The 72,089-nt window shown below is 39.8% G+C and overlaps 1 protein-coding gene and 1 pseudogene across 3 annotated transcripts in view; both read left to right on the top strand.

Annotated features, from left to right (window-relative positions):
- Positions 1-17,444: 17,444 nt before the first annotated feature.
- On the top strand, positions 17,445-49,624 carry LOC306869697 (transcription factor COE2-like; the record flags this gene model as incomplete). Of its 2 annotated transcripts, none has more annotated exons than XM_079416569.1 (16): positions 17,445-17,578; positions 19,180-19,336; positions 20,097-20,154; positions 20,437-20,492; positions 20,608-20,681; positions 22,277-22,345; positions 31,355-31,436; positions 33,307-33,448; positions 33,705-33,835; positions 33,982-34,108; positions 34,479-34,567; positions 40,678-40,743; positions 44,225-44,402; positions 47,745-47,924; positions 48,054-48,221; positions 49,593-49,624. In XM_079416569.1, the coding sequence occupies 16 exons, from the start codon at positions 17,445-17,447 to the stop codon at positions 49,622-49,624; spliced, it is 1,743 nt and encodes a 580-aa protein (XP_079272695.1). The 2 variants fall into 2 exon arrangements, with proteins under 2 accessions (XP_079272695.1, XP_079272694.1); XM_079416568.1 differs by having other exon boundaries at positions 20,091-20,154.
- An 18,308-nt stretch (positions 49,625-67,932) lies between these two features.
- The window catches only part of LOC306870516 (ADP/ATP translocase 1-like), a 5,329-nt pseudogene continuing 1,172 nt past the window's right edge, over positions 67,933-72,089 (top strand). Inside the window, exons 1-2 of the transcript in view lie at positions 67,933-67,942; positions 69,287-69,516. The product of the transcript in view is annotated as an ADP/ATP translocase 1-like (transcript). The remainder of the gene's footprint in view (positions 67,943-69,286; positions 69,517-72,089) is intronic.

The raw sequence follows: 72,089 nt of genomic DNA, 5'->3' as shown, positions 1-72,089 counted from the left end.
TCCGCCGTGGCCCTCCGGCCCATCAGTGTCACCCTGGCTCTGCGGCTGCTCGGCTCCATCCTGGGCTCCTTCTCCACCGGCGTCATCTCCGGCAGTCGGTCCCCTGGTGTCGGTGGTCCCATCACCACCATGGCTCCTCCCGCCATCGACTCCGCCGTGGGCCGCCATCCTGGCTGGCCTCTGGACTGCCATCTGGCTTCTCCTGCTCCGGGCTCCTCCCTGGCTCCTCCCACCCTCCACTCCCCCTTGGACTCATTTTTTGGACTGTTTTTCTTTTTTCCCCTTTAACATTGCCCGGCTCCCTCCTACTCCATGCCCGCCTCCTGAACCCCCACACTCCCTCCTCTGGTTGTCTACATTTTTTCGGTGCGAGGACGCACCGTTCCGGGAGGGGGCGAACTGTCACGTTTTAGTTATGTCTTCAGTTGACCCAGTTTCCCTGATGAGTTAATTAGCCCCTCACCTGTTCCTGTTGTCGTTTGATTATGTTTTGCATTTAAGCCTGTGTTCACCCTTGCCATTTTGTCTGCTATTGTTTGATGTTACACCTTACGTTTCAACAAGTAAAGATCATTGTTTTCTATACCTGCCTGTCTCGTTCGCATTCCTGGGAGCAATACCGTAACAGCTTGTCAGTAGATGGAAGCATAAGGTGCTCCAAAATCTCCTGGTAGACGGCTGCATTGACTCTGGACTTGATAAAACACAATGGACCAACACCAGCAGACGTCACGGCACCCCAAATCATCACTGACTGTGGAAACTTCAAACTGGACTTCAAGCAGCTTGGGTTCTGTGCCTCTCCAGTCTTCCTCCAGACTCCAGACATTGATTCCAAATGAAATGCAAAATTTTAATTTATCTTTTAAAGAGGACTTTGGACCACTGAGCAACAGTCCAGTTCTTTTTCTCCTTAGCCCAGGTAAGATGCTTTTGACGTTTCTGTTTCAGAAGTGGCTTGGTAGCCCTTTTCCTGAAGACATCTGAGCTTGGTGACTCTTGATGCACTGACTCCAGCTTCAATCCACTCCTTGTGAAACTCTCCCAAGTGTTTGAATCAGCTTTGCCTGACAGTATTCTCAAGCGTGCGGTCATCCCTGTTGCTTGTGCACCTTTTCCTACCCAATTTCTTCCTTCCAGTCAACTTTGCATTTAATATGCTTTGATACAGCAATCTGTGTACAGCCACTCCTTTCAGTAATGACCTTCTTTGACTTACCCTCTTTGTGGAGGGTGTCAATGATCGTCTTCTGGATTTTGACTTTCATGAGCTGTAAGCTCTAATCATCAAAATTAAAACAAACTAACTTTTGAAATGTCTTACTTTACATGTTATGAATGTAATATAAAGTTTCACTTTTTGAAATGTTACAAAAAAATGAAGTTTTTCACGATATTCTAATTTTTTTTAGATGTACCTGTACTATTACATTATGCTACTATGTTTGTTTTTTTGTAATTTTAAAGTTACTGTATCTTCTCTGATGCATTTTTCCTTTTCTTCTGCCATCTTATGGATGGCTGTCATCTCATGACGTTTTCATCACATAAACATCAGCTTTGCATCAATACAAAGCGCACTTTTCTGTCAAGTAAAAGAGGAAGGACGGGTGCTTGAGCACCTCTTGGGGTCTATGAGACTATCTGAGTTTTGTCGACAGTTAGAGGCGGCACAACATTTGGCAGAGGTGACCGCCTCATCATTTTCTATGCAGGAAAAACCCTGTACCATGCCAGTGATATGATTCTTGAAAACAAGAATCCTCAAGGTCCTCAAGGTGGACTTCTTGTCTAATCCAAGTCTTTATGGGTGCCTTAAGGAAGTTGCCACATGATGATAGCCATGGCTGGGGGATGTGGTTGGCCTTGGCTTTAAAAATGTATCTAACAGCCTCATCTTCTTCAAGTAGCCGGATTTCATGTCCCAATTGTAGGGGAACACAATTATAGCCCATTAAGAAACCCATATGCTCATTGAAGACCAGGGCCCTTATTTATCAACAGTGCATAGAAAAGGTTCAATATTTTGTCCTACGAATGACATTTAGAATGTTTTAAAAAATCTGTTTATCAACCGTGCGCACACAGTTCTTACACACACCGGTAAATAATCACTGTTGATAAATCCCACATGTTCTTAAGCACCATGCTCGTTCATGTTCATGGTCATTTGCATTCAGAAATGCCTCCAATGAATCATATATGGGGACAAAACCTCCCTTTATAAATCACATGAATTAGGGCTGCACAATTAATTGAATTTTTAATCGCGATTACGATTATGGATGCCACGATTACATAATCGCTCAAAGCCGCGATTACAAAAATAAATAGTGAAATAAACAGTGCAACAACGATCCAGTTAGAAGACATTTCAATCCACAAATCACCCACATTTACCATAGTTTAACTGTAGTAACACTAACGGTAACAATGGTACGGTGGCAGAAAAGCAGGATATTCATATTGAGTATTATTATATTATTAATATACTAAATATGTTAAAGGAGTAATGGAATATAATTACATTATTTTGTTACTTATTCTATCAGTAGATGTGGATTTGTAATTGACTGAATGTCTTTAGGCTACTGTTTTTCAATGCAAACACCATAGTTAGGTTACTTTTTTTACCATGATAATGAGGTGCTGTACTTTTGGTAATGTATAAAAGATGAGGCTGTTACAGTTTTCACAATGGTACTGTCAAATGTACATCTGCATTCCAACTCAAGCTCCTGCTACTCTGAACTCAAGCTCCTGTTCTAATGTGCATTTCTAAGAGAAAAAACTTGTAATACATGTTCAGTGCTACCAAATCAGGTGCTGGTGCCACTGCTCTCGAATGTTAGTCTGGAGCCCTGATAATATTAATTGTACTGTAAAATGTTACTGTAATTTGACATTTCGTCTGTTTAATTATAAATTAAATATATAGCTTTAGTAAACCATTTTTTTCTTTGTTTTTTTTTCTTTTAGTTTTAGTATAACATTATTATACCATGCATAATTTTACCTTTTTTTTGTTTGTTTAAAGAAGAAACCAAACCTATGTATAGTTGACATTTGAGGCTCCATGCTACAGAAAAGCAATAAAAGTTCAGGAAGAGTGTTTTCAGCCTTTTTTTAAATATACATTTCATATAAAAATATGGCATGCAGCTTCAAAAAATGGCATAAATCTGTTCAAAATAACCGTTATTAATAATCGCAATTACAATCTCAAGGGAATAATCGACAATTATGATTTTTGTCATAATCGTGCAGCCCTAAAATGAATGTATATGTGCTCACCAAGTACCGAGTGAGAAGCCATTCTGGGTTCTCACTAAACAGATCAGTGCGGTCTTTGAAAATGTGTTTTTTGCACAGCACATGGTTTGCTGAATCTTCCAGCAAAGCAAGTTCAGCCATGACACTATAGCTACATTTCAAATGACTTCCATGCTGTCTTTTATACAGTTGGGCAAAAAAGTATTTAGTCAGCCACCAATTGTGCAAGTTCTCCCTCTTAAAAAGATGAGAGAGGCCTGTAATTTTCATCATAGGCACACTTCAACTATGAGAGAATCCAGGAAATCACATTGTAGGATTTTGAATTAATTAATTGGTAAATTCATCAGTAAAATAAGTATTTGGTCACCTACAAACAAGCAAGATTTCTGGCTCTCACAGACCTGTAACTTCTTCTTTAAGAGGCTCCTCTGTCCTCCACTTGTTACCTGTATTAATGGCACCTGTTTGAACTCGTTATCAGTATAAAAGACACCTGTCCACAACCTCAAACAGTCACACTCCAAACTCCACTATGACCAAGACCAAAGAGCTGTCGAAGGACACCAGAAACAAAATTGTAGACCTGCACCAGGCTGGGAAGACTGAATCTGCAATAGGCAAGCAGCTTGGTGGGAAGAAATCAACTGTGGGAGCAATTATTAGAAAATGGAAGACATACAAGACCACTGATAATCTCCCTCGATCTGGGGCTCCACGCAAGATCTCACCCCGTGGGGTCAAAATGATCACAAGAACGGTGAGCAAAAATCCCAGAACCACACGGGATGACCTAGTGAATGACCTGCAGAGAGCTGGGACCAAAGTAACAAAGGCTACCATCAGTAACACACTATGCCGCCAGAGACTCAAATCCTGCAGTGCCAGACGTGTCCCCCTGCTTAAGCCAGTACATGTCCGGGCCCGTCTGAAGTTTGCTAGAGAGCATTTGGATGATCCAGAAGAGGATTGGGAGAATGTCATATGGTCAGATGAAACCAAAATAGAACTTTTTGGTAAAAACTCAACTCGTCGTGTTTGGAGGAGAAAGAATGCTGAGTTGCATGCAAAGAACACCATACCTACTGTGAAGCATGGGGTTAGAAACATCATGCTTTGGGGATGTTTTTCTGCAAAGGAACCAGGACGACTGATCCGTGTAAAGGAAAGAATGAATGGAGCCATGTATCATGAGATTTTGAGTGAAAACCTCCTTCCATCAGCAAGGGCATTGAAGATGAAACGTGGCTGGGTCTTTCAGCATGACAATGATCCCAAACACACCGCCCAGGCAACAAAGGAGTGGCTTCGTAAGAAGCATTTCAAAGTCCTGGAGTGGCCTAGCCAGTCTCCAGATCTCAACCCCATAGAAAATCTTTGGAGGGAGTTGAAAGTCTGTGTTGCCCAGCGACAGCCCCAAAACAACACTGCTCTAGAGGAGATCTGCATGGAGGAATGGGCCAAAATACCAGCAACAGTGTGTGAAGACTTACAGAAAACATTTGACCCCTGTCATTGCCAACAAAGGGTATATGACAAAGTATTGAGATGAACTTTTGTTATTGACCAAATACTTATTTTCCACCATAATTTGCAAATAAATTCTTTAAAAGTCAGACAATGTGATTTCCTGGATTCTTTCCCCTCATTCTGTCTCTCATAGTTGAAGTGTACCTATGATGAAAATTACAGGCCTCTCTCATCTTTTTAAGTGGGAGAACTTGCACAATTGGTGGCTGACTAAATACTTTTTTGCCCAACTGTAGCTTTTCACACCAATTATGCAAATGTCTTGCTTGAACTATGAAATTATTAATTGAGCATTTGCAATTGAAGGACATGGGAAACACGCAGCGGCACTTTCTTTTTGTAGTATCACCATTCTACCACTAGATTCTCTGCATAAGCATGCTCAGAGTTGTGCTTATATTTACACACATTCCTGTGTGTAGGTTAGTAGATCCCACACTTCGCGTGAAACCGTTCTTACCACTCATTATGCACACATCTGTGTGTATGCACTGTTGATAAATGAGAGCCCTGGAGTAAAATTTGAAATTCAATCAATTGACAGAGAATTTACTGAAGACAGACTTCCCCACACATCCAAAGGCCATAGGAAATGAGTTGACCCAGCCTTGAACTAACTTAGAATACAGAAACATTAGAACTTGTAGTCATCACTTTTAGTTAAATGTCAGGTATTAATGTTAGTGCAACCCTGCTTCTGGAGACCCATTGTCCAGCAGAGTTTAGCTCTAGTCCTAATCAAACACACTGGAACCAGCTAATCAAGGTCTTCATGGTCGCTTAATAGATCACAGGCATGTGTGTTGAAGCAGCTTGGAAATAAACTGGATAGTAGGTCACTAGGAAGCCAGGTTAAATAAATATATATTGCTACTGCATTCATGACATCGGTCAGACCCTTAGTCATTAGAGAGTTCATCCTATCCATTCCCATTTCCATCAGATGCAGGATTTAGTAATAAACCAACTGGAAAATTCGAGTATGCTTTTAAAGTGTTTATTTTTTTTTTTTGCATCAACCTACTCACAGAACCAGGGTTATACAGTATATGTAACCAAACATTCCCTTTCATTTGTCCACATGCTCCACATGCCGGATAGTGCTGTTGCATTTAAAAAAAGTTTCTGAAATGTCTGTTCAATCAGAACTGATCAAAGAACTGTGTCTTTGAACTTGATCACTTTTGATAAAGAACTTGATATTGAACTTTGAACTTTAGCTCTGATTTTTCTAACTATAGTGAGAACCATCACTATAGACGTTTTGGTGGGAAGGAATACATTTGGGTCATCAGCCATGCATGAGCCAGAGTGTCTATCCCCATGCTGTCATTGGAAACACACTAAAACTTTGTAGAAGATTATCCACTTGAAGCTTTTAATAATAATTAAATAATAATTAATAATGTTTTCATTGTTATGCTGATGATACTCAACTATATATCTCAACAAGACCAGATGGAACTTCTAAACTATCTAAGCTAATAGATGGTGTAAAAAAATATAAAAGATTGGATGGCCAATAATTTCCTCCCATTAAATTCAGATAAAACAGAGATATTACTTATTGGACCAAAAAAACAGTACACAGAATCTCTTGGATTACAATTTGCAACTAGACGGATGTACTGTTACGTCCTCTAAATTCAAAAATCTGGGTGTTATATTAGACAGCAACTTGTCCTTTGAAAATCATATTTCCCATGTTACAAAAACAGCATTCTTCCATCTTAGAAACATTGCCAAGCTTCGAAACATGCTACCTGTTTCTGATGCAGAAAAGCTAGTTCATGCATTCATGACCTCTAGACTGGACTATTGTAATGCACTGCTAGGTGGTTGCCCTGCATCTTCAATAAACAAGCTACAGATTTCAAAATTCAGCGGCTAGAGTCCTTACCAGGCCAAGAAAATATGATCATATTACCCCAATTTTACGGTCTCTGCACTGGCTACCTATTAAGTTATATCAGTTACAAAATATTATTACTTGCCTATAAGGCCCTAAATGGTTTAGCTCCTGCGTGCCTAACTTGTCTTCTACCATGCTACAATCCAACCCGCTCCCTAAGGTCGCAAAACTCTGGACTTTTGGTAGTACCTAGGATAGCAAAGTCCACTAAAGGAGGTAGAGCTTTTTCACGTTTGGCTCCCAAACTCTGGAATAGCCTTCCTGATAACGTTCGGGGTTCAGACACATTCTCTCTCTTTAAATCTAGATTAAAAACACATCTCTTTAGCCAAGCATTCACATAATGCATCTTATAATCTTGTACTGATCAAATGTACATTATTATTCTTTAGCTTAGACTGAACAAATCATTTTTGCTTAAATGGAACAGCGGCTACACTAATTATGTCTCTATTTGTTTCTCTGTTTCTGATTAACATCCTGTGGTAACTAGGAATTACAGAAGCTTCAGTCTGGATCCAACCCTTAAATGATCTGAGATGAGCAAACACCTGAGAAGAGATGATGCCAACCCCTCAGAGGACCTCAGAGGATGCCAAAGCTCAGACAACATACAGAATTACCAAATTTTGCCATAAGTTAAATATATTAAGTTTCTGCAATATATAAATATATTGTGGAAACTTAATTTCCTGTAGAGCTGCTTTGCAACGATTTGTATAGTGAAAAGCGCTATACAAATAAACTTGAACTTGAACTTAATAATAATAATAATAAAAACAATAATACACACCAGGCAAAAGGCAAGAAACCAGCACAAGATAATCCAGAGAACAGGACCCAGCAAAAACACAGAGTAGCAAGGCAATACTTCAACAACAAAAGCTAAGTAAACATGGAATATATAAGGGTGGCTAATCTGGCTGGAGTCCAGAACAGACAGATAATGATCCGGGAAAAGAGCCCTCTGGTGGCTGACACGGGCACACCAGCAGATGGCTGTGAGACAACTCCCCCTTTAAGGAGTGGATTCCAGATACTCCAACAAATATCAAAGATGTCCAGGAGGGAGGTGGAATGGAGGGGGATCAAGGGGAGGAATGGTGGGCCAGGCCTGTGTAGAGTAGACGGGACTGAAGATCCCCACGGTGGAGCAGACGACCACCACAGTCCAGCAGACCAAGGTGGAGCTGATGGAGTTGAGGACCACTTCAGTGGAGCTGAAGATGCAGGAGACCACAAAGATGGCTCAGACTGGGGTGTAATAGAGAGGACAGAGATTAACAGTGGCCATAACAGGACAAAAAGAGAGTTCAGAGTTCATAGACTGAAGGAGTGGACTCTGAGGGCTCCCGGACTGGAGTGGGTTCATGAGTGGATTCTGAAGGCTCCCGGACTGGAGGTAGCTCTGGAGTGGACTTTGAGGGCTCCCGGACTGGAACAGGCTCTGGAGTGGACTGTGAGGGCCCTCGAGCTGGATTGAGCTCTGGAGTGGACCCTGAAGGCTCCAAGACTGAGGTGGGCTCTGGAGTGGATTCTAAGGGGTCCTGGGCTGGAGCCAATTCCAGAGCGGACTCATGGAATGGAACAGCCTCTGTGAAAACCAGTGCTGAGGATCTTTAGATTCCAGCTGCTCTGGCTGAAATCAGCGGTTGATCTCTTTAAACTATCTAAATAGAAATCCCTCTATAAAAGTCTAGCTTTCTCCAGGAGCCTTTTATACATCCATGATGGATGGAGGTTCTGATGTGGTGGCCATAACGGCTGAAGGCTCTGGCGTGGCGGCCATCTTGAGAAGGGGCTCTGGAACAGCCTCCTCCGGAGCGGACTCTGGAGCTACTGGAATGGACATCTGCCCTCTTCCTTCTCGACCTTTGCTTAGGAGTCAAAGATAGTGAATCCTCACTATTCTCTGGAGGTGTTGTAGCAGACTTGAGCATCTCCGGGTGCACTGCAATGGGCACAGACTGACCTGGTGTTACTGTTTAGCTATGGTACTGGAGATAATTGATGAAGTCCAAAAAAATTCAGAGTTTTAAGTCCCTCCATCTCCCATAGAGGCAAGGGATTCATAAAATCAAGGCATTCATAAAAGATGTTCATAAGCTCGATAGTGCTAAGTTCCAGCCCCACCGCCATGTTCCAAAACATTTGAGTCAAGCCTCCTACTCCCAACCCCTGTTGGCGCAGTGCAGCCAATACCTGAACTCGTGCCATCCGCTGCTTCTTTGTAGCTCTGGGAAGAATCCAAATGCCCATGGTGCTAAAGCTGATTAACACTGACTTGATGCTGGGTCTGTGATGGCTGAAATATTCTTTCACGGACGCACAATGAAAACTTTGTAGAAGATGATCCAAGTGCAGCTTTTAATAAAAAAACAATAATCCACACAAGGCAAAAGACAAGATACACCGACACAAAATAATCCAGAGAACAAGACCCAGCAAAAACACAGAGTGGAAAGGCAATACTTCAGCAAAAAAAAGCTAAGTGAATATGGAATATATAGGGGTGTCTAATCACACAAAACTGAAAGCAATGAAGTCTGATAGTCCATGTAAAGACCAGACAGATAATGATCTGGGAAGAGAGCCCTCTGGAGGCTGACATGGGAACACCAGCAGATGGCTGTGACATGGTATCATTACTGACAAGGTATCTTTCATACCACAACTGAAGCTGCTTCTATGAGACAAGTAAGACCAATAAGCCCACAAACAAGCCTACAGGAATGCCTCGTCCTGATCTGAATTGAATCAGACAACAGCAACATGACTGGACACGAGCAGTAGATAATTGCTTTTGCATTGTGCATGAGATTAATTCCATATAGTCTGTGGCCTTGGCAACAAAATAGTATTCTGAAGGTCTTCTTTATTCTTAGACATTAGGTGCTTTAGCACAGGAGGAACTTTTCATAGCTCCTATAACAGGGTTAGGCTACTTCGGTCTTGGAGGGCCGGTGTCCTGACTTTTTATCCTACCCGTCAGATTTTCCTACCAGGGTTTACTGCACATGTGCACATCAATATTGCGTCCTTTTCTCACGCTGAACAACAATATTTAATGTATCTGCATTACTGTATGTGTAGGTTTAGGGTTGGGGTAGGTGTAGACGTTAATAAAACACAATCTAATAGGTAGAAAAAAATATTTATTGTTGGTTTCCGGTAGCTGTATCCCTTCTAGCCACAACCACGCACTTCTAAGCTCCCAGAGGGAGCATTTAGAAGTATTCCTGGGTCTTGCACATCGGACCACCTTTCCGGCTGACTGCTTAAGCATGTTCCTACTCACTGGCCTCAACACCACCACATGTGCACAGTTGTCTGGGGAGGGCCCTCGAGGGAGCTTCGCGGACTACGTGGAGTGGGTGCTGGTTTAATGCGGTTCATCCCTGACCAACGGACCAGCGGAAGACGATACCCAGAGCCCAGCCAACCATCCCCTCGCTGCGTGAAGCGACAGCCAGAGCCCACCGCAGACGGAGAGCTAAAGCCCGCCACGACCAAAGAGCCATCGCCAGAGAGATCGACAGAGCTGAGGATCGCCCCAGAGCCTCATGCGACATCCAACCAGGTGCGAGAGCCGGCAACAATGCACAGGTGTTGGAAACAGTGAAGAGTGGGAGCATGGAGGAAAGCCCCGCTGACTGCACCACCGCTGAAGATGAGCTAAGGCAGAGCTAGATAAAGACATGCCCGTTCTCTTGCATGCAGTGGAACGAAATGTCGTGTCTCGCAGGACCACGGTGCTACATAAATACAGACATTACAACAATGAAGTAAAAAAACACTATAAACCTATACACTACTAACAGATTTAACTATAAGTATACTATATATAAGTATTTACCCTATACAAACTAAAAGGATAAAAAATACAACTATACGAATGCTTCACATAAATATTACCCTATACAATCTAAAAAATAGAAGATAAAAAATACAAACTATACGAATGCTTCACAAATACTGTACATGTGCAAAGAGAGACATTTGAGTCAGCAGCTGGTTGGGGAACAGTGCAGGATGATTTGTAGTGCATGAGCATGTAAACATACATATATTGCTGAGTTTTTTGTGAGATTGTGCACACGCAGCAGTGTGTGTAAGTGTCCATAGTGCACATAGTGTAAAGTGTAAGTGTCCATAGTGCACATAATGTAGAGTGTGAGTGACCATAGTGTAAAGTGTCCATAGTGCACATAGAGGAGAGTGTCCATAGTGTAAAGAAAAATAAGAATAAAATAAAAAAAATAATAATTAATGTTCCATACAGTTTTTCTTTGGTGTGGTAAGGTTTGGGGTGGGGGGTGGTCCATGTTCAGGAGGTAGGGGTTTGCATGGGGTTTCAGAGGGGGGCGGGGTGGTTTGAGTTCAGGGCTCTCACAGCCTGGGGGAAAAAACTGTTGAGCAGTCTGGCGGAGCGGGCTCTGATGCTCCGGTACCGTCTTCCTGATGGTAGGAGCTGGAAGAGACTGTGGGAGGGATGGGTGGAGTCCTTCACGATGCTGTTGGTTTTGCTGGAGCATCGTGTAAGGAAGATGTCCAGGATGGAGGGGAGAGGGGCACCGATGATCTTTGCAGCTGTGTTCACTGTCCGCTGGAGGGTCTTGCGGTCAGCAGCACTGCAGTTCCCGTACCAGACAGTGATGCAGCTGGTCAGCACACTCTCAATGGTGCCTCTGTAGAATGTGGTGAGGATGGGTGGAGGGAGACTTGCTCTTTTCAGCCGGCGGAGAAAGTGTAGGCGCTGTTGTGCCTTTTTGGAGAGTGACATGGTGTTGGTGGTCCAGGTGAGATCCTCTGTGATGTGCATCCCCAGGAATTTAGTGCTGCTGACTCTCTCCACAGTCGAGCTGTCGATGGTCAGTGGGGGGTGGTCAACGGAGTTTCTCCTGAAGTCCATCACAACCTCCTTTGTCTTCTCCACATTGAGGGACAGATTGTTTGTGCCACACCATTCAGCCAGCTGTGCCACTTCCTCTCTGTAGTGCGTTTCATCGTTGTTGCTGATGAGACCTACCACTGTTGTGTCATCAGCAAACTTGATGATGTGGTTGGAGCTGAACTTGGCAGTGCAGTCGTGGGTCAGCAGTGTGAAGAGCAGCGGGCTGAGCACACAGCCTTGTGGGGCACCTGTGCTCAGTGTTGTAGTGCTCGAGGTGTTGTTGCCGACACGGACTGACTGAGGTCTTCCAGTTAGAAAGTCCAGGATCCAGTTACAGAGGGAATTGTTAAGGCCCAGCAGGTTTAGCTTATTTATGAGCTGTTGTGGGATTATTGTGTTGAATGCCGAGCTGAAGTCAATGAACAGCATTCTAACATAGGAGTCTTTATTTTCTAGGTGGGTAAGAGCCAGGTGGAGGGTGGAGGAAATTGCATCGTCCGTAGAGCGGTTTGGACGGTATGCAAACTGGAGCGGGTCGAGTGTGTTGGGGAGGCTGGTTTTGATGTTATGCATGACTAGCCTCTCAAAGCACTTCATCATGATTGGAGTCAGTGCTATGGGACGGTAGTCATTGAGACAGGACACAGGTGATTTCTTTGGTACCGGTATGATTGTTGTGGATTTGAAACACGTGGGGACGACTGCCTGACTCAGCGAGGTGTTGAAGATATCTGTTAGGACATCTGTCAGCTGTGCAGCACAGTCTCTCAGAACACGGCCAGGTATGTTGTCAGGACCCGCAGCCTTGCGTGGGTTAATCCTAGATAGGGTCTTCCTTACGTCGGCTGGAGACAGACAGAGCTGTCTGTCACGACCTCCCACTCTCTCCTCCTCTCCCGTGTCATTCTCTGTCCCTCTGCTGCTGCTTCCTGCCAGCCCCTCAGCTCATCCTCAGCCCACCATCTATGTTGTGGTTTCGCTGCATGTCTGCCAGTCTCCATCTGGAGGATCCTTTGTCTCCGCCTCCAGCCTCTGTGTCTCGGACTCCGCCTTGGACCGTCGATCTAGCATCTCCACCATGGCTCCTAGCTCCCTCTTCTCTGCCGTGGCCCGTCAGTCCACCAACTCCGCCAGGCTCCCTCGTCCCTCCAGCTCCGCCTTGGTCGGGCATCGACCTGCCCTCGCCTCGGGACTACACTCCTCCGGCTTTGCCTCGTCCCTCTGGCTCTGTTGGGCTCAGGCCGAGATTGGCTAATTGGGAGCACCGGGAGGATTCCTGGTGGGCTGGTCTGTTTTTTGGGCCACGAGGGCTGCGGTGTTGTCATGCCACTGAGGTTGAAATATGCTGTCCCTATAGACTGCCTGCACTCACAGCAGCCCCACTCTTTTTATTTAAGCTAATAAATAGACGTCGTCTGGAGGGGAGCATATGTTTCTCTAAAACCTTTATATACCTTTCAGCATTCATAATGCCTTCCAAAACATGCAAGCTGCCCATATCATATGCACTTATGCACCCCCATACCATCAGAGATGCTGGCTTTTGAACTGAATGCTGTTAACATGCTGGAGGGTCTTCCTCCTCTTTAGCCCGGAGGACACGGCGTCTGTGATTTCCAACAAGAACGTTTAATTTGGACTCGTCTGACCATAGAACACTTTTCCATTTTGAAACAGTCCATTTCAAATGAGCCTTGGCCCACAGGACACGACGGTGCTTCTGGACCATGTTCACGTATGGCTTCCTTTTTGCATGATAGGGCTTTAGTTGGCATCTGCAGATGGCATGGTTTCTGGAAATATTCCTGGGCCCATTTAGTAATGTCAATGACAGAATCATGTCGATGAGTGATGCAGTGTCATCTGAGGGCCCGAAGACCACAGGCATTCAACAAAGGTCTTTGGCCTGTTTCTCTGAATCTTTTGATGATGTTATGCACCGTAGATGATGAGATTTGCAAAGCCTTTGCAATTTGACGTTGATGAACATTGTTTTTAGAGTATTCCACAATCTTTTTACGCACTCTTTCACAGATTGGAGAGCCTCTGCCCATCTTCACTTCTGAGAGACTCTGCCTCTCTAAGACATCTAATCATGTTAAAGTCCTGATGTCAATTAACTTAATTATTTGCTAGATGTTCTCCCAGCTGAATCTTTTCAAAATTTCTTGCTTTTTCAGACCTTTGTTGCCTCTGTGCCAATTTTTTTGAGACCTGTAGCAGGCATCAAATCTGAAATGAGCCCATTTAGTGGAAAAGTGGAAAATTTCTCCGTTTAAACATTTGTTATATTCTCTATGTTTTATTGTGAATTATAAAATATTGGTTCATGTGATTTGAAAGTCTTTTAGTTTTCATTTTATTCAAATTTAAAAAACGTGCGAACATTTCTAGAATTCGGGTTGTAGATACTTAAAGCATTGTCTTTTAAGATATAGTGAAAGCATAGAAGAATATTTTTAAAGATTTATCAGGATACAGTTATGTCATCAGACTTGAGCTCACAGAAGTTTTCGGCAGTTTCTTGAATAGTGTCAGGGATTCGGCTGTTTGTGCCTCATATGGTACCACGAGGCGCCGCTCAATCACCGATCGCAGGCTCTTGGAGGAGATGTAGACACGTAAGAATGAGTGGAGGTAGGAGGGTGCTGAGCACGTGGCTGTTTAACAAGGGCAGTTATGCAGGGCGTAATTTTTAAGGGGCACCAGTGACAGTTCTGGCACTGTAAAAAAATAAATAAATAGTGCATCTTCCGAGTTCAATAGTTAATACTTGAACTTAAGTACAAATTGTGGTTCTCTTTCGAAAAAGGCTACAATTCATAGTTCATAAATAGCCTAGTATTTCCTACTTTTTATGAACCCTCTATGGCGGCCGAGAAACGAGGCATAGAAAAGGGCTCAATTTCCAACGTGTGTTATATGAAGCGTATCACAAAAAAATTAATTAAAAATTAATTAATTAATAAAAAAAAAACTCACATAGAGCGATATATAATATCAAATCTCAACTGTTTGATCATTTATGTCGTTGTCAAATATAAGCTGACATGTTGCCTTTCTAAACTTCTAAATGGGTTTTATGTATAGATTAACAAAACATTAACATTGAATATGTCTGTGAAACCTCGAAACAGTGTGTAGCCTATATCGTAAAAAGCGCTACACAAATAAACGTGTATGTGAAAAATGCATGGGAAAAACTTATCCAGCTAATTAAGGGACAATGAGTGCATGATGTTTAGCCCTTTGGAGAGGTTTAGTCTATGAAAATGTGCGTGTAAATGAGCATTCTTCTTAAGATAAAATTCCCCATGATTGCTAATGAAAAAATAAGCAATGTCTTAAAAATGTAAAGTTACAGGTTCTACCTGTTTTGAAACATAAGATGATTTGCTAAAAGTTTAGATGTTAGGCTAACTTAGGTCATTGGAATAAAAATAATTAAACTCAACCAAAGGAATCACTTTTGCATGCAGTACCTAGCCTCATGAATTAAGATAAACATGTCTGAATGGGTGAATAATATTACTCTTAGATAGCTTTGCTGCCTGTTTCCTGGTATTATATACGCTACTTTATTTATTATTATTATTATTATTATTATTATTATTAAACAGCTTAATTCCGCTTAAGAGTCTGGCTGTTGCTCTCTTTAAGACATGACATTTGATAACAAATCGCACCACCTCATCTTTATTGCACAAAAATTATCTTAGGAAATTGCCAGGGAATTTGACAGCCTCATGGGTAGCCTTTTTACGTGCTTGGAAAACATACAAAACATTAATATATTGGTACATTACTCCACAATAGAGACGTTAAAATGTTGTTTATTTTAATTGATCTCACAAAGATTTGCTTGTGCTCCATTCTCCTCTTAGTAGGATGGGCTGAACGTTTCTCGATTATTCCTCACAGAAAATGACGCCACATTACAAAGACCTATCACTTATTGTACTTATTATTCTTAAAACAAGTTTCAATGAAATAATTCATTTAGCAACATGGAGCTCTACAAATTCTGTTCTTGCATGTATATAACTCTCAACACCTGCTGGCAAAACATTATAATGTATCTCTGGAAAGACCATCTGAATATAGAAAGGCAGGCTATATATAAATTCATATACCAACTTTATAATGATAAAGTAATAGTTAATAATAAATTATTATAAGGTGGAAAATTAAGTCGCGTCTTTTAAAGCTTATAAGGAAATATAATGCTCTCTTAGTAGGCTAATGTGTTAATGTAGGTCAAGTAAATGAATGGCGTTTGAGAAATATTAACAATTGTATTGTGAATTGGTGCGCGTAAAACAGTTCATCTTCGTTTTCCTTTACTTGCCCCACGAGGTAGGTTTGGGGTGCGTTTATGGATGGAGCCTCAGCAAATCGTACGAACCAGAACTGGTAAGAAATTGCACACTAGTAAAATAGCTAGGCCTACGTTTTCTCGTGAGATCAGGTTAATCACATTAACGCGTAAAACATCAGCTCTCCGGTGCGGCGCCAGCTTTTCGAAAAAATCAAAGTTAAGAAATATTTATTATCGATTACAAAACAACATTTTTTCATATGAAATAGGCTGCAAATATAGTAGTGGTGTGGCTAGTGAAATAGTGAGTATATACGTTGCAGAGTGTGCATGGATTCCGCAACAGGTCACATAATAGGGTGAACAGCTGACTCCGGGGCGTGCTGGCAGATGGTTGGTATAAGCCGGGTGGTGGTGGTGTGTGTTTGGTGGGGGACTCACATTCATTGTTTAGTTATTTGAGCCCCACGCACAGACAATAACCCCATCCAGTAGCAAGAAAAGATGGAAAAGCTTCTTCTTACAGAGAGGAAATGGTCTAAAAAAAGTTCAGAAAAATCTCATTGTTTTGGCCGGCTGCTGCTTTCTACCCGCAGATGTCAGCCGTTCAGACTCATTTAATATTCGTTTTTCTTTGTATTAGATGCATTTACTTACATTTGTATCCAAATAAATAATCAAAATAATAATAAAAAATTCCTAACCCTAGCAAATAAAATAAATAATTGTTTTAAAATCCTACAGCTATTTATAAGAATACAGCATAGCCTATGTAATTATTGTAAATCCATTACATTTTGTACTCTAATTTATAATTTCTTTTTCAAAGATGTGTCCTATTTGTAGTAGCCTAATTTGGCAAGTGATGTGCTTTAAATAGGCTAGTCCAACGAACAGACATTTAATGAAAATTAAACTGAAATAGCCTACGTCAAATAAATAAATAAATAAAATCAACCTTATTCATTTGCGCTAAGCGGTGTCCTTTGCATAATCCAACAAACAGTCAGTTACAAGAACGTCAAAAAGGGGGACTTTTCATGATTCCAAATACGGATTCGCCCCTCCTCTTTTTCCAGCTCTGGCAGATAGTATGGGTCCCAGTAGACTCTCTCAGCATCATCACGTTCTCATGGGTTTAAACGGGTCCGATAAGCATCCTCAGCAGTTACAGGGTAATCGGCAGAGCACAAAACATCTTCAGAGCACCTTGTGGATGTTTTAATTCCTATCCGGAGTGGCTTTATTTGTAGCAGTATATCTGCAGACTTTGTTTGGGAAGTGAATGTTGCTCCAGTAGAACAGGTGAGGGAGCGGAGGACGCACATACGGTTTGAATGGGTCTCGAAGAAGGACGAATCTACGCCAAGAAAGCAACTTTCCAGAAGTATTTCACGGACTATTTCAGATCAATGCGGTAATCTAAAAATTGGTGATACGCAGAATTTCCAGAATATTTCGACTTTTTGTATTGCTTTTGCACAAGAAGTTGCCTTGTCGTTCCGATTTTGTTTTAAATGTTTGTGAGTCAAGATCACCCGACAAGAAACATCAGTGGGTTGAAAGTGGGAACTTTTGAAGAAGAAATGGATCCTGTTCGTTCTTGGGTGCGGAATGTCGGCGTTATTGATGCAAATATAGCGGCACAGAGGTAGGCTGTTCTGCACTGATATAGGCTACACTAAATTATTTTAATTAGTTCTTTACATGTAAAAACACCACCTAAAGACTGAACATATTTTTATAAACTGTCCTTAGCAGAAATAACACAACAGAAATGTTAAAGTAGCCTATTTATTTACCATCCACAAGAACAGAACATGATTTAGAATTGAAATAATTATTAGCCTGCCCTAAACGATTGTATGAGTTATCAAAATATTTATCTACCAAATGTAACATGCGCGTTCATTGTTATTTTTTATATTTATAATCATTAATAGGCCTACTATTCGTAGTACTTGTAGTATTCAACTACGTTCTATTGCTTGTTAACTTTAAGAGGGTGTTTTGTTTTCTAAAACATTGCAAAAAATATCTAGCAACAGGTCAGGCTCTTCTGTGGCGGTGAGCGTAAAATGACACCGGAGATGGCTTCGGAGTTCAGCCTTCAGTGCTCTTGTCAATAGCTTGAAGAGTGAAAGAGGCAAACAAGACAATACAAAGAAACCCGTTTTGTGTCATGATGATATTAAAACGCTTGAGCACGTCACTTGAACGGCGATTGTTTGTGTCGTTCTTCTTTCCTTTTCATTTCTTGCTCACTTGAAGTGAGCATAATGTTCTTTAAGCGTAGGCTGTTTTATCCAGTATCAAAGGATTTATATAGTCTACACAAGTGAATAGTCTTATTCTGAGGAGTTCAAAATATAAATAAATAAATAAAAGTAGACTGTTGTAGTTATAATAACACTACAAATAATCCTTATAAGTCTTACTATTAACGAAAACACACAAATCTACCATCTATCATTTTTTTTAAATTATTATTATTAGTATTATTCTATAAAATAATCGATTTTAATGGCCCAGAGCTGCATTTCCCCACAAATATAGCTACAGATACCACCGGTGCCTTTGGAAAACGCAGCCATAGAAAGCTGTTAGTTGTTGCACATGAATCTAGGAATGATTTCTTAATTAGCTGTCAATTTGTTATTAATTTTTGAGAATTGTCATGAGTCATCAAATGTTATAGGCTATTATTGGAACAATTACAACAAATTAGTACATTGGGGTGGTTCAAAAATTGGACATTGTGCTTTCTAACAGTGTGTCCTTATACAATAAAACTTGCTGCAAACTCAAAAGTTTGGTCAGATTTTTTTCTTCTTCAAAGATTTAGCCTTTAATTAAAAAAAAAAGTAAGAACTTGTAATCGAATTTGGTGAGAGCAGCTAATTAAATATAAAAAAGACAATAATTGCTAAATTATAGGCTATTTCTAATATTTTTTATCATGAAATGTGCTCAAAATAAACTTTTTAGGCTTAAATAGTTATTGTCTTCAGCAAGACAACATTTTAAAGATTCAGATGCAAGCAAACATTTTTATTACCAGAATCAGTGGAAATATGGCTCCAAAATAGACATGTTTTTCATTTTTATCTTGTCAGAGACATACATTAAGAATTGTATTGAACTTATGTTGAATTTAGTGGATGGTATTATATCATTGTCAGTTATATGAATTGTGAAAAATATTAATAAATAAATCATGTGTTTTTCTTCTGCAAAACCCTACATCCATAGTGGATTGGCCTTATCCCGTGCTCACTTTGAAAAGCAGCCTCCCTCCAATCTCAGAAAGTCCAACTTCTTCCATTTTGTTCTGGCACTCTATGACCGCAATGGACAGCCGGTGGAAGTGGAGAGGACAGCGTTTGTTGACTTTGTGGAGCAGGATAAGGTATATTCTATAACATGATTCACATGATTAAACATTATTGGATTTCTGATTATGTTTCCTACAGTTTAACATAGATTTAAAGCTTGAGCTTGGTGAGAGAAAACAAAACTTTATAAAACTTACAGAACTTAAGGAATATTTGAAATGCAGGAAAATTAGAGAAGCCATTCTTGCGCTCTGACACGTCTTTTACAACATCAGCTTCCTCCGCACATGTCTTGTCTGTGTATGTTCATTTTTCTTTATTTTTCATCCCTCCTCTGCACTGTCCTAACCTAATGTAGGTTCTCAAACTCTAAAAAACTATGCATTACAGTTGTTTTTTATTCACTTTAATACTATTTTCACAAGTAAGTGGTAAATTTAAACAAGTAAGATTTGCAATTTCTTAAGTGTGTTATCAAAAATTACAAAATGACAGTAATTTGGCAGTCTCCACAGTAAGGCCTCAGTTTACAGTATCACATCACATACTGTAATATAAAATGCATGTAGTTGCATTTTACATTACAGTACAACAGTTACCTGCATCCCCAGTGGTTAAAGGGAATGAGAAGAGATGCAAAGTAATACCACTTGCTTCTGAGTGGTAAATGCACCAAAGTCATTAAAAACCTATATTGCATTACCTTTAGTATAGTTGTGCTTTGTAGACATTACTCAATCATGCACTCCTGTATGTTTGATTAAATGTCAACTTTGCATAATCAAAATGCTTTGTTCTTTCCATGTTTGTCCTTTCTCTTCTTCTAAGGAGCAGACGGGTGAAAAGACCAATAATGGAACACACTACAAGCTCCAGCTCATCTATAGTAATGGTATGCTCAACATTTCTCATTACATGTATACCTTCTTGTCCACATAGATAATTATTCTGTCTGTTGGGACATATAGCATTCAATATTTAGTTTTTGCAGAGCAAAAAGCAGTAATTATGTGATTATATTATGTGTTAAATTGACATTTAAAATTCTTATATTTGTTTTCTTATTAAAGAAAGAACCTATTCTACTCGTTCGTACTATTTCATCCAGTGGCTTCCAAAGTCGTTTCTGTATCAAAACCTGTACAGCATCAACAAGGTTTGTTTTTCTTCACAGGTGTTCGCACAGAACAAGACCTTTATGCACGTCTCATTGATTCTGCCACTAAACAGGTAAAGCACCTTCTTCTTTTTCTGAGGTAAAAGCCTTTTAACAGTAAGAAACACTTTCTTAGTTTTGCTCTATAATGTGTTGATGACCTCTCTTTAACTGTTTTTCTTGGTTCAGCCTATATCATATGAGGGACAGAACAAGAATCCAGAAATGTGCCGTGTTCTGCTAACTCATGAGGTCATGTGCAGGTGAGAAAAAAAAACAAACAAAAAACTAATCTATTGATCTACTAGGTGCCATTTAAGACTTTTTTGAGCATTTGAGCTTTTTTGAACTTAAGAAAACATGCAGCAAAATCAGTTTTCTCTACAAAGAGCCATACTTTACATCGGTCTACCTACGTTCTTAATAATGAAGGTTCTTTATTGGCATCAATGGTTGTATGAAGAACCATGAAGAACATCTGTGGAACCAATGTGCAAAAGGTTCTTTATGGTGGGAAAAGTTTGTTCAGATTATTAAAGTGTTCATCATACTGAGAAAAGAAAAAAAATATCTATTTTAGAAACTGTTCACTGAAAGGTTCTTGCTCTTCTATAGAATACATAATGCTAACATGATTTACTATCATAGGCCAAGGCCTCAACCTCTCATAACTAAGGGAAGGTACACAAATGTATAGATGTACAGATGTACATTACTCTACAAAGTATTGAGTTGCATTGATTAATGACTTATTTCAGCCCCTGCACAAGACATTTGCTCAGAACATCCCCATATTAATCCACTAAAATGTAGTTATAATACAAGCTATCTTGTCTTGGGTAACATGTTCATAATAGCAGTAGGAGCTTCTGTGTTTGAATCCCTAGTAGATTATATAAAATAAATACATCTTCAGGAAATTTGCTGTATGTTCAACCAACCAAAAATGTATTTCTGGAGTCAGTTTCACTCAGGCACAGTCACGTTAGAGAAATTAGGGAAGTCACTTTTAAACCATGCAGCTTTGGTCAAATTTGTGTGATCAACCACAAACAAAATCTGCATGGGGGAATTTTTTGACTTTACTCAAAATTCCCGAATGTGGTTACCTTTTGAAATGACTGAATTTTTATACGAAAAATTTACCCAGCGAACTGCAAGTCTGCAGTGATGTTCACAGACGATGCTAAATGATAATCATGAACAAAATGATTGATAATACACATTTTCTATACAGAATAAGCACAAGTTAATGTCTATTAAGAGTACATGGTAGCTTGGCTAAGAGAAAGAGGAACAGCAAGTGTCACAGGAGACAGAAGAGATGGGGGTGTGCAGTGACCTCAGGCTTGAGGACAGCATTAGGGAGGGCAGAGGGGGAGTCAGAATTGGCTCTGCCCCCATTGTGTAGCCAGCAGATGCCCGAGTGGGCGCTCACAGCTGGTTAATAACAGAGCTGATGGGGAAGGGGGTGCAGAGGGCAGGCTGCACAGCTGGGGAGTGACTCTGTCTGACGGGGGGGCTGTAGGGTGGGGGAAAGGAGAAAGCATATAGGCAGATGGCCAGGGGTGGGGGGCACTTTTGTTATGCTGGTGGCGTGGTGCATGAGGTGGGGGGGGGGGGGGGGGGGGTGCGTAGGAGGGGGGACATGCCCGTGAACAGACCACTGAGGTCCACTGATGGTGTGTGTACGGGTTGTCTGCTCTGTGTAGGGTCATGCTTGTGTGCGTGTGCTTTAGAAGCGGCGATTGAGCTTGATCATTCACAATCAATGTGACAGATTGCTTGACTGTCTTAATTGTAGCGGTCTTATGGAGCAAGTTTTAATCATTCATTATCTTCTCTTTTTCATACAAAGTCGCTGCTGTGAGAAAAAAAGCTGCGGCAATCGTAATGAGACACCATCTGACCCTGTCATCATTGACAGGTAAGTCCGGTTACAAACCTTTTCTTTTTGACTCAAACAGAAACATGTTTGAATGATTTATATGTGCACACAGTCCACAGTCTATTGTGCTTCTATTTCCTGTGATTAAACCTGAGATACGGTATAATAATTTTGAGGGAACTCGATGCAGTTGTGATTTGTGAGATCCCAGTTCTCAATAAAGTCTGATATAAGAAAAATAATGACACATGGTTTAGCACTCTAAGACTAGAATACTAAAACTAGGCCTAATAACGTCTCTTTGGGACAAAACCAGTTCAGTGTATATGTAAAGAATATCAGAAATATTTCACTTTTAAATATAGATTTGGGTTTTGAGAATGAACAAAATCTGTCCTTCTTTATTCCTTGTCTCCTTGCTTAGAAAGGGTCAGTTTCTTGCTTATTTTCACCTTTTCCTAAATATAAAAAACTTTTACATGCCCCATGTTAACGCTCTTGTGCATACTGAATCACTCTTTCTCCCACAACCTGGTTACCACAAGCTATCTTTCAAAGATATGGATAATATAGTTTCCTTTATGTTCCGATCTAGCTTGATATCCTGTTCAAGCTAACATTGTTTATAAAGCATCTCTGAGGAGCTGCGCTGTCTTTCTCAAGTCAAGAATATAAAAAATGGACTGTTGTCTTTGATTTTCCCAGAATTCCTTAGCACCACAGCTGTTTTTATAGTTTTCTCTCTGGTTCTTCTCTACTGTTTCTCTATCTCTCTCTCTCTCTCTGTCCTGTCTGTTCTTTCTATTTTTTTTTTTTTTAATTCTCCGAACATGGCCAGATTTACCCAGAGTTTCAATAAATAAAAAAGTGGTTTTTGACAGCTATGTTCAGTATTGACAGATGCTCCCCCCCCCCATCCTCTCCATATAGCTTGTATATTGCATCATTAGTGCATTATGATACTGTACTTCTCAGTTTTGGCAGCAGTAAAAAAAAAACGTATTGTACTCCATTTAGAAAATTATGAATATGGAAAAAATGAATATTGTGGAATATGGACTAATGAATATAGGTTAGATTGGCAGAGTCATACTGTTGATGGATTAGCATCACATCTTTTTCTCTTGGCTGCAAAATACTATTTACTGAGCGATGTTTATATTTAATATCTTAGATTCCAAATTAAATTCTACATTATTTAACCTTCACTCTCTCATTTTCTTCCTTTTTTTTGCCACCTACAACCTTTTTCCCTAATATTGATATAATTAGTCAACCTCATCAGGATACCTCCCCAATGCATGTGGGAATAGTGGTCCCAAAGCACCTACACCCCCCTCCTTTTTTAATCTGTGCCCGTTTTGTTTGGACCTGCTGCTCTGTCTGTCTGTCTCTCCACCCCCTTTCTGCCTCCACAACTAATCCAGTTATTAGCAGAAGGGGAAAGAATGGCTCTCAGCTGATCCTGAAGGAGGCTTTTGTCACATTAAGCCCCACATCTCCCTTTGGTTCTTCTTGCTGCTAGAGTTTACAGCCTAGCTTTGTATCATTACCTGTCCATATGTTATATTACATACTAATTTTGGCACATTTGGAACCTTCATTTATGCTAGTTGGTTTATAATTATGTCTTATCATGTGCTTGTGCCTATGTTAGAATTAAATTGATTTAAACCAACAGTCCATGACTGATCAATACCACCAGTGTGCTTTGGCCACATACTTTGATGCTGTAGATGAAAGCTGCTATTTTTAAAATGTCTCATGTAAATTTGCAATAAGGATGATAATGAACATTTTGGTTGGCATATGTTGGTATACGGACTAAACCAATCAGGAACCAAACCATCACAATCATTTGTAAAAAAAATATATTAAAAAAACTACACAAAAATTAAATATAAATTTTTTTAATTGTAAAAAGAATGCAGAAGAAAGTAGTCATTCAGTTAAGTAAATGTGAGTAAAAATGTCTAAGAAAACATGCCTAAATTGGATTAGGAAAAGTTTGTCAAAGTAGAAGCCCTAATTAGAAAGATAATATATGTTTCTGAAAGCTCTGGTATATCCAGCCTTTGTGGTAAATGTACAGCTCTATGGCTAACAGCTTGAGGTTTAGCAAGTCAGTACCGCACAGGTTCAATAAATGGATGTGTATGACCAGTGGGGGTTGAAACAGAGCTGTTGAAAAGAAAGAGAGGGTTGAAAGGGGCTCAATCTCATGGTGGGTTTTGTGGAAACAAACTTAAATAATCAATATGGTATAATCTTGCCAATAGAATAATTAAGGCTGATGGATTGGTATACTTATTTATCTTTTTGTTTTCTTTTGTCATAACTGTTTCCAAAAGTTCTTCTGATGATTGCTGAAAAGAAGTAATAAAAGCTAATAATTTAGTAATCTGCAATATCTCCACAGAATTTGGATGTAGTTATAAATACCAGTCCTCTATACTAATGCTGACTACTAATGTGTATACTGTACTAACACACTAATTACCTTTGAATTAACGAAATCCCGATTTCACAGTTTATCAATTAAAAAAAAAAGCCATATAGTAAAAATAATAAAACCAAAAACCACAAAATGTAAGAGCCACAGTTGCGGTATAAGGATGTTGACTCAGAAACAATCATTAACACATTTGGGGCTGTTGTTTCAAAGGCTGGTCTGACATAACATTTCATTCGAATGCCTTGTTCTCTCTGCAATGAATACTCTGATTTTTGAGATTCACAATAATAGGAATGGTACCATCTGTTCCCTCTCGCTTTGCCAACCAAACCCAGGGGAGTTCAAAACTACAGGATCAATAGAAAGACAATTAACTGATCCTGAAGGGAAATTTTAGTTAGGCAGCAGAACCAACACCCAACAAATAGTAGCTACTATAGAACAAGTCAAGGGGATGGCAGAATACAAAAATAGCTTTGACACTTGAAATTCACATTACATAAGTCTTTGCTTGACACTTGAAATTTAGCACTGGTTGCTTCCATTTCTCTGGATCGTATTTTAAGATTTAATGTTTCTAAACTTTGGTTGCAGTCCATCTGCTTTAAATTCAATAGATTGGGCATGATTTGGAAAGGTGATTTCTGTCACTGCTGTGAGGAACAGTGCTGCCTATGGTGTTAAAATATAATGTCCGTGGCTAATCCATAGCAAATGTGTACACATGCAGACAGGAGTGAGGGGGGAGTGAGAGGGAGGAACTGTGTTGAAGGAGAATGGGAGGAAGAAAAATAGTAGGGAGACTGACAGAGCTCACAGCAGGCCTGCTGGGAAGCTGTCAATGGTCCTATCAACCCCGACCTGAGTCCGGACAGAGTCATCACACACACACACACACACACACACACACATAGACATATGCACACACATGAGACTACATTGTCTGATCTCTGATCACGTCAATGATGTAAACTAATTCAGGGCATCTGTCCTGATGAATATATCCCAAAACCTGCAGTATACACAAAAAAACAGGAATGTATTTCTGCAGAGAAAGGGGAATGTTGAGGCATACAGAATTAGCTTGGAGGATAAGATCTTCTGGATCTCTTCCAGATTGCTGGCAAGCAGACACACACACACACAAACAAACAAACAAACAGAGGGGCCAGGCTAGCACCAGGGGGCATCATTAACTCATTAGTGAAATTTAAGACAGTCAAACACCAGTGCCTTCACACACACACAGGCTGACATATATATCTCTACCAATGACAGCATATGATGCAGAGGGTTAATTTTATCAGACTAGCATTTATAGTTAAAATATTTCAAGATGACTGGATGGCAAGGCTGCTAATTAAGCATTTTCTCTAATATATGTGTGATAAAATATAGTGCATTGCAAAAGTATTCGTTTTTATGGCACTTAAAGTGTCTCTTTTTTTTTCTTTGAAGGCTGCATGCTTCTTTTTTGTTCTCTAAACTCACATCAAGCTGTTCTGTTTGAGACGTTCAGTAAAGTGAGTGCTGGCATCCTCCATTCAACCCCCCCCCCCCCCCCCCCCCCACACACACAGACACACATACACACACACACACACACACACACACAAACAAACAGACTCCCAATTTGGAAACAGATGTTGTTTGTCAGATCCTATCATTACTGGCTAATTAAGCAGACATCTTTTCCTTCTTTTCTCCTATCTGCCACTCTTGTATTCATGCAGATTGCCCTGCCTTTGTTTCCCCACAAAGATGAAAGCTTGTGCAGAAATGTCATTTTTAATTTTCTGCATTAGATAAATAAATATACGCTTACACAGACATACTCGGGGCAAGCACTGAGCATTTTATAACAAATATTTTTAAAAACATCTCTAGGACCATACTGGAAATTCCGGAATTTATTTATATGTTTGTTTGTTTAATTGTGTGTAAAGGAAAAGCTCTGAAAGTATCATCTGTTTCAGTCAGTGTGTGTGTTTATACACATATGTATGTTTGTATGTATATGTGTGTGTGTGTGTGTGTGTGTGTGTGTGCGCATATATATATAATAATCAACTTTTTTCCTTTTTTTTGGAGTTCTTTCTTCATGTGTTTTTGTATTCACTGCCATTTCTTTGCCCCTCTGGTGGTCATAAAATATGAAAGATGAACCAAATAGTCATGTGACTGAAAAAGAAGAATAGAACCTTTTACTACTGTTTACAAAGTGCTTTATAATATAGGGAGGAGAATAAGAAATGAAAATGCTTAACTCGGAGGAAAGCTCTAGTTAACTAGTATTTTTCGAGGCCCTTTTTAATAGTGCTGAGTGAGTCATAGCTGGTCAGTGAAACAGCTTAGGACCATAATGACAGTCAAACAAAGACCACTTATGTTGTTAAATTACGGTAATATAAAATAGTTAAGATCCTGTGCAGTTTAAGTCACTAATCAAGTGAGCAAATTTGTGGCATGAGCATGTGAACTCTTTTGTTTAAAAGTTCAGATTTCCTTGCTTCAAATGAAACATAAAACTGTCAAAACATGCATTATCATGATCTGCACACCTCGCTGAGTCCATGCCAACTAAAATGCATTATAGCGAATATGAAATTGTTAGTTTTTCACTTTTTATCACTTATATTGTCATGCATAATAAATTAAATAAAAAAATTTAATAAAGAAATTTTACAAAATTTAAATAATGTAAAATAGAAGCTCTCACAAGTTCTGACAGAATCTTTAAAGCAGATGATGAAAACATAATCTTTTTCAGAAAAAGCAAGAGTTCAGAGACAACGTGTTGGTTGGTTGCTTTTATTTTTCTTAGTTGTGGAAGCATGTGTGAAAGGTCCTGGTGTGGTATGTGGTGATGGAGGTATTGATTTTTAGAGCCTCTATGTGTGCCCTGTTAGTGGGGTCAGAGGTTGGGAACGTGCCCTGTTAACCCCTCAACCAGTCTGGCCCCAAAGTCTGCCAAGGGATTCTGGGAACCCAGAGTATTTATGACCAGCCCTAGCTAACCTCTGCTACCCAAAACCCCTCAGAGGCTCCCCCACAATCCTCACCTACAACACACAATTCAACATCAGATTTTACCCCCCATTTTGTTGTTTCTTTGTTTTTTGGATTGCGTATTTGATGATGAATCCAATAGATACAGTAAGGGAATATGTGCATATACAAAATGTGAAAATCAGTACATGATGGCTGTAAGTAGATCTGATACTTCATCATGGTTTGCGTCTTCATGGTTACATTCTAAATGTTGCTTTGGGCTGAATATCATGTTGTTGTGATATAAATCTGATTTTTTTGTGCAGATGAGTGGCTTTTCTTACGCACATGTGGCATACAGTTGTTGATGTATTGCTGCTCAAACTTGTCAGCATGTCAGTGTTTCGATGCTGCACATCTGGTTTCCTAATTTTCCTTCCCCCTCTCCCTCTATGTCATGACACTGCTTTGTTTTTCTAAGATGGAATGGGATATACTCAGTTTTTTTATACATATATGTTTTTGAAAGACATCTCTTATGCTCACCAAGCCTACATTTATTTTATTAAAAAATATATATTCTAAATTAAATATTAGTACAATTTAAAATGACTGCTTTCTATTTTATTATATTTTACAATATAATTTGTCTGTAAAGGCAAAGCTGAATTTACTCCAGTCTTCAGTGTCACATGATCTTTCAGAAATCATTCTAATATGATGATTTGGTACTTGAGAAACATTTCATATTATTATGAATGTTTAGTGGGAAAAAAATTAAATTAATACCATTATTCAGTAAGGATGCATTTAAATTGATCAAAAGTGACAGTAGAGATCTTTACAATGTTAATAAATAATAAATGCTGTTCTGTTGAACTTTCAAAAAGTTATCTGACACATTTTAGTTTGCCCAGAGTTTAGTGTATTGTACATAATCTATATACTGTATACCATTGAATGAGTAAAAAAAAAAAAAAAAAACTTTTTGATTTATATATCAAAAATATATATGTAAACAATATATAATCATCCCAGTTCTAAATAATTATCATTGGCCCGCTATGAATACATTACTCCAAGAAATCTAGATATCACAACAGTGCAAAACTTGCATTGTTGTTATTCAATTTTCCTTATAAAAAAAAAAACAGATATAGAGGGGTGTTGTGCTGAAGTTGCAAGGTTTTCCAGGAGTCCTAATTAATTATGCAAGATGGGTCTAATTATGATGCAGTGAATGGATACATGGCAGAAGGTGCAAGGCAGTGAGGCTTAGAGATTTGCATGCTAAGTGAGTGGGGGAGTGACTAATGCATGTTAATGTGTTCGTTTCGATGTGCTTTCATTTGTCTGCTTGCAGCTGTGCTCTATGATTTCATTAAGGGCTAAAAAGTTTATCATGTAGTTAAAGTGAAAAGAATAGTATACGTGGAGCATGGGTCAGGCATGAAACAGCACACAAAACCATGACAAGTGTGTTGTAAGATATGAGTAAGAGGGTTGCCAGACAGTGGTTCGAAGGCAATGTTTATGGAGTAACTTCTCACAAACTGCTGAACTGATTTGCACAACATTTTGCAAGCATGCCTGTTCGATCTCATATATTATTGAAACTATAAACAATTGCAACAACAACAATAAAAATAATAACAATAATATGTTTTTTTGTTGTTGTTGTTGTGGCTCACTTTATTCATCCTGATGGACTAGTCCTGTGGTTTCTGTCTAAAAAAATATTTTAGGCAAAGCTAATTATGAAAAATATTATTCTTCTGTCAATTCTACAAAACTAAAAATTAGTTTTGCTTTAGGAATTTACTTTGGAGAGTTGACATGCTGTACAAAATATGTGTATTAGAAAACTAAACAAAAATGTCATTGAAACATACACTCTTAAAAATAAAGGTGCTTCAAGATGCCATAGAAGAACCTTTTTTGTCTAAATGGTTCCATAAAGAACCTTTAACATCTGAAGAACCTTTCTGTTTCACAAAAGGTTGTTTGTGGCGAAAGAAGGTTCTTCAGATTACAAATAGGTAAGAAAGAGATGAAAGAGAAAGTTTCTTTATAGATTATTTTGTGGAACCAAAAATGGGATGGCATCAGTGTGAAGAACCTTTTAAGCACCTTTATTTTTAAGAGTGTAGGACCAACAAAATACAGATTTAGTGTTTAGTTTCTAAATGTCTTTGGAATTTGTATGTGTGCTTGGCAGTCAGTAATTTAGCACCCAAATCACATGCCCATGTTTAATGTAGTGTGGTTTATTGCATATTTTGTTCATGTGTTTTTTTATTGGTGAGGGCATGTCACACAAGTTCATGCTGGCATTTGCATGTTTTGGTGACAGATCAGGTTCAAAGTATGTTCAAAGTATATCCAAATATATAGAAAGTGTTTTCTCCTCCCTTTTAAAAGTAGATACACCTATGGATGTTTGTTTGTGAGAAACTAGAAGCAGGCCATTGTTGCTATACAGTTCCCTTCTGGGATTTTAAGTCTCTCCCTCTCCATCTACATTTACAGCCAGAAACCTTGGAGTTGCAATAGATGACAAGCTGAATTTCTCAGACCACATTGCTAAAACTGCCCGGTCCTGCAGATTTGCTTTATTCAACATCAAGAAGATCAGGCCCTTTCTTTCGGAGCATGCTACACAACTCCTTGTTCAAGCTCTTGTTCTGTCCTGGCTGGACTATTGCAGCGCTCTCTTGGCAGGTCTTCCAGCCAGTTCTATCAAACCTTTACAATTAATGCAGAATGCGGCTGCAAGATTAATTTTTAATGAACCGAAAATAACTCATAACACTCCTATATTCATCAATTTGTTCTGGCTACCAATAGCTGCTCGCATAAAAGTCAAGGCATTAATGTATGCCTACAAAACCACCACTGGCTCTGCACCCTTTTACCTAAATTTACTACCTCAGACTTATGTGCCCTCTAGAAGCTTGCGTTCCGCAAGTGAACGTCACTTTATTGTGTCATCCTAAAGATCTTCCCACCTGGTGGAATGACCTGCCCAACTCAATCTGAGCAGCTAAGTTCTTAGCCATCTTCAAGAAATGACTTAAAACACATCTCTTCCATCTTTATTTGAGCCTTTAACTCTAGTACTCTCTATTCTAATTCTATTTGATCTATTTGTCTTGTTTTTTTATTTTTATTAAAAAAACAACAACACTTTACGCTTTAAGACTTGCACTCTATTTGTTTTCTGCTTGTTTTCTTTAAGAAAGCCTCTAAAACTATAGCTTTCTTTATTCTTTTTCTATTCTATTTGTTTTCTTTTTATTTAGTATATATTTAACAAAAAAAAAAAAAAAAAAAATATATATATATATATATATATGTTTTCTAACTGCTTGTTTTCTTTAAAAAAGGCCTCTGAAACTATAGCTTTCTCTAATCTTTTCCATCTTTTTTTTATTATATATATATATATATATATATATATATATCTTTGCTACGCCTAAGTCACTTTGGATAAAAGTGTCTGCTAAATGACTAAACGTAATACTCATCTTCTTGCTTGAATAAAACCTATGTGGTTTACTTTTTTTTCTTTGTGTGTGTGTGTGTGTGCGTGTTTCCCACAGATTCTTCTTGAAGTTTTTCCTAAAGTGCAATCAAAATTGTCTGAAGACAGCAGGGAACCCCCGAGACATGAGGAGATTTCAGGTATTGATCATTTATTTGTAAATAAATGCTATTTGCAAAATGCAGAAATGTTATGTTGTCTCTAAGGTAGAACCCATTCACACAGAATTTAATAATTTTTGTTAACTTTATTCTTTTCTTTACACTCAAAAAAAAAAAAGATCTTAATATCTTTATTTACAGTAAAAATATCCAAACATCCTTAAAACTAGTTTTACACATTGCAAGTAAATTTGCTTTAGACATTACGATTTGTCAGAGAATGTATCTTGAATGTATTTTTTTCTTTTAAAGATTAAGATGCTTTATGTACAAATCTCACTAAGTTTGGAAAACAAGCAAGGAAAAAAAAAATATTGAATACAAATTTTTATTCAAGATGCATTCTCTGAAAAATCTTAATAGTCTTAATATTGTATGCCATTTTGCTTCTCAGATACATTTATCTTGTTAAAAAAAAATTCCACTGGAAAACAACACAAATATACAAAATAATATCAAGTATAGGTGCAGTGGTAGCTTTTCTTGTCATTTCTAATAACATATACAGCAGTTCTTCTGGGGCCAATTTGAATAAAAAGAGAGTGTGATAGATATTTATATAAAGCGTCTGAATAAAAAATCTCATTAGAGACAGTGAGTGATCAGAGAAAAGGCAGAGAAGTATTAGAAGCAAGGATCATCAGGAAATCAGCCAAGGTGCTTCAGGAAGTTGTCAGGATTTGAGTGATGGGCTCCAGATGGGGAAGGTCAGGCTCTGTGACCCAGGAAGTGCTCACTGGGGACCCTCCTGCTTTACTTCCTCCCACTTGTCTTTCACTACTGGAGCCACGATCTGACATTTCATCTCTCACTCTTCATTCCCCTGCTGTCCTTCCTTATTCATTTTTGTGCATTTATTTCATTTTTTTAGTGTGACATTTCTTTTCTTATTTGCAGCATACTGCATTTTCTGCATCCCTCATATCTGTTCCTCTTATGTGTTTACATGTTGTTTTCTCATCTTTAGTTCTGCAATGTGGGCATTTATGTTCTCGTTATTTTTATATTAACTTTTGTTTCACTTTGAAACAACACCCAATTGAAACCACATTGGTTTATGGTTTGAAACCCAATTATTTATTTATTTTAATGAGTGTAGATTTTTTTAGGATGGGCATATACTGGGATTTTAGCTGTCATATGAGCTTTTTTTATTTTTTATTTTTTACGATTGGGAGAAATCATGTTATATTCATTGATGCTAATAAGGCTGAGACTTGCTTTGTGCAAGAAGAATGGCAAAACCAACCATATGCCAATCATTTTAAACATGTAGAAAAGAAATTGTATGATTATTGGCCTCAAATTCATCCAGTGTATAGCCTCGATCCTATTTCTATATCATACACGATCTAATCACTCAGTCTATACTAGGCTACAGAGATCTGAATACTGTTGTCCTTAGATAAAGAAAAGAAACAGAGAAAGGATAAATCAGGTGGAAAGATGGAAAAAAGAGTGAGCATGTAAATGAGATTATTGGGAGAAGAATACAGGAGAACATGGAAAATCCAGAGAAGGATGAGAACAAACTATTTAAATAATACTTGGGGTTATTCTATAATTATTGCAATTTTATCTTACACTCTTTGGCTCCTATTTGTGTGATGCTCTTGATGGCAAAAGATTCAAAAAGTATATTATTTCTCTTATATCTTATATATCTGAATTTTAAACCAGAAGCAGAAGTTTCTAAAGATGACAGTGCTATGATATCATTGATCATATTTTGAGATAACAAATCAGATTTTTATAATTTTTTTAATGGCATGACATCTAAAGGTTTTAATGTATGAATCTCCTTTAAATTATTTGTGTTATTAATATGACTTTCTTTGCATTCCAATAGGTGGTTTTGTCGACTACAGTCAGTGTGGATGGTCCTGTACTAGCCATTTCTGATAATATGTTTGTGCACAACAACTCCAAACATGGACGACGCTCTCGTAGAACGGATTCAAATGAGATAGTAGAGACTAGCATGGAATATGGTGAGATTCAGAAATGACATTAAAAAAGCTCAATTTAATTGTCGAGTTTTAGATTAATCCACAGGTATATACAAGGGGAGGATGGTTTTAACCATGAAGTTGGAAGGGGAGCTCTAAATTATCTGAAAGAGTAGAAACGAGTAGCTCTGTGTGGTCAAGTAGATCTTACTGGGGGATGTTTCTTTCACCTCGAGTAATAATTTTTTGCATCTATAATATCATTTTCATTTTCATTAATGTCATTTCTCTACTACAGCTACTCCATGTATCAAAGCCATCAGCCCTAGTGAAGGTTGGACTACAGGCGGGGCTATGGTAATTGTGATTGGGGAAAACTTCTTTGACGGTCTGCAGGTGGTGTTCGGGAGCATGCTCGTGTGGAGTGAGGTATGCATTTGTAGATTATCGAAGCAAGCTTTAAATTGCAATAAGGAAATCTTTTGTAATATTTAGAAAATCGCCTCAAGGGTTGAGCACCAACATTCTGTAACAATTAACTTGAAGAGGTTGTTTTTTTGTCATTGTTCATGCAGTTAATCACTCCTCATGCTATCCGAGTTCAAACTCCTCCTCGACACATACCAGGGGTTGTAGAAGTTACTCTATCTTACAAATCTAAGCAGTTCTGTAAAGGAGCTCCAGGGCGCTTTATTTATACAGGTAAATACACACCCAGACATCTGCACCCATGCAGAATCACAAATTTAATGATAAAGTTATGTTAAACTACTTCCTATCCATGTTTAAAATGCAGAGACAAATTATTTGGCTTCCCTAAAAATGAAAGCATTGTAGCTTTTTGCCACTTTCAGAACACCTAAACATTGCCCTGTTTATTTGAGTGGCCCAACATGTCATCTTATGGCTCATCCAATAGAAGTTTTGAGTGAAACTGCCTGTTTAGCTGAACAATGAAAAATGCCTTACCTTCTTCCTTTATAATCTTACTTTGGGATTTATGCAGACAGTGGAATATGTGGAGGGATGTTTTAAAGATGAATGGATTCTCACTTAGTGTGGTTATCTCTAGCGCTGAATGAGCCAACTATTGACTACGGTTTCCAGAGACTTCAAAAGCTGATCCCTCGACATCCTGGTGACCCCGACAAATTGGCAAAGGTTAGTAAATACTACTGTATGCTCATAACTGTTAACATATTGTTACGAACTTTTAGAGTCTAGGGAATGTACCGTAACATTTATATATTAATATGCTGCTAGATGTGAAGAGGCGTAGAGACATGACAGACAATCTTTGAAAGAGAAAAAAAAATTACTGGATTTTTATTCACATAAAAGCCGAAGCCACTAGATCCAGTAAAAATACCAATGATATGCACTATTGTTACGGTTGGTGGTTGTAGAAATAGGCGCTCCCACAGACGAATAATGAAAAGGTCAATTTATTAGCATCAATACACATTTAACCATTATAAACTTAAGAACCGACAAGGATTGGGACAAAACTGAATGCTTATAAAGAAACAGGAAACAAAGGAGCAAACTAGATAATTAATCAAACACAGGTGACAAGACTAAATGATGATTACTAATTAACTAAATAAGAACAGGAACTACCAAATGTCAAAACAGAACTGAAAGGAAAACCGACATGTGACAACTATGTACAATGTAAGAAAAATAAATAAACATTAATAATTGGGAAGAGAACAAAAGTGGCACCAAAGTAAAAAACTAAATATAACAAAACAATCCTTAAAATAACCCTAATCCTAACCAAAGTAAAATGTGAAAAAGAAACCGAAATCTTCGCGCACACAGCGCTAACTAAGCTAAATACACAACAAAAGTACAAGGAGTGGCGCTCACCTCTGACCTAGTGTGTATAACAGAGGAAAAAACATCCCTACGGGCAGAGTATACCGCGGCATACTAACCTACCGTTCATCTTCCCATAGATCATCGTAATGCCTCTGTATGATGGAGAGTAAACACACGATAACCAATCTTTCAGATACTGAAACATAACGGGTACTCATAATACATCTAAACAAAGCACATAGTACACAACTCAGTTCGCTGCAGAACCTCGGGTCACTACACAAAGCTCAACACGCTACAAGAGAGAGAGAGCATGAATGAACACGCCACCCTTTTAAACCAGCTGAACGACCTTTGATTGGTTCTCGAACGTCGCCTCAATGATGACTGACGTCCGACTCGGCCAATCACAGCAATCCTGCGAGCAGAGATAGTGAGCTAGAAACAAAAAAGAGACAATGAGCATAATGGCTAACACGTGCGAATTACACCAACATATACAGATCAGTGAAAACAAAACACACGTGGAACGTAACACTTCCCCCCTGAAGAACCAACTATATGGGATAAAATCGAACATATAGTTGTTCAAATAGTTATACTCAAATACCATTATAAGCAACTCTAGATAGTGCGTCAGCTATCACATTCTCGACGCCTTTCTTGTGTTTAATTACCAGATTATACCCCTGTACAATCAGAGACCAGCGCATTAGACGCTGATTCTGGTTATACATACGTGATAGAAAAACTAAAGGGTTGTGATCGGTAAACGCAGTGACCGGAATGTTACTCGAGCCAAGATAGACATCGAAATACTGGAGAGCCATCAGAAGTGCCAACGCCTCCTTCTCGATCGTCGAATAGTTTAACTGATGTTTATTAAATTTACGCGAGAAATAACAGATGGGGTGATCAATCTTTACCTTTCTGTATTAACACTGCTCCAGCGCCAACGGCACTCGCATCCACATCAAGTTTAAACGCAGAAGCACAATCTGGTGCGGCTAAAACAGGGGCGTTGCACAAAAGAGCTTTAATCGAGTTAAACGCATGCTGACAGTCATCAGACCATAAAAACGTGCGGGAGAGACTAAGAAGCGAAGTCAACGGCTGTGCAATTGTCGAGAAATTTTTGCAGAAGCTACGATAATAGCCAGCCATCCCCAAAAATCGACGGAGCTCACGTCGGGTGGTTGGAGTAGGGAACTCAGCTATCACGGTAACTTTAGCTTCTAACGGGTGCACCTGACCTTGACCAACTTCTTTCCCAAGATATGTAATAGTGACCTGGCCGAATTCGCATTTAGCTAAGTTTAAAGTCAACGAAGCCTTCTCAAATCGTTCAAAAACCATGCGTAACAAGGAAATATGCTCTGGCCAGTCAGCCGAATAAATCACCAGGTCATCTAAATATGCGTTACACTTAGGCACTCCAGCCAACACAATATTGATCAATCGTTGAAAAGTGGCTGGGGCGTTACGCATGCCGAAAGCCATCACGGAATATTGTAGAAAACTATCAGGAGTTACGAAAGCTGAGATGTTAGAAGCACGAGTCGTAAGCGGAACTTGCCAATATCCTTTTAACAAATCTAACTTACTGACATAACAAGCCGAACCAATGTTATCCACACAGTCCTCCATACGCGGCAATGGAAAACAGTCGGGTACGGTTACTGCATTTACTTTCCGATAGTCAGTACAGAATCGCGCAGTACCATCGCTCTTCGGCACTAATAAACACGGAGAGCTCCAGGGACTACAACTGAACTGAGCAAGTCCATGCTCTAACAAATACTCAACCTCATTCCGCATAATATCTCTTTTCGCTGCGTTCACGCGATATGCATGCTGTTTGATCGGAGCAGCATCACCCACGTTAATGTCGTGCTCTAGAACTGTAGTACGAGAAGGTACATCATTAAACAAAGCAGAAAAATCATTAATCAACTGCATAACATCATATCCTTGTTGTTCAGATAAATGAGATACATAAGATGTAAAATCAGTTAATACCTCAGAGTTTTTAAGACGAGCACACTGTTGATGAGTATGACGCAAGATCACTCCATCATCCGCCGGATCACCAACCTCGACAGCAGCACAAGCGATCAGCACAGGAGATGCCACAGGAACGGCAATTTTGTCTGCAGGTGAAACATCACTCGGGGCAGCTTCTCTGTTGTAAAAAGTCTTCAACATGTTCACATGACACACACGAGTCTTTCGTTTCCTATCAGGAGTCCCAATTACGTAATCTGTATTACTAAGTTTTCTCACCACTTCATATGGTCCAGAAAACCGTGCTGATAAGGCAGACCCTACCATAGGCAACAAAACCAAAACCAACACCGAATCGCCCTTGTTAAAGGAGCGCTGTACAGATTTACGATCATAATGACTCTTCATTTTTTCTGTGCAACTTCAAGTGACTCTCTCGCCACTGAACAAGCTTTACGCAAGCGTTCACGGAACTTACTCACATAGTCTAATACATTCACTTTCGGGCTAGACTCAAACGACAACAGGTTCTCCTTAAACATTTTCAAGGGTCCTCTGACAGTATGTCCGAATACTAATTCAGCAGGACTGAATCCAAGGCTTTCCTGAACTGCTTCTCTAATCGCGAATAAAAGTAATGGTACCCCCTCATCCCATTCTTTACCCGTATCCATACAATACTTCCTCAGCATTGCCTTAAGCGTTTGATGGAAACGCTCGAGCGCCCCCTGGCTTTCAGCGTGATAGGCACTTGCAACCCTATGAGATATGCTTAAACTGGACAACACCTGAGTAAAGATTTTCGAAAGAAAATTAGTGCCTTGATCTGACTGCACAATTTTGGGTAAACCAAACGTAGAAAAAAATTTCACAAGGGCCCTAGTTACAACAGACGCGGCAATCCTTCTCAAGGGTATTGCCTCAGGAAATCTGGTCGCCATGCACATTATTGTCAAAAGGAATTGATTACCGGACTTGGATTTAGGCAAGGGACCGACACAATCAACAATAACGTGTTCAAACGGTTCTCCTATCACAGGAATAGGAACAAGAGGAGCACACGGAATTACCTGATTTGGTTTGCCAACAATCTGACAGGTGCGACAGGTGCGACAGGTGCGACAAAATCGAGTGACATCAGCTTTTACTCTCGGCCAAAAGAAATGTCTTAAAACTCGATGATAGGTTTTCTTGATTCCTAAATGTCCTGGCAAAACATGATCATGAGCTAAAGATAAAACTTGTGGTCAGTAACAAAAAGGAATCACAATCTGATACACACTATTCCATTCAGCATCATCTGCAATATCAGAACACCACTTACGCATCAGTAATCCGTTCTCAACAAAATAAGCAGTTTTTCTCTCTTGAACTTCTTCTAGAGAAACAACAGCAGCAAAACACTTCCGAAGACTTTCATCCTCTTTTTGAGCAGCAATAACTCCCTCGTGCGTCACACGCAAATTTACATTCAGAGTGCTCAAAACAGGCAAATTTTCAACAGTTTTACTCTCGTCACGAGGTAACACGTCACTGATAAAAACAGGTGCCATAAAAGATGTAGCCAAATCTTCAGCATCCATTTTACGAAACTGAGCTCGCGTAACTACACAAACTGGAAAAGTTTCAGGATAAGACCTCGACAGTTCATCAGGCTGATCTGACAGAACTGGTCTATCAAACACTTCCAGCAAAGGCATGACTTTCCCACCGGCTAAATCATTGCCAAGGATGAATTGTACTCCACTATCAGGCAAACTCTCACGAACGGCCACCTTCACAAAACCTGTACACAATTGCGTAACTGGAACAGGTGTCACCTTGTCTGCACTCAACTCAAGTTCACGCAGCTTCACCTGCGTCTCCGCCTCGATTTCAAGTCTGCGGACTTCAAGTCGGAATTCCATATCAGCCCGACGGTCTTCTGCCCGTTCGCGTGCCTCCATTTGGACTCGCGCTAAGCGGACTTTAAGCCGCACATCGCCTCCTCCTGACTCAACCGAGCCCGGAGTAAAAGGCTCAAAGGGCGGCAGAGTGGCCTTGGCCTCAGAATCCTCCACCTCAGCCATTCCACCCCGCTCCTCCTCACCAGGGCGACCGTCAGCATCACAGGAACCTTCAACGACTACTGTAGGCAGCACTAGAACACCCGATTCCACCAACCTTTGGGATACAGTAGACCTATTCTCCCTCTTAAGCCGGTGCTTCGAAACAGCGATCTGAAAATGAGCAGCGATACGCAACAAATCATCTTTCCTACACCCATCAAGTTGCTCCACAGTAGGTGCACTAACAAATGCATCTAAATCAAAATCAGCCATACTTACTCCTGTCAAAATCATCAACCATATAATCCACCAGCCCAACCGCTAATCACTGCCTCGCGAACACTAATACCCTACAAAGAGAACACTGAACATGGTCATTCCACCACTCACATCAGCAGCAATCAATATCTCGAGAAAAATAAAGTGAATTTAAAAATCCCGGACGAGCCCCCATTTAATGTTACGAACTTTTAGAGTCTAGGGAATGTACCTTAACATTTATATATTAATATGCTGCTAGATGTGAAGAGGCGTAGAAGAACATGACAGACAATCTTTAAAAGAGAAAAAACAATTACTGGATTTTTATTCACATAAAAGCCGAAGCCACTAGATCCAGTAAAAATACCAATGATATGCACTATGTACAATGTAAGAAAAATAAATAAACATTAATAATTGAGAAGAGAACAAAAGTGGCGCCAAAGTAAAAAACTAAATATAACAAAACAATCCTTAAGCTAACCCTAACCAAAGTAAAATGTGAAAAAGAAACCGAAATCTTTGCGCACGCGGCGCTAACTAAGCTAAATACACAACAAAAGTACAAGGAGTGGCGCTCACCTCTAACCTGGTGTGTATAACAGAGGAAAAAACATCCCTATGGGCAGAGTATACCGTGGCATACTAACCTACTGTTCATCTTCCCATAGATCATCGTAATGCCTCTGTATGATGGAGAGTAAACACACGATAACCAATCTTTCAGATACTGAAACATAACGGGTACTCATAATACATCTAAACAAAGCACATAGTACACAACTCAGTTCGCTGCAGAACCTCGGGTCACTACACAAAGCTCAACACGCTACTAGAGAGAGAGAGCATGAATGAACATGCCACCCTTTTAAACCAGCTGAACGGCCTTTGATTGGTTCTCGAACGTCGCCTCAATGATGACTGACGTCCGACTCGGCCAATCACAGCAATCCTGCGAGCAGAGATAGTGAGCTAGAAACAAAAAAGAGACAATGAGCATAATGGCCAACACGTGCGAATTACACCAACATATACAGATCAGTGAAACCAAAACACACGTGGAACGTAACAATATGCTGTATAAAGTACGCACAAACTTATTTTTTTAACTCTACCCGATTTTCTCTATTTTAGGAAATGTTACTTAAAAGAGCAGCAGACGTTGTTGAATCACTCTATGGAAATACCACCAGCAATCAGGTAACCAATGAATTGCAGTAGATATAATATAATTTGGTATTGGGTAGGATTTGGGATGTAGAATATGGTCATGCAGAATATGTGCTTTATAAATACTAATAAACATCCAATATGTTAGTTATAGGCAGAGATGGGCACAAATGCATCAAAATATATTTAAAATAAAAATATAAAATACTGTTTGGAAAAATGCATTGAAATACAAATACAAAATACTGTGTGGGAAAATGTATTTAAATACAAATACAGTATTTTATTTTGTATTTTGAAAATACACAAAATACATTTGAAATTGGCCATCCAGTGAAGTAACACTATTAAGGCCTGTTTACACCAAGAACGATAATTATAATTATAAATAATATATAATATATAATAATAATTATAATATAAAGATAATTATATTAGTGTATTCTAAGTATACAATGCAGTTGTGTCATCTGTCACTAAATGCTCAAGCTCAAGCAGAAATGATTCTGATTGGTTGTAAATGTTTTTATTTTTCATAATTTTTTTGTGCTGTTATGGTTATAGTTGTGGTGTGCTATCTGCTATTCACTTAGATTTAGGATGTACTCGCACTAGGGGATCTGATCCATGCTTGAGCATGATTGACCCCCAAAGTCCAGTTCATTTCACAAGTGTGACTGCTCTGTACCGTGTCCAGTGCGGTTAATTTAACCATGTCCTGGCCTGCTTGAAGAGGTGGCTTGGGTGCGGTACACATGTAGTGTGATCGCTAACCGCGCCGGAGCATGGAACAGTTAATGTACTATTTTTGTATGCGCTATTGTTAGCATGATGACAGCAAAAATCTTTATTACTACTGTAGCAAATTAGCTCAAAGTGAGATGAACATAATTAATCATAATGGGTTGTTATCAATTATATTCATCCTCAGGAATTAACCGTAGCATTAGTAGTACAATAAAACGATTTGTTCGTCCGCAGTACGGACAGTTTAAATCGACTATTGAGTCTAAGGAAAATTATTTCTCTGGCCACGAAAAAACATTTCCTTACTGATACATTGCTCACAGAGCATGTAACAAAACCGGAATGTTAAAGTGACCTCGTTCTGTGAGCAGCAGACAGACAACCAAGCGTAAATACATGTGGATGTTTATTAAACTACATTGCAGGGGAACATGCAACATCGAACTATACACAAACATACATAGATGCCAATGCAAGGAACGCATGGAGAGAGAGAGAGAGAGAGAGAGAGAGAGGGAGCGCTCGTGCGCAAGAGAGTACAGCGTAATGGCAGGATTTACCCATCAGCTAAGCACAACTTGTTAAGAACCATCAGAGAATCACACCACCTTAATTAAAAGGGGTCAAAGTCTAGAAGCGCATCTAAATAATTAACAAGCGATTACTTGCATATTGGTTTTGTTGGTGCTGAGTAAAGTGTCCTGGTGCAATGCGTAGATTTTTGACGAATTCCTTTGGGAGTGAAAGCTTCGTCATTCCAGCCATGGGTTGATTAGTCCGAATTGAATCGACAAAGTTACTGGACATAAACCTGCCAGAAGCTCGGATTCCCCCCGAAAGGGGAGTTGTGAGATTTCCAAGGTGATATGTGTGTCTCCAGGGCACCGAAAGTAAAGAGAAGACCTCGCCTTTTAGGTGTGGGGAAGTTTTATTTGGTTTCCCTGTAACACCCATTTCCGTTAGTTTGACCAAAAACAAGGCACATAGTTTCAGCGGGAAAGTGTTTCTTTGTCCAACTTGACACCTCATTTGCATGTTTTATGCCCGGTCTGGAGAATCGGTGTAATTTTTCCCACAGTACAGTAAAAATAGTATGATTCATTTCAGGATTACATAGTGTACATCATTGTTTGATGAATAAAGAGCAGATTTAGATCCACTGGTCTGCCAGGCCTATCGATTTCAGGTTCAATCGATTTACACTTTATATCATCAGCGACATTTATATTGTCATATCGCCATAGCAAGCAGTAATGATTAAAGTTTAATGAACACATTTGACTAGCTAGTTGATAAAACCAAAATCTGACAAAAAAAAAGACTGACTAGTGCTAATGCTATGTTCCCCTTGCTAGTGCTCTTTTTTACCTGCTGAGACAGGTATGCTTTCTCCCCCACAAAAGCAAGATCACCTTGTTTTAATGTTAAAGTCATGCACATAGTTGTGCAATAACCATTTCAAGCATATTGTGTGGTTTATACACAGCAAAACAGCATGTATTTAACTGAAAATCCAGAATCATCAACAAGCTAACTATAAAGATAGCACTGTGAGTGATGATATAGTTGTCAACAAATGGGATGCTACATTTTATTCAAAATTAAAAATCTTAAATGTCTACAATTTTGGCTTTAATAAGATTTTCCCAGGAAACCTGGCGTCCTCCACGATTCCTGTTCTTTCTAACAGCAAAGCACTTGAATGCGACATGCTTGTAATTAGGATTTATGAAATTGGAAGTAGGAAATTTTGATAGGACACAAAGGCAGTATTATTCCTTATTTCCTTACAGAAATCCAGAAAATGTAATTACCCAATTCTAGATGGAGTCATACAGCTGCAGCTCACATGGATGAAAGTGGCATGTCTCAACTAGTTGATACAGGAAATCAGCAGTCTAATAAAGTGGTAGATTGGAAAAAAGTATTTTATTTATTTTGAAAATACAAAAATACTAAGATTAAATGTATTTAAATACAAAATACATTTTATTTTTTTTCAAAGGTATTTAAATATAATATAAAATAGTATTTTGTATTTCAAATACGTATTATAAATACATGTACATGTATTTGAACTACTGCCCATCCCTGGTTATAGGCATGGCAATAAGCAACTAGTTAATAGTGAGAATTAGTCCCTATACTAAAGTGTTACCATATATATAAATATGTATTTAGTCTGTTCCCCTTTGGCATGGACTCCACATGTTTTCTCTGATCATCTCGACATGAATATTATTCAACATAGTATAAAAATGTTCCATAGAGCATCATTTGTACTTCAATGGAAGCAAGGCAATTTTGTCAGTGAAACAAATTTGCTTATTTGCAAGTACATAGCTCCAAATTAAAGTCTCCTATAATGTCTCCAGACAACAGAAATGTAATTTCTTAAAGGGATAATTCACCCAAAACTCACTCACCCTCAAGCTGTTCTAAACCAGTATGAGTTTGTTTATTCTTTTGATTACAAATAAAAATATTTTGAAGAATGTGTGTAACCAAACAGTTGACGGTAGCCATTGACTTCCATAGTAGTTATGTTTTTTTTGTTTTGTTTTTTTCTCGTCATTCAATGGAAGTCAATAGCTACCGTCAACTGCTTGGTGATCAACTTTTGATTTCTTTTGTTTATCAAATTGAGGGTGAGTAAATGATTTAAAATTTTTGGGTAAACTAACATGAGTCATGTCACCCAATAGTTGTCCTTTTTGTGTATTGCCTTGAATCAAAACTTTTCTTTGATGATCTGTCGACACAGGACATGTTGCTGAAACGGGCTGCAGACATAGCCGAGGCTCTGTACAGCGTGCCACGGCCTCACAGTCAGCTGCAGGCCATGCCAAGTTCCCCTGTCCATGGCAGCGTCATGGGCCTCAGCTCTTATCCCACCCAGCTGGGTGTAAGCATGGGAGAACCTGGGCAAACCAGCAGCCAAGGTAAGGACCCTAAGACAATTGCCCTACAATTCAGAAGTTTTTGTCTTATTCATTGTCACAAATTACCATAGATGTTACTAAATCTCATCTCAACACGTTTATTGAATGGTTATGCTTGACCTTTCATATGAATATCAGTGCTTGAGAGATTGATTCCTTTTGAACAGTTTTTAGGCTTAAATTATTTATTTTTGTCATTGGATAATAATAGTGGTGGACAAAGTGTGCAAATCAAGTACTTGAGTAAAAATACAGATACCATAATGAAGTAATACAGCAGTAAAAGTACAACCTTTTCAATTTTAATCAAGTAAAGTACAAAATAACTTTTTTTTTTTTGGTGGGGATGGGTGTTTGTATGTTGTATTTATGTAGTCAAGTAAAAATTTTCCAAAATAAAAATACTTTAAAGTAAATGTACAGTAACAGACTAATAATAATAATCTTTGAATTTACTTTGTTTCATTTTAAAAGTTTTTATGTCATAGCCTCCAGAATAGAATCAGATCTAGCTGTGTTTTTAAATCAGTAATAATTTTAATTAATTGATCATATTAAATAACCACATACATTTCAAACATCTTCATTATACACCATAACCTACTGAATCATAACTTGATTGGCCATAACCTGTGGACCAATTCATCTGAAAATACATCTGAACTCACAGCCAGAATTTATTCTATGACATCCCTTCAATTAAAAAAACAAAAACTAATAAGTAATGAATAATATTTAATAATTTGCTGTCCTTATACAAAAAAAAAAAATCCCCCTGTAGTGAAAAGTTTTTATGTTGTTTATTTGTCTATGTGGTGTTTTTGATATGCTTTTAGACAAACCATATGCCAATCCATTAATCAACACCATTGCTCAGTATTTTACCAGTAGTTTACTTAAAACTGTAGTTTCCCAAAGGCTGACCCAGAAACACGGTTTGAAACAGTCCTCGGTTTGCTACGTCACAAAAATTCAACAACCAATCACGTCAAGGGATAGATTCCTATCACTAGCATGCGAAAATATGCCAATACTAGCACAAAACCAAAAATAAATTAGAGCAAAAAACCCATGAAGCCGTGGTATAATGTGAATTTAGAAAAAGTAGCCCGGAGTCAGACCCACCTCTCCCGCATCAGCGTCTGCACTTCACACACATATCATTGCGGGCGTGAATTGGATTCACAAATGGCTGCATTCAGTCTTAAAGGCATTTTAGAACATTGTCCAATAAGTAACTTTAACGAATGTTTAACGAATGGACTTTGGTATTCCAAATATCTGTGTGTGTGTGTGTCCTTCTGAGAAACAGGCATAGACTTTTTTTTTTAACAACTTTTTACTGAATTTGCTTCCTAAAACAGCAGTAACAAACAAAAAACTACTGTGCAAATTCAGAACCCACCCCAACCCACTATAAAATAATTTTCACATGGATTCCAGAAAAGATGACACAACATCAAATGCTGAATGACACAAACTTAGAGTTTCCACACTAGATCCATGCACACGAGAAATTGAGAGTTCCACCGAGACAATTTCCAACAAACACACAGTCCAGGTTCGTCCGTCCATTGTGTGAGGAGCAGCTAAAAGTAAACATCTTTGTTGGAAGGAGACGGTGAAGTCCCAAAACTTCACCGTGAAGAGTTTGTCTCTTTCTTGAAAAAATGGCGCGGAGTCAAACATATCTCAGTACCCAACAAATATAACAGGTCCTGTGAGAGCTGAATCAAAAAAATGAGAGAGAACCCCCCCAAAAAAAAAACAAACTATGCGAAAACGTGCCTAAAGATCCTTGCGAACAGAGATTACATTTAGGAGATGACAGATTCATATTCAGAAAAAAAAAAAAAAAAACCTTGAGAGTGTGATTCCTTTGGTCCAGATCTATCTAGGATATGCGACATTACAGAATTCGTATCTGCACCCAATACAATTTCAAAATCCGAAAATTTCAAGAGATAGGTTGACAAAACCGAGAAAATGTAAGGTCAGGAGTACAAGGGGCATAAACTGAGAGAAATACAATATTCCTATTCTCCACTATTGTTTTTATATGTGTTATTCTACCATCTGTACCACAACCTTTATCTAAAATAGTCATATTTAAAGTCTTCCGCACCAATATTAGGAAAGCCTTGGTTTTAGTATCCAAAGATGAGTGAGGTACCACTTCATAAAACGTATTATTACACCTGTGTACATCCTCCTCTTTCAAATGGGATTCTTGAACTAACACTATATCAGTCTTTCTTCTTCGCAAAAAAAACAGAAAACCTGTATATTTGTGAGGGCCTTTTAGGCCATTAATATTACAACTCAGTCATAGGTATCATACAAAATTACTGTATAATAAGACAAAATACAAGTTTGAAAAAATAAAACCAGTTGAGTGTACCATTAAACCACCCCCCACCCTCCCCGTTACCATTCAAAAAAACAAACACAATCCCATGAACTATGGCAGATCAAACCAAGAACAAACCTTGATCTACCAGCACCCCTTAATATGGTCCGTGGCGTCAACAAAAACCTGCACATTACTGACCTTCAGCGTTGACCTTCAGCGTTGCAGGATAAAGGAGAAAATTCTGGATGCCAGCGTCTCTCATCTACTTCCTAATTGGCACAAATGCACTTCTTTTTGCGGTGACCGGAAAAAATCTGGAAAGAAAGACAGCGTTGCTCCGTCTGAAGTTTTCACCGGGGCATGAAGTCTGGCGGCCTGCAGAATGAGCTCCCTGTCCGTGTACCGCAGCAGTTTAAAGATGAAAACCCGTGGTTTAGCTCGATCTGAGGAGAGCCTTGTGTACACGTGATGCACTCGCTCCACTTTAATCTCTTTGCCCGCCAGAGACGGGAGCCACGTCGGTAGCGATCTTTTCAAAAAGCCCATAGGGTCATCCAAATTTCTCTTTTCTCTTTTGCTTTTATTGGCACTTCTTTTTATCATTTCATCTACATGTTGCCCCAAAAGCACATTAACATGCAAATTAGATACAATGTATGAATACACTGTATAGAATGGGAATACCAATTTATGGACATTTTACACATATTGCATACAGTTAAATAGTATATCAGACCATTCTGTTAAAGTTTTCATACTATAGTTGAGAAAGTTTGGTTAAAATAGCCTAAAATGTTTTTGCCTATACATGTATTTTTTTTCTTCTTCTTCTTCTTCTTTAACTTAGACCTGGTGTCCATTAAAATATGATTTCTCCACCCCCCACCCTCCCTTACTTTTTTTTCTCCATTTGTTTCCTTGTACTTTTTTTAAAGAAAAAAAGTTTATTGGTTTATTGGCTTAAAATGGCGGTTTCTCTTTTTTTAAAGGTTACACCCGAAACCCGAGCAGTTTGTCACCACGGGGCTACCCTTCAGCAACGACCCCTCAGCAGTCAGGTTATGGATCCAATGGGGGCATGAGTTACGGAGCAGTGCCCATGAATAGTCTGGGTGTTTCAGGGTCACCTGGCTTTAACTGTGCCTCACCAAACAGCTCTCCTTATGCTAGTGAGTTGTAGTTCCTTTCAGTTTTACTCAGATCCTTTGCACCTTTTTTCCTGTCATTTTTAATTATCCTTCTGTTGGGAATACCGAATGAATTTTGACAATCAAATAAGTATTTTGTCTTTTTTTCAGTCATGCCATCTAGCCCCACTGTACCTGGCTCCAGTTCTTCATCCTCCCTTTTGCCCTTCACATCTTTCCCATCCTCGAACAAACAAAAAAGTGCCTTTGCTCCTGTCCTGAGACCACAGGGTTCACCATCACCTGTTTGCCAAACATCAGGAGGCTCCAGCTTTAGAGGTACTACAGATCTTTTTTCTAACTTTACCAAAAATATTTTTGTTCAAGGTTCTGTCAACCCTTAGTGGCAGGGCAAGAAAGTTTTTTCATAAAGTGGTAACACTTTGTTTTAGAGTCTCTTAACTAGTTGCTTATTAACATCCCAGACAGCAAGCAGTGTCGGCCCAGATCCGGCCCACATCTGGCCCACATGTATTTCACACAGGCCAGATGTGGGCTGGAACTGGGCCAAAACTATGCTGCTGCCTGGGATGCATATTACTAGAATATTAGCCATTTATTAGTAGTAATTAAGCACGTATTAATGCCTCATTCTAAATTACCTTATTCTACATCCCTAATCTCAATACCTAAACTTAACAACTACCTTACTAACTATTAATAAGCAGCAAATTAAGAATGTATTGAGGGAAAAGTCGTAGTTAATAGTGAATATGTTCCCTATTCTAAAGTGTTACCCATAAAGTTTTTTTTTTTTAATCGCTAATCATAACAACTTATTTGTTTTATATTTGTTTTAAACTTTCCTAAATGTTCAGGCATTCTTTCTGGATACTGTACTTATTAAAGGAATAGCTAACCCACAATTTTAAAATATACTCACCCTCAGAGTTTGTTTCTTTGTAGAACAGATTTTGAGAAATTTAGCATTACATCACTTGCTCATCAGTGGATCCTCTGTAGTGAATGGGTGCTGTCAGAATGAGAGTCTAAACAGCTGATAAAAACATCACAATAATCCACACAAATCCAGTCCAGAAACGAATTTCTCCATTAATGTTGCTTCTGGACAAAATTACATCTATAATCCATAAAACTGCTTCCAGTGGAATCCATCCCAACATTAAAATCCACCAATTTTAGAAGCCTTTTCACTGGACAATGCAATATTATGGAGAGAGGGCTTGAATTTGTGTCTGAAGCTCTTCACTTCATAAGAAATGTATTGATGGACTGGAGTCATGTGGATTGCTTGTGGATTATTGTGATGTTTTTATCAGTTGTTTGGACTCTCATTCTGAAGGCATCCATTCACTGCAGAGGATCCATTGATAAACAACTGATGTAATGTTAAAGTGATGAAAGTTTTGCAAAATCTGTACTAATGAAGAAAACAAAACAAAAAACACATCTACATCTTGGATGGCCTGATGGTCAGTAAATTTTCAGCAAACTTTCATTTTTTGGTTAACTGTTTCTTTAAATGTCATATGTAAATATAACATTTTGTGTGTCGACAGTAACTCATAATTAATTTCTTTCTTTGGTGGTATAGGCATAGTGTAGTAACTGTTTATTCAGTTATCTATCTGCTATAGCTATATGTTACTGTTATTCAGTATAACCTCTTTTTTTCTTTTTTCATTTCAGTAATGACAGGCCTTATGGTTCCCCCTATGTAGAGGATGAGTCTTTTCCAGTCATAAGCTCTACAGTTAGTGGCTAGAACTGGACTGACATAAATGCTGTCTCTTACAAGCCACACTGAGTGAATAAGATACAGTTGTCTAATCTTCTGATGAAGACCCATCAAGAGTATTAGAAACCACAACGACATCTTCAAAAGATTTTGGGAGCCTTGATACAACATGTCCACTCTATGCACACCGTTTGCCTCTGATTGTGAGGAGGTGGCCAAAGGGACGGTGTTATTTAAAGGTTCTTCCAGCCACAAAATGCCAAAAGAGGAATAATTTTATTAGAAAACATGAGACTTGGGACTGTTACACATTTCTGGCCATATGTTCGCAACAGACATATTGGTCAATAGACTTTCACCGCAGTAGAAGCCAGTAAAAGGGATGTCAATTGTGTCAAAACTGAGATTGTTTTTTAAACTACAGTCATGGCCAAAAATATCGGCACCCTTGGTAAATATGATCAAAAAAGACTGTGAAAATTAATCTGCATAGTTAATTAATTAAATTTATTTTAAAAAAATTCACAAAAATCTAACCTTTCATTGGATAATAAGAATTTTAAATGGGAGGTAAATATCATTACGAAATAAATGTTTTTCTCAAATACACGTTGGACACAATTATTGGCACACCTAGAAATTCTTATGAGTAAAATATCTCTGAAGTATATTCCCTTTCATATTCACAATTTTGAGCACTCCAGGGGGATTATGAACATGGAATTATCCAGCCATGGCTTCCTGTTACACAGAAATATAAATAGGAGGGAAAACAAAGCCCAAATACCCTTAATCATCCATCACATTGAGAAAAAACAAAGAATATGTTTCTGATGTGTAGCAAAAGATAATTGAGCTTCACAAATTAGTGAAGTGGCTTTAAGAAAAGAGCTAGAGCAGTGAAAATTCCCATTTCCACCATCAGGGCAATAATGAAGAATTTCCAATCAACATAAAATGTTACGAAACTGCCTGGAAGAGGAACTGTGTCTATATCGTCCTAATGCACAGTGAGGAGGAGAGTTTGAGTGGCTAAAGACTCTCCAAGGACCACAGCTGAAGAATTGTAGAAAATAGTTGAGTCTCTGGGTCAGAAAACCTTTAAAAAAAATAGTCAAACAGCACCTACATCACCACATGTTGTTTGGGAGGGTTTCAAGAAAAATTCTCCTAGCTCATCCAAAAACAAACTCCGGCATATTCAGTTATCAGACACGACTGGAACTTCAAATGGGACTGGCTTCTATGGTCAGATGAAACAAAAAATTATATTTTTAGCAGCAAACACTCAAGATGGGTTTGGTGAACACAGGGATAAAAAGTACCCCATGTGTACAATGAAATATACTCCTATATTTCTGCTGGAGGTCCTGGACATCTTGTTTAGACACATGGGATCATGGATTCTATTAAATAACAACAGATAAAAAATCAATACGTGACTGACTCTGTTAGAAATCTTATAATGGGCCATGATTGGATCTTCCAACCGTACAATAATCCAAACACAAACCTCAAAAACAACACAAAAATGGGTCACTGAGCACAAAACCAAGCTTCTGCTGGCCATTCCAGTCCTCTGACCTGAACCCTGTAGAAAATGAGTGAGGTGAACTGAAGAGAAGAAGCACCTACATGGAGCTGAGAATCTAAAGGGTCTGGAGTGATTCTGGATGAAGGAATGGTCTCTGATCTCTTGTCAGGTGTTCTCTAACCTCATCAGGCATTATAGGAGAAAATGTAGAGCTGTTAAACTGGCAAATGGAGGTTTCAAAATGTATTGAATAAAAGGGTGCCGTTAATTGTGGCCAATGTGTATTAGAGAAAAACATTGATTTCATAATGATATTTCCTCCCATTTAAAATTATTATTATCCAATGAAAGGTTAGTGTCACGCTCCCTCTGGGAGCAGGGAAAGGCAGAGGCGAGCAACTTCTCTTGAACACAGGCTTTAATAAGGCAAACTTATAACTCACAGGAACCGTGGCGACAGCAACTGTAGACAAGGGTTTGACGGTCAGACTGGACACAGAGGCAGGGAAACACAGGGTTTAAGAACACAGGGAAATAAGGAACAGGTGTGGACTAATCAAACACAGGGCTAGGGACTAATTAAACAATGATGACAAACGAGGACAGGAACAGGAAGGCCAAATATGGGTACGAGAGGAGGGGAACCACAAGACAAGGACTGACAGTTAGATTTTTGTGAATATTTTAAATAAAAGATCAAAAGGATTAATAATGAAGATTCATTTTCACAACCTTCTTTGATCATATTTACCAAGGGTGCCAATATTTTTGGCCATGACTCTATATGCTGATAGATCTACATCCCTAAACTAAAATTGTGTTTTTGAAAGCGTATATCAGGCTTTTCATTTAGAGAAACAGAAAATGTCTATTTAGGTTTAGGTTTATGAACTGATTACCTCATATATTGACTTATTTAATGACAGAAACTATATAAGTTATATTTTTTGGTTAAGTACTAATATAAGGAACCATAATTGTATTTGCTGTTGTTATTGTTATCTAATTGTATTTGTTTTTCTGTAAACATTTTATATGTTGTCATTTTGTTATTCATATTAAAATAGTAACTGTAGATTTTTACATGTAAAAGAGTTTTGTTGTTAAATATACAGGCAATATTTTATTCTTTTCCAACTATATTAAGAACGTGTTTGTTAGAAAGTATATACTTTGTCAACATTAAGTCAAGAGGACAAGAACATAAAGGATTAAGTAGTTTTACGTATTCTGTTCAAGGAATCAACACTAAAGTAATCACCACTCTCAGAATAACTTAGATTGGACACTCTTTTGCAGATTATGCATTTGTAGCAATAGATCAGATCTTGTTATTTTTTAACATGTTTTCAAATTAGTAGCACTTCAAAATATTTCTAGGATGCACTAAAAGCTTTTTTCCTCTTCCGCATGGCCATCAATTCCCATCTTTTTATTTGAGCTTGTTTTTCAGTTTTGTTATTTCAAACAAACCAAAGACAGGGCTGTAGTTAGAGGAATAGCTCACCCCAAAATGAAAATTTGCTTAAAATTTACTTCCCCTCAGGCCTGATGTAGATGAGTTTTTTTTTTTTTTTTCATTGGAACAGATTTTGGGAAATTTAGCATTTCATCACTTGCTCACCAATGGATCTTCTGCAGTGATTGGGTGCCTTCAGAATGAGAATCCAAAGAGCTGATAAAAATCCACAAGTATTCACAGTAATCCAAGTAATTCACAAGTAATTCATACGAAGTGAAAAGCTTTTTTTGTAATAAATAAACAAATCCATAATTAAAGTGTTTTTAAAACCATTACTTGAACCAGGAGAGACAAGTGCACAGATCAAGCACCATTAACAAGTAAAAACTGCTACAAACAAATGTGGCTGGATTTTGGTTTGAGAAGACAAGTGATGGACTTTTTCACTAAAGGAAGCATTATAATGGATTATGAAGTGGTATTTTGGACAGAAGTGACGATTTAAAGTTAAAATGTCTTGATGAATTTGCTACAAACATTCAATGGTTGCGTCATAAGATGTTAACTGATGGACTGGAGCATTGACAAACAGGCTCAGTAAATTAAATTCTATTTTGACCAGCAAATTAATGTTATACATGAAAACAACATCTGTTTATAACACAATGCACACATCTATGCATTTACTGTATAGATGCAGGTATGACTTAATATATTCTGCCTAAATGTATATACAGCACACAGACAAACAGTTTCTCAGTATTGATGAAAATGGTCACCAGATTTAAAATGAAGAATGTATACCTGTAATGCGTTTTGTTCATTCTTATTAACAGTAAATTAGAAGAGGAATTTAAATAAATACAGACCTAATATTCTGCCCTGTCCTCTATGTATAATCTCAATAATTAGCTCTGAGACCAGTACTTTGACATGGCCAACAACCTGCATAAATACTTGTGTAAAATGTGTATGTTTGGATGCAATTAATTAATAAGTTCTGCTGAGATACCTACTGAGCTGCTGATTTCTTTGACAAAAGGAGTTAAATGGGGTTAAAGGTTTGGGCTATGGATTTGGAGGATAAAGGCTTTTTTTTTTTTTTTTTTAATTAAAGGCCGTTTGCCACACTTTTGTCGAATCCTTTATTGTGGTACATTATAACTCTTCCAGATTCACACCTCCTCTCTGGGTCCCCTGGGCATCAATGGCAGATGGAATACACAGAGTCCCTTGTGTGTTTCTCAAAACAAAAACAATGTTTCTCTCACACACATGCATTCAATACATTTTGGCCACACGTCCACTTTCACATAAATCTGTAGTGCATCTGCTTTGTTGCTTGTTTTTGTTAGAATATAGAATATGCTCACATGCTTCCAAACCACTGTCTCAGAGAACAATCATTTATCATAAAACTGCCACCATTTTGACTTTATTTTTTACTTGCTAATATCCAATGTATTTTAATTAATAACTGGGTCATTATGATTAAATATCATTAGAGAATGGTGTGGATTCTAAAAGTATGATATAGGATTAAAAATTGCAGAAAGTATCTAAATGTTCTCATCCACCTTTATTTTTTGTCATTTATCATATAGGTAGTGAATGTGGGGAAAATGGGGAAAAGGAGGTATTTGTATCCTTCACAGAAACATACAAACAAGCTAAAAATTAGGCAAAGACAATATACAAAATAATAATAATAATAATTAAATTAAATAAAAAATGTAATAAACTGCACAATGCCAAATATCTGAAATATGAGCGTTCATGCACTGGGAGAGATGAATTTGGGTGAACTAACATAACTGAAGTCTTAATTATGCTGAGACGGTTTCTGGTTGAATAACAAATTAAACACCCAGTGGCAGCAGATGGATACCACACAATACCCAGCAATAGAGGGAAAATCCACTGGCTAATTGTCTGGAGTCTGTTGGGCCATCAATCACCCACAGCTCTAAAGCAGCATTCAGTCTATGGCAGTGATGTAAAAGCATGCCTGCAGTCATATAAAATCATTACCTATATGTTTAATTCAGATGAGCACTGCGTGAGGGAGACAAAAGAGAAAGTGACTGTTGCTCTCACATTTGGGTGGTTGGGTTCAATAGCCACATTTGAGACGAAATGATAAGAAAAAGGAGGATGAGGTGACTTTATTAAGAAGAAAACAGTAGTATAAGTAACTCACAATTCTGCTGTTGTTTTAGGTGGGCACTAAACATCCCTCTATAAGTGCATTATTGGTTTAATATTAATATTATATCTTCTGGACATTCAAGGCTCAGTCTTAAACAGGGAATCTGTCACTTCTGTTTTTCACACTTTTTAAAATATGTTTAATGTATTACTGAAACTGTATGGATACAGTGATTCTTGATAATAGAGTAAAACATTTCTGCAAAAACAAATTCAAACAAACAAAAACCTGATAAATCATGTGCGATTAAATATGCAAGGGCATATATGATGATTATTCATTAATTAATAGAGGTTGCGGATGTTCTCTCTCATGCATTAATTACACCCTCATTAGCATATCAATTAGATGAATCAGAGATCATGTAATTAAAACCCAAGTAGGAGCACCTGCTGCCTCTGTTTATGTTTGTGTGTGCATATGTTTGTGTATGTGATAACATGCCTTTGGTTGAGCATACACTTGTCAATCAATTGCCTCTTTATTTTTCTGTTTTTTTTTTTTTTTTGGAATCTTTTATATTTAGATATTTTAGAATATGGTTCTAAACAAACTCAATTCTTTCAATATTTCTGATTTTCTTTATATGAACATTCTATAAACCAATACAATAAAATAATACATTAAAATAATTTGTGATTTACAAGGTATGCACCATAGCTTCGCAAAAGAACACATCTTAAATTGTGTTCTTGAGTTTAGCCCACAACATAGAATAAAATCGTTTTAGCACATGATCAGAAGTCCTCTTGAATTCTTACTCAAGCTACGTATCACTTTTGGTATGGGTCCATCTGCTGGCCACAAAATGTTTCAGCAACGCAATTCTGATTGTTTGTGACTTTCACATTGCAGGTACAGTACATAACAATACATAATGTAAGTGTATTTTCTAATGTAACAACTGTACCCTGTATTACTGTATCATTTTTAATTCAGTACCAAGTGATTTGAAACATGTAATAAGATAACTGTTAAAATTACTGGTTAGTGTTGGTTAGTTCTTTTACCAAGCTGAAATTGTTAGTACTGTAAATAACATTAGCATCACATAATGAACAGTACACCACATAGTGCCACATATTTGGTAATGTTTGTGTAGTTACACGAACAAATGCCATTTCAGCCCACCCAAGCAAGTAGGGCCATCTGCCTATATAAGTCAGCGCTGAATGCCATTTTCATCGGAATCGTCTGAAGCAAGAAGAGCTGAGAGTGTAATAACCTGTGCTCTAAATGGAGTGGAGAGCACTTTAGGCATGTAACCGTGCCTTGGCTTGTGGAAGAATTTGCAGTATTTAGGCCCAAAATTAAGGCAGGAAGTGCTCATTGAGAGCATCTGCAGTTCACCCACTCACTTGATGGGCGGCAAAGCCGACAGGAGGGGGTCTTAAGCGAAACATGCTGAAATTTGGGTGAACAATTTTGGGTGAGGACCATAGTAAGTTCCCAGGTTGGGAAGCTCTGTTGAGAAAATTATTGGGCAATAAAATTGTCTTCTGAGGCGAAGAGGTCGACCTCTGACTTCTCGAAGACATCCTATATCATTTGTTTGTTATCGGGTAGAGTTTCCATTTCAGGTTGAACTTCCTTGGCTCCTGCAGGGCTTGGCAGGTTGAACTTCCTTGGCATTCCATTCCAGGGCCGTGAGTGGGCAAAGATGTGCAGAGATGGCCACTTCAAGAGGGGGAGATTCTTGTACACTGTTTGGTCAGTGATGTCAATAGAGGTGAAGAATGGTGAAGGCAGAAGTGTGGACACGAGCTGAGTAAGGGACACGCCATGACTTGGTGAGTTGTTCATGAACTTCTGGAAAGAATGGTGCTGGTCTCTGGCCAGGTCAAGACCATTAGTAAACACTGAATTAGGTTAAAGGGGTGGTTGATTGCAATCTAATTTTTTTTAACGGTAATTAGTGTGTAATGTTGCTGTTTGAGCATAAACAATATCTGCAAAGTTACGAAGCTGAAAGTTCAATGCAAACAGAGATATCATCTTTTAAAATGATGGCAGTTTAATGCCTACAAAAACGGCTCATAGGGACTACAATGAGCTACTTCCTGGGTCCGTTACGTCACAAACCCAGATAAACCTCCCAGGAACATGCAGCAATGGGGGGCGAGGCCATGCTGCACTGCTTTAGAGAAGAGGAAGAGAAAACGGGGTGCACGTAAATGTAGCAGACTTCAAGTGGTAACCTCCGGACACCATGGAAACACGACCACACAATAAATGGGGTAATGGACACGTGGAATTTATTCACCTTAAACAGAGTAGTGAGGCAAGATTAGTACACAGACATCACAAGGCCTACTCTCTCATTCCTCTGCTTCCCCATCTGCATACACCATGCGTCTGAGCGCAAACGCTTAAACAGTAGCGATACATAGCATTTAACGTGTAAATGTCGGCGCTGAATCTCCTCACATAACAGGATAGCACACATAGAAAATATAAATGGAAAATGCTTAACATAATTGTAAAGACATAACAATTGTAAAGGTTAACATACAATTATGCTGTAAATTCAGAGAGGCACATATAATGTACTGTAATCTCTTAACTGCATCAAAATCTTATTGTTGAACCACTGTGTATAATAAAGTAATTTTTTCCCCACACAAACAGTCTCATTGCATGAAGTATACCACAAGGCAATTAATGTGAAAATAGTTCTAATATATACTGAGGTACACGATTATCAAATTAAATTCACAAATTACATAGTAAACAGTCAAATTAATAATCACATACCTTAAACAGAGTAGTGAGGCAAGATTAGTACACAGACATCACAAGGCCTACTCTCTCATTCCTGCATTGAAAGATGCACGTGAAAATGAGGCGCTAACTTTAGCACCGTTAAAAGAACCACTTTAAAAGAAAATAAGCTAATCACACTGATACACATTATGAAATAAACTCTTAACAGTGTTTTAACATCATAATCATAGTGATTACATTACAAAAATACAATAAATGCAAGACAAATATGAGAGAGAAAAACTACCTCTGCTTCCCCATCTGCATACACCATGCGTCTGAGCGCGAACGCTTAAAGGAGAAGCGATATATTTTCCTTTGGTGTCCCACTAATTAAAGCCCCACATACAACAATTAATAGGAACTACCGACCGGAACCATTGAAAATAGAACATTGAAAACAAGTTTTGCTGAAGTTAACAGTTTATACAACATTTTTCCTTACCCATAAAAAAAATATCAAATTAAACTTGATTGTCTAAATCGACAGGCTACATACTCCCTCCTTAACTTCACAAAACTTGTGCTTACATTTTGTCAGTTGAATAAGGGAGCAAATAAGGCAATTAATTTGTCACTGACAACACCATTCTGTCATGCAACATACATGTCACCCGACACTCACGGGAAAAAGAACAAAAGAAAGTTGATCAGGCTCTCAGATATTCTTTTGCTAAAGAGGTGCCGTATACACCACTCAATATGACTTAAATTACCCTTTTCTTTTTGTTGCCTCACATTCTTATAACTAGGCCCATGTAACTTAAAACAAAAGGGACTTAGAAACATCTTTGACTGCGTTGTGAGTTGTTCTCTGAGTCATATTCTGAATCAGTCTATTCACAGGTCTAACTAACCTACCAACCCGTGTCCGTACCTGGGTCACTATTTCAGACACATTAGGAGGAGCGCTGGAAATGGACAAGGTGCTGGTGGATCTCAACTGCTTTTTAGCACCCGGCATTGCATCAACTGAACGTACTTGGTCTTGTGAGTCGGTTGGATTTGATGGGATGACTCGAGAGTCGAACTGAGGGCAATTGATTTCAGACCCTGGTTCAGAGTCGTATGAATTACTTTCAGGCTTTCCAGGATCCATTACACTCTCCTGTCCTCCTGCATCTAATCGCTCTTCTACCGAATCATCTGTGTCAGGTAAGGAAGCCACCCACTCAGCAGTACGCTCTGTTTCAGGAAGGTCACTCCCCAGTGCAGAATTCTGTGTCGTAGCTTCACCTGACTGCTCCTGGCTGGTTAGCGAGTCACTGTGGAAAGACTCATCTTCATTTTCGCCTTCCCCAAGAGGCAGAAAGTTGGCTTGCAACATAAGGTTACGGTGTACTACCTTCTCTTGGCCTGTACTGATATTCTTAACACGATAAGTGTGACATCTGGGGTCTTTAGAAACCACCACATAGGGCACCGATTCCCACTTATCAGCCAGTTTTCTCCGTCCTCTTTCACTCTTGTTGGCTAACAGTACTCTGTCTCCTTCCTCAATGTCACATCCCTTTACCCTCCTGTTGTAGAATTCAGTCTGTCGTTGCTGACTTGCACTAGCATTAGCCTGAGCAAGGTTAAGAGCCTCCTTGAGATCATCTCTCATTTTTGCAACGTAGCTGCCATAGTCTGTGATGTCGTCATCTCTTCCAACACTATGGAACATAACATCTATTGGCAGTCGAGGGATCCTTCCATACATCAGATAGAATGGTGCGTAACCAGTTGATTCATGAGCGGTGCAGTTATAGGTGAACGTCAGCGTTTGTAACATCTGAGGCCACTTTTGTTTAACTCTTGGGGGTAAGGCTCGTATCATACTGCCTAGTGTGCGATTAAACCGCTCAGTGTGACCATTCCCCATAGGATGATAAGCCGTCGTTCTCGACTTCTTGACACCCGCAAGCTGCATCAACTCCTGGATCAGTTCACTCTCAAAGTTTGCACCCTGATCTGAATGGATCCTCTCTGGGAATCCATAGATGCAGAAATATCTGTCCCACAGTTGGCGAGCTACTTGCTTGGCTGATTGGTTCCTGCATGCAAAGGCGTGTGCCATCTTAGTGAAATGGTCTGTAATCACCAACACATCAACACTTCCACCTCTGCAATCCTCTGCAGACCAAAAGTCTATACACACCAACTCTAGAGGCCTGGTTGTCTTAACACTCTCGAGTGGGGCTCTTGCTTCTGGCTCAGGTGTCTTGCTCACCACGCAGCGTTTACAGCATCTGACATGCTCTCTGACATCTCGCTCCATGCCTACCCAAAAGAATCTTTCCCTGGTCAAATGAAGTGTTCTGGCCTGGCCCTGATGACCAGCATCATCATGTACTCCTTGCAGGACTTGTTGGGTGAGTGAAGCTGGGACGACGTACTGCCAACGTTTCTTCCCTGTTAGCTGATCTTTGCACACATGATACAAAACCCCATCCAGCATTTTCAATCTCTCCCACTGTTTAAGAGTCTTCAGGATCTTTAGCGAATCTTTTGTCCTCTCACGTCTTGATGGCCTCCTGCCACGGGAGACATAAGAAAGAACTCGAGCCAAAACAGGATCTTCTGACTGTTTATCCTGAAGCTCTTTCAGTGTAAACACTGGCAGCGCACTTTGACCAGCTGGAACCAAATTTTGCACATCCTGAACCAGCCAACAATGCACTTCTCCCTTTGGCCCTGCACTCCACTCTACCTGGTTCATCAGTATGGCCGACACTTCATCCGAGGAGAACGAGAAACCATTTGGCTCATGGTCAGAGAATGGAGGTTCAACACTCTGACACTTAGCACTGATTCTGAAAGCATGCTGTACTACGTCTTCTTTGAAGTGATTGGCCTCCTCCAACAGTTTCGTATAAGGTTCTGTTACCAACCTCCGACTTGCACGTCCTTGGACAAAAGGTTGTCGACTCATGGCATCTGCCACCACATTCTTGTTCCCGGGGATGTACTGGATACTAAAGTCATATGGTGCCAACTTGGCGACCCACCTCTGCTCACACGCATCAAGCTTCGGCTTCGTCAAGATGTAAGTTAACGGATTATTATCCGTCCAGACGGTGAAGGAATGACCTTTCAGCCAGTGGCTGAACTTGTCACAGACAGACCACTTTAAGGCAAGGAACTCCAAACGGTGAGCAGGGTAATTGCTTTGGGCACGTGAAAGGGCCTTACTAGCGAAAGCGACAGGACGTGCTCTAGTTTCGCCTTCCGGGACTTGAGAAAGTACAGCGCCCAATCCATCCAAAGAGGCGTCTGTTGACAGGATGAATGGGCGGTTGAAATCTGGGTGTGCAAGCACCACTGACTCCAAAAGGGCTGACTTTAGCTGATTAAAGGAGTCACGCTGTTCCCTCTTCCAATCGCTTGGGTTCAGCTTCCTGAAGGCAGATGGCTTTGTTCTACTATTCTTTTGTCCCCTCGGTGCAGCAGTCAGTGCGAACAAGGGTTTAGCTATGCTAGAGCAGTTCTGTATGAATCGTTGATAAAACATAACCATACCCAGGAACGACTTTCTTTTTTTGAGATGGCGTAACCCCATCTTCCATCATAAGGTCCGTTTCGGTTATCGCTGTAATGGCTTGAACTTTGTCGGGATCAGCAGTTACCCCTCTCTCATCAATAACATGACCTAGGAACCGTACACTCCGACGTAACAGGTGGCACTTTTTTGGGGCAAGTTTTAGACCATGGGTTCTCAGGCGGCTGAACACCAGCTCAAGCCTCTCCATCATCACACTCTCATTTGGTGCAAATACTAGAAGGTCGTCTAGGTAACAGAGTATAGTGAGAAAATTCTGGTCCCCGAATATGCCCATCATGAGACGCATAAAACTTGCAGGACTGTTGCACAAACCTTGAGGGAGCCGGTTGAACTCATAGAGTCCCATTGGTGTCGTAAACGCAGTGAATATTTGATCTTCCTCAGCCATCTCTATATTGTAGAATCCTGAGGTAAGATCCATAGCACTGAATATGGCATTGCCGCCAAGCGCAGCTAGACAATCTGCCTGGTGTGGCAAAGGATGGGCATCTTTAGTAGTGTGGGCATTCAGCCATCGATAGTCGACACAAATGCGTAGATCTCCGCTTTTCTTCCAGACGAGCACCAGCGGGGAGGCCCACTCACTAGAGGATTTACGAATTATCTCAAGCTCCTCCATTTCTGAAAGAACATGTTTGAGCTTGTGGTAATGTGCTGGTGGCACACGTCGGTAAGGCAGTCTAAAGGGGCGACTATCTGCAAGATGTACACGGTGAAAGAAATCCTTCGCTTTGCCGCAGTCTAGTTTACTCTTTGAGAACACATCCTCATATTTGCATATCAGCTGCACAAGTTGTTCCTTCCAATGCGGTGACACCTGGCAAGACTCAACATCAAGGTCGCTTAGACCGAATTTGCTCAGTCTATCGCAGAAATTTGAATCAGGGGACGTACTGTCAGCGACTGCAACACCTGTAGTTTGGTTCATGACTTTCAGCTCATAACTGGCTAAGTGCTGGGGACCGATGTCCAAGTCCTCCAAAGCTACACAAGGGAATACGTCAGCCAACTTGGTGTTCCTCCGCAATGTTATGGGCTTGTCTGTAGCATTCAGCACCTTGACTGGCACCCATCTGTCATCACTCATGGATGCTACCACTCGCCCAATGACAATGTTCTTATGAGGCTGTGACTTTGCAGGTTCGACAAGAACAGCACTTCCCTCAGAAACAGGTGCGGTAGCGGGTAGCCGTCCCCAGACGAGGTGTTCTTGCTGAGGACATAGCACTATGGCTTGGGTGAGCTTAGCCGTTCCTATCTTGCTGGGCATTTCAGTACCTTTCCACCTGTGGAGGCCAGACAACATGTCCAAAAACTGCATAATATCTTCATCTCCTGAACTTTCAGGTCGATTTAGAACACGCCAATACCCGCGTGTACTCTTCATCTGGCTGATGATGTATTTGATAACATTAGTGCCCAAGATCATTTCGTCTCGCTGACCAGGAACGACGAGAGTGGGAACACTAACCGCATGTCCATACACTTCCATTTCAAGCTGGTGAATACTCTCAGGCTGAATGCTGACACCACCGCAACCAACAAGGATGATGTCGGGGTGCATTTCACTGGGTGCAAGCACAACTCCTGCACTCTTCAACTTGCGTTCAGCCTCCACATTCATGGTACAGGCCATGGACCCACTGTCAAGCAGCGCACGCAATGTAACTTGGGCCCCAGAAAAGACAACATCGGTGTAAAACAGGCTGTCAGCTCTTTCCAACTTCATCACATTTTGATATAAGACACTTTTATCAGGAATTGCTTTGCAGCTTTCTTCATATTTCAAAAGATCATCTTCGCTGCTGAGGGTTTCACTACTCTTGCTCACATAGTCCCCTCCCCAATGCGAGCAGGGTAGTTTTCCTGCGCGTGAGACACCATGTTCGGCTGGGAAGCTGGTTCTGTAACGTTAGGACAGTCTTTACGCTGGTGTCCAACCCTCATGCAGATAAAGCACCGCTTCTCTCGCATGCAGTGTGAGCGAGTGGAGTGTGCTGTGTCCCCACAGATGCGACAAGACAGAATGCGAGCTCCATGTGTGTGGAAGGGCCTTGAAGGCCTATGTGATGGCTGACTAGTCCGCTCAAGCACTCTCTCTAACATGCGGAGGACACGTTCTAATGCATCAGGATTGACTGCATCACCCGTCTTAAGATGGTTACTTGGAGTGCATGCTGCAGCATTGATAGCAGTGATCTCACCTTCCACGACTTCCACGCTAGGGACTGTGGTAGCTGTCGATACTTGAAAGGTGCGAGGCATAACTGTACTGGGAACTCTGCAAGACTGACTTTCCCTCTGATGTTCATCAATAGCCTCCTGTATCTCTTCGACTGACCATTTGCTCATAGGCTTGCATTTAAACACGCTGGACAGTTCTGGGTCAGGGCAGTTTCGTATGAACATCATGGCTATTTCCGCACTCATGTTCTCCATGTTACCCCCACTACGTTCTAAGTGACCATTGGCTCGTTCAGCTGCGGAGTTCAATCTCACCCAATAGTCTACGGGGCTTTCCTTAGCTTTAGGCTGTGTTGCGTAGAAATCTGCCAATGGCAAAAGTGACACAGGGTGATCGCTAAAGTAGTGTCTCAACATGTCATAAATTTTCTCAACACTAGCTGGACTAGAAGAAGCTGTGCTTTTTAGTCCCACTTTGATTCTATTTTTAGCCCTTCCTAATAGGTGACTCATGACAGTGTCGGCTTTCTCCGCTTCGGGGCAACTGCTTTTCTGCAAGTACAATTCTACAACATCTATCCACTCTTGTACTGTGTACTTGCCACTCTTGTCTCCTTTGAACATGGGTGGTTCTTTGATGTCAGACCTGACTTTGGGGGATTCAGGTTGGAGCACATTCTTGGTCAGCTCTGGTGGACTTGTAAGTAACGGGCTGACTACACTCTGACTGGCTAGCAAATGGCTGATTATGGACTCACCAATCTGACTACCCAGCTCTCCTATTAACTCTCGTAGCTGCTGTGTGACGTTGGGGCTGGGATCAGATGGGGTGGAACACGTTGGCTGTGCTAACTCTGGATGAGGATTTACCTCTGGCTCTGACAAGGTACTTGGGAATAACAGTTTTGGTAGTGCCCCCATATTCTCTCTTACACTATACAGACCTCTACCCCTCCCAGCTAATGGAGTGAATATATCAGAAGTGTCTCGACCTCTTCCGGCCATTTTGAATGGTAAGACAAAATTGAAACCCAAATGAATTAACACAAATTTGTGAATTAGGTAAATATGCAGTGGTTACAGATACGCAAAACACCCAATGAAAATATAGAACTTAAGAACTCACATTCTTCAAGGGAACGTAAATATAAATGTTCAACGTCCAATATGTGCAAATGTCTGAAATGCACACGCGTTTAAAGTGTACAACACAGTCTGGAATTAAGTGGGACTCTGTGGACAGGTGAGCTGGTGTTGTGTGTGTATGAAAGTCCGAATAACGTCACTTGAATATCCGCTGCGTAGATCCTCTGGCCACACGGAACAGCATGCACACGTCACAGCACACTGCTTGACCCCGGCGATCGGCTGCAGCTGACCAAGTGGATCCGGGTCACGGCACCAGTTTTATGTAGCAGACTTCAAGTGGTAACCTCCGGACACCATGGAAACACGACCACACAATAAATGGGGTAATGGACACGTGGAATTTATTCACCTTAAACAGAGTAGTGAGGCAAGATTAGTACACAGACATCACAAGGCCTACTCTCTCATTCCTCTGCTTCCCCATCTGCATACACCATGCGTCTGAGCGCAAACGCTTAAACAGTAGCGATACATAGCATTTAACGTGTAAATGTCGGCACTGAATCTCCTCACATAACAGGATAGCACACATAGAAAATATAAATGGAAAATGCTTAACATAATTGTAAAGACATAATTGTAAAGGTTAACATACAATTATGCTGTAAATTCAGAGAGGCACATATAATGTACTGTAATCTCTTAACTGCATCAAAATCTTATTGTTGAACCACTGTGTATAATAAAGTAATTTTTTCCCCACACAAACAGTCTCATTGCATGAAGTACACCACAAGGCAATTAATGTGAAAATAGTTCTAATATATACTGAGGTACACGATTATCAAATTAAATTCACAAATTACATAGTAAACAGTCAAATTAATAATCACATACCTTAAACAGAGTAGTGAGGCAAGATTAGTACACAGACATCACAAGGCCTACTCTCTCATTCCTGCATTGAAAGATGCACGTGAAAATGAGGTGCTAACTTTAGCACCGTTAAAAGAACCACTTTAAAAGAAAATAAGCTAATCACACTGATACACATTATGAAATAAACTCTTAACAGTGTTTTAACATCATAATCATAGTGATTACATTACAAAAATACAATAAATGCAAGACAAATATGAGAGAGAAAGACTACCTCTGCTTCCCCATCTGCATACACCATGCATCTGACTCTGAGCGCGAACGCTTAAAGGAGAAGCGATATATTTTCCTTTGGTGTCCCACTAATTAAAGCCCCACATACAACAATTAATAGGAACTACCGACCGGAACCATTGAAAATAGAACATTGAAAACAAGTTTTGCTGAAGTTAACAGTTTATACAACATTTTTCCTTACCCATAAAAAAATATCAAATTAAACTTGATTGTCTAAATCGACAGGCTACATAAAAATGTATTCATATATGAATCGCGATTCTGTCTTCTAACGATTTTAATGGAAAGTTTCAAAATCAATGTTCTAAAGCAGCGGTTCTTAATACTGTTCCTCACATCCTCCTGCTCTACACATGCTCTGCATCTCTCTCTCTCATTCAGATCGTCAGATCAGCTCCAACAAACTGTTCCAATTATACACTTATTTTCACATAGAAATGAGAAGCTGTGCTGTGCTGTATTAAAGCTTTAATCAGGATAAAACCGTATATTAAAAGCTAACAGTAGCACTTACATATAACAACATATCTAAAAGTATGAACCAACAACATACCATTAAGAGCCGTGTGCTTGCACAGGTTCTGCGCCATCCTCTTCACTAATAACCTCTGTCTCAATCGGGCACAAATTGATAAGCAATATAGACAACGCCTTTGTTTACAATACAACCAGAGCTGAGGTGAGGGGTGGGAAGTTTAGATGAGGCGTTTTAGTGAATCACACTGGACCAGCTGACCAATCTGAGCCTATCACGTATTTCTGAGGGAGGGGCTTCATAAAACCAGGAAATAATCGGGCTGTTTATCAGAGAAGGGACAGAGCGGTGTAGAATAAAGGTAAATTATATGATTTTTTTTTTAAAAACGAAGCATGAACACATGTTTGACTGCACCCCATAAACAGCCTATAACAGCCTTTTTTCTAAGCCTAGAAAAAAAAAGTCAACCACCCCTTTAAAAATGAGAACCCAAAAGAATGTTGTTAGTCTTAAAATGTTGAATTACAATGCTGCTGATGAAAGCTGATCTTAGAAAAAGTGCGATCTGATCTAGATCGTGATGACAGTCTGCCATGTCCTTCAGCCACAAAGTTCCTGCAGATGTAAAAGCAGAATGTTAAAATGTGAAATTACTGTACTGGTGAAGAAAGTAAACTTAGAACAAAATTGAGATCTGATCTAGATATTTATGATCTAGATATTTATGATGATCCGACAAGTTCTTCAGCCATAGTACTCTTGCAATGGTTCTTGCGTTCTTCCTGCTTGTATCTGGAAGCAGATTTCGCTGCTCTCTGAAAATCTGCATAATTAACTGTTTGTTCTTCAGTATGTTGTACTCTTGGATAAGCACAACGCCACTTTCTGACTTGTCATTGGTCACCGTCGTGCTTATTTCAATCTCCTCAGCTGTGATATATTATGCGATTTTTGCCCAGGTACCAGGATCTTCATTTAGGAAGTTCTGACAGAAATCAAGAATAATGAAGTTGTGAGTGTTCTTTTTCCCGAAACATAGAAGGTCTACATCCACTCTCTTCTCTAGCTTTTTTTCCTCCACTGTAACATCTGGATCAGACAGGGCCAGTGCAACCACTTTCTCATTGAGATTCCAGAGTTGGTACACAGGCTTTTTCAGGGCACCCTTTGCTGCTCTTTCATCTGCTGCAGCCATCGACTTCAGGAGGTCCAGATCATTTTTGGGCACAGTGATTGGGAGGCGGGACTTTACATAGTGCTTCAAAGACACAAAGCTCCTTCAATTCTTTGAGCTTGTGGGGGTCTTGGAAGGCAAAACTGTTTCAGGGCATAAATCAGTTGTGCCATGAAGCTAGCCTGATGCATTGCCCCTGGTTTGGGAAAGCGAACTCCTCTGGGTGGGACGCCCCAATTCCCTGGAAGCAGAATTGAAGGATGTTGTCTGACACATTCTGCAAAACATTGGCAACATCATTGTCATCAATTCTGGGCTTGTAGTTAACCATGGCCATTTGGGGCCAGTTTCTGTTGAATCTCTTGAAGATGCCAATATCTGGACCGGTTGATGGACCCACGGTTGTGTGAATGACTTCCTCCAACATAATCTTGTGAATGTGGTGTTGGCGGCAAGAGAGTAGTGCAGTAGATCTTGTCCCAGCATCTGCTCAAACAACACGCAAGCTCCGTTCTTCCTGCCTGTATTGCTTCAGGTTGTGTCGAATCAACACATCCCGATTTACAAACCCCAATCCCTTTCACTGCTTCATCGATCCTTACGGTAGGCCTACTGCTGACAAGCTCGCTGAACAGAAGATCGGTTGATATTTAACTCGTCAACCTGTTGACCGGAAGCATGGAGCACAGTAGGCAGTATGTGTGTACTGTATAATGATTGCTGGTTTTGGTACGATCTAGTGCTAAAAAGATATCCGGACTGAGAATGTTCCAAGCATCCTTGCCTTATAGGGCCTGTGGCTGCAGCTGCTCCTTCCGCCTCACTTTCTCTTGCAGAGGAACTAGAAGTAGAGTCCCTCAGCATGACAGTTCTCTCATACTGATCAGCTTTGTCACGTTGTTTCTCAATCCGCTTCTTCCACTAAGGGAACTTTGACACTCCAGCATGATGTTTGTGCTATGGGAATATGTGTACCAACACCGACATACTGAAAAAAGATGCCTGTTTATACCTTACAAGCAAACAAATGGATTCAACTTTTCCAATCCTAGTCCAAACTGTAAAACTTATAAATGTGTGCAGAGAGGACCAGTCTGCCACAGCACAAACATCTCATCTCATCTCATCTCATCTCATCTCATCTCATCTCATCTCATCTCATCTCACATTTTGTATGTCTCATCTGACACAGTAAACTGAGTTCATGGAGCCATCATCTAATGAGCTGATGATCTGAATCAGGTGTGTTAAATAAGGGAGACATACAACATGTGCAGAGCAGTGGGTCCCCAGGGCCAAGATTGAAAACCGCAGCCCTAGAGGATGCCACTAACCCTAGAGGTGAAGACAACCCACATACCTCATAGACCAAGGAAATCTGTGATCCGTTGCGATAGACACTGCTTGGTAGCTGCAGAACCCTTGCTGTGCCCACCAAAGCATACCAATAATTCATTTATGCCACTGGGATGAGCAGTTTACGTAAATTCTCAGAGCCTGGACTAGCCACAATAAATGAAGCTTGCTCCGGTGATTGGAACAATGGAGGAAAGAAGGCTTGAAGTATAACTAACTGAGTGGTTAGGGTTAGGCTGGCAGAATAACTTTGACCAGTCCAGGGGCAAAGCACAAGCAGGATGAGGCTACTGAAAGGGCCTGCAAATCTCCTACTCGTTTAAGTGATGTTAATGCTAACAACTTTAAGGATCAGAAATTTCTCTGAGCTGACTCAATGGGCTCAAATGGCATCTGATAGACCTTCTAGGACTATAGTAGTGGTTCCCAATCCTGGTCCTGGAGAACTCTCAACATTGCACGGTTTTGATGTCTCTCTTATTTGACATGCACATTTGAGATCTTGGAGTCTTTACTAATGAGCTGTTGAGTTGAATCAGATCTGTTTGATTAGAGAGACATCTAAAATGTGCAGGGTACTCCAGGACCAGTATTGGGAACCACTGGACTATAGAAAGATCCCAGGAAGGAACACTTAGTCTGCAGATGAGATGATGGCCTTCCCAGAGATTGTGAGCTGCTGGAGCTACGTCTCTGTGCTTTGCCTACCCCTTTGACTTTGCCAGAACACGTTTGGCTGCTGATGTCAGAAAGGCTGGTGCAGAGAATTCACAGGCCTTGGAAACTGTTTAGTAAAGATCTTCAAGTCTGATGGTCTAAGAGGCTTGTATCAGGGCTTCAACGTGTCTGTGCAAGGCATCATCATCTACAGGGCGGCTTACTTTGGCATCTATGACACCGCAAAAGGTGGGCTTTATTAGAGTTAGCCAAATTATTATATTTGATTTTTTTTTACTATTATGCACAACACATAGCTAATAATGTCCAAAGTCTAAACTAAAATGTAAGTGAACAAATCGAATTTACTAATATTACTGCATTTGGATCACGTGTTCAAACAAAATAGTTAAATAGATATTAACAAAAATAAAATTTAGCTGCAAAGAGATGGGAAGTTACTTTTATGGGGAAAGTTACTTTTAAAATAATGCATTACAGTATTGCGTTACCGCCTTAAAAAGTAACTAATTGCATTACTTAGTTACATTTTATGGAAAGTAATGCACTATATTAATTTTCCATTACTTTATGATCTATACTGGGCTGGACTGAGCTTGCTTGCTTGTGTTACAAGTCGGTCAGTTTCTCCCCTCAGCCAGTCACAACGCACAGCCTCTCCTGAATACTAATCACCTGCACCTGTCCTTCATCACCTCATCAATCAGGCACAGTTTAAAAGCACACACCTCATCTTCATCCATTGTCCGATCTCGTTAATTCAAAGTGGACTCAACCTACTGGTACTATCGTCTGATACAAGCAAAGCGACTTACCTGTGTTACCTGAATTCTCTTCCTCCAGTTGTGCATGTCATCTGCAGCTCCAAACTCCATGCTGAGGTGTGTGCTTCTCAATATCCGGTCCCCCCGTTCTCCTGGTCTCCATCTCCACAAGTTCCTGAAAGGCAAAGGATTCCTGTTACTCCCAGTATTCACCTCCCTGGACAAACTCAGTGTTGGATTACTCATCTCAAGTTCCCCGTCTTCAATTCTGACCTACCAATTCAATAAACCTGGAACCCCACTGCCACAAAAGCTTTCCATACTCTCAAGAAGGCTTTCACCAGCGGACCGGTGGAGCGGTGCTTTCTCAGCAGCAGGGGACTCCTCCAAAACTCCATTCATGCGCCTTCTTCTCCTGGAAACTCAGCCAGGCGGAGAGAAACTACGACATTGGCAATCATGAACTCCTAGCCATTAAATTAGCCTTAGAGGAGTTGAGGCACTGGTTGGAGGGCGCAGCACATCTCTTTCTAGTACTAACCGACCATAAGAACTTACAATATCTTCGGGATGCTAAACGACTCAATCCCCGTCAGGCCCGATGGGGATTATTCTTCACCCGATTCCACTTTAAGATTTCCTATCGCCCAGGCCCACGAAACGTCAAAGCTGACGCCCTTTCCCGTATTCATGCACCCGAAGAATCACCAGAACAGACAGAGAAGATAATTCCCGCAGAGCTCATCTCCAGCCCGATCCAGTGGACATCTCCACCATTCGTCTCCCCAACTCCTCCTGCCCCTCCGCTGGGCTGCCCACCAGACCATCAGTACGTACCACGGACACAACGTACACCCCTCATTCACTCCACACACACTTCTTTGGGCACTGGCCACCCAGGGGTCAACAACACTCTCTCGTTGTTAAAAGATCGCTTCTGGTGGCCCAATATGGCCAGGGACATGAGAAGGTTCGTGCAGGCCTGCCCTGACTGTGCCATATCATTACCGTCAACTCCCAGCCGGTAAACTCCTTCCATTACCCACACCTAACCGTCTGTGGTCACACCTAGGAGTAGATTTCATAATGGATCTACCCGCTTCTGATGGTAATACTTGCATCCTTGTCATCATTGATCGTTTTTCAAAGTTCTGTCGTCTGATTCCCCTCAAAGGTCTTTCCACCGCACTCCAGACAGCAGAACTCCTCTTAAATCGAGTCTTCCGATATTACGGCCTCCCCGAAGAAATAGTATCCGACAGAGGACCCCAGTTCATCTCAAGAGTCTGGAAGGCCTTCTTCTCACTCCTAGGTGTGACCGTAAGCCTCACCTCAGGCTATCACCCACAGTCTAACGGGCAAGCCGAACGTAAGATCCAGGAGGTGGGCCGCTTCCTAAGATCCTTCTGCCACGGCCACCAGGACTCCTGGAACCAGTTCCTAGGCTGGGCCGAGTACGCTCAGAACTCCCTGCGACAGGCTTCCACTGGACTCACTCCCTTCCAGTGCGTGCTCGATTTCCAGCCTCTTCTATTCCCCTGGTCGGGGGAACCATCTGATGTCCCCGCAGTAGATTACTGGTTCCGGGAGAGCGAGAGAGTCTGGGATGCAGCCCACCATCAGCTGCAGCAGGCAGTGCGCAGACAAAGAATCAAAGGAGACGTGAACAATCAACCCAATTCACTTATAAACTCTTGAGTCTTGTATTGTGTTACCCCCACAATACAAGACTCACCCCACATTCCACGTGTCCCTACTTAAACCTTTCTCTCCTCCCGTTTCCCCAGAGCTTGACCGGACAGAAGAACCCCCTCTCCCGCTGATCGTGGAGGAAGGCGCGGTCTATAGGGTAAAGGAGATTCTGGAATCCCGACGTCGTTGTGGTATCCTAGAATATCTGGTGGACTGGGACTGTTATGGTCTGGAAGAACGCTCATGGGTTCCTAGAAACGATATCCTTGATCCTGCCCTTCTCGAAGAATTCCACGCAACTCACCCCAACTGTCCAGCACCCCGGGGCCGGGGTCGGCCCTCAGG

Source organism: Barbus barbus, assembly GCF_936440315.1.
Source record: "Barbus barbus genome assembly, chromosome: 5".
In the NCBI taxonomy this organism is placed as follows: Eukaryota; Metazoa; Chordata; class Actinopteri; order Cypriniformes; family Cyprinidae; genus Barbus; species Barbus barbus.
This window is presented reverse-complemented; position numbering and strand designations above follow the sequence as displayed.